General features: G+C 43.4%; 2 protein-coding genes and 2 long non-coding RNA genes across 6 annotated transcripts; 2 read left to right on the top strand and 2 right to left on the bottom strand.

Annotated features, from left to right (window-relative positions):
* The first annotated feature begins 19,792 nt into the window (after nucleotides 1–19,792).
* Nucleotides 19,793–36,463, top strand: POF1B (POF1B actin binding protein). Of its 2 annotated transcripts, XM_033072125.1 has the most exons (15): nucleotides 19,793–20,198; nucleotides 25,157–25,195; nucleotides 25,561–25,662; nucleotides 27,629–27,802; nucleotides 28,681–28,811; nucleotides 29,750–29,777; nucleotides 30,588–30,662; nucleotides 32,804–32,896; nucleotides 33,288–33,401; nucleotides 33,538–33,690; nucleotides 33,806–33,916; nucleotides 34,533–34,661; nucleotides 34,938–35,011; nucleotides 35,101–35,215; nucleotides 36,246–36,463. In XM_033072125.1, exons 1-15 carry the CDS (start codon nucleotides 19,863–19,865, stop codon nucleotides 36,249–36,251), a joined length of 1,680 nt encoding a protein of 559 aa, XP_032928016.1. In that variant the 5' UTR covers nucleotides 19,793–19,862; the 3' UTR covers nucleotides 36,252–36,463. The 2 variants fall into 2 exon arrangements, with proteins under 2 accessions (XP_032928016.1, XP_032928015.1); XM_033072124.1 differs by lacking the exon at nucleotides 36,246–36,463 and having other exon boundaries at nucleotides 35,101–35,604.
* A 7-nt stretch (nucleotides 36,464–36,470) lies between these two features.
* LOC117002749 lies at nucleotides 36,471–37,199 on the top strand. The gene is made up of 2 exons (XR_004419358.1): nucleotides 36,471–36,816; nucleotides 36,954–37,199. It is a non-coding gene; the product is annotated as an uncharacterized LOC117002749 (long non-coding RNA).
* Nucleotides 37,200–40,027: 2,828 nt separating this feature from the next.
* ZNF711 (zinc finger protein 711) lies at nucleotides 40,028–60,069 on the bottom strand. 2 transcript variants are annotated; one of them, XM_033072122.2, is made up of 9 exons: nucleotides 60,008–60,069; nucleotides 55,363–55,467; nucleotides 54,080–54,610; nucleotides 46,808–46,966; nucleotides 45,898–46,044; nucleotides 45,194–45,331; nucleotides 44,036–44,083; nucleotides 43,361–43,504; nucleotides 40,028–42,897 (listed from the first exon to the last, which is right to left on the bottom strand). In XM_033072122.2, the coding sequence occupies exons 2-9, from the start codon at nucleotides 55,439–55,441 to the stop codon at nucleotides 41,720–41,722; spliced, it is 2,424 nt and encodes an 807-aa protein (XP_032928013.1). In that variant the 5' UTR covers nucleotides 55,442–55,467; nucleotides 60,008–60,069; the 3' UTR covers nucleotides 40,028–41,719. The 2 variants fall into 2 exon arrangements, with proteins under 2 accessions (XP_032928013.1, XP_032928014.1); XM_033072123.2 differs by having other exon boundaries at nucleotides 43,469–43,504.
* Nucleotides 60,070–62,165: 2,096 nt separating this feature from the next.
* Nucleotides 62,166–65,371, bottom strand: LOC117002967. The gene is made up of 4 exons (XR_004419444.1): nucleotides 64,934–65,371; nucleotides 63,929–64,023; nucleotides 63,013–63,151; nucleotides 62,166–62,590 (listed from the first exon to the last, which is right to left on the bottom strand). It is a non-coding gene; the product is annotated as an uncharacterized LOC117002967 (long non-coding RNA).
* Between the last annotated feature and the right edge of the window lie 5,448 nt (nucleotides 65,372–70,819).

Here is a 70,819-nt window from a genome sequence, read left to right as displayed (position 1 = left end):
ACAAAAGTATTTACAGCATGGAAAGAATAAATTATGCAACTTTTACCAAATTATTAGTGCGTATTTGTAGGCATATTAATAGAAAAGTGTCTACTGCTTCCTGGGGTTTTTGCATTAACTTTAGTAAAAATCCACAGTCATTCATGCCAAGAGTCAATGTTCACTGCTTTAGAATGAAAATTGCATTATTTTGTCTTAAAAACCAGCAGATAAATGCCCATGATACTGATTGCTGATAGGTGAACAAGGGATATTAAACACCAGGAGTGTATTTTCATGGAATCTTCATGTGCAGCTATTTAATTTAGGATTGTAGTTACTGTGTCTGTTTGTATCAAGCCATGTAATTGCATTTTACAGATACACGTTCAGACACAATTTTTATTTGCATCCAGAAAGAAAATGTCATTAGGGAAAATAATTTCAGATCACCTACTTTTGCATGTCTTGCTGGCACATAAGTGGCATTTGGCTGGTATGGAAAATCTGCTAATTAGCAGAGCAGCATCAAAGTTGGAATTAAAAATCCACCCCCTAGAATGAGTAGCAAGGCTTATAAATGATGGAAACTGAACTGCTGGGGGTTGTCTGGTGTGTAGTCAGTGAATTTCATTTCTGTGATAGTTCTATGGAATCTAAAAATTGGTTGGTTTCTTAGAGGAAAAGCTATCAAGAACTGAGATTTAGCTGTGTCTCTCCCCAGTTCTTGATAAATGGGATTATGTGTGGCTTTCAGTGCACTTCATTTTAGAAGATTTAGTGAGGACCACGATGTGGAATCGTGAACGAGCGGCTCATGAACAAATGCTCACTGCCCTGGGGAGGCTTCTTGATCTCACAGCTTGTTAAGGAGAAAATGATCTTGGATTTGAGTGTAGCACCCTGGTATGGTCCTGAAGAACACCAGGACCATAAAACCTGCATGAAATAAGGAACTTGAGCCATTCAGCTTGTGGCAGTTTCTCCTCCTCCCTTCCTGTGCTGTGCAGTGAATTGCTCCAGGTGGAATTATTCCCAAGTCTTCACTGCAAGAAGGCAAATTCCTAACCTGGCCAGGAGTGACCCCTGCACCAAAAATCTCTGCACAGTTCAAAACAGCAAAGCCAGAGTGGTTGCACATATCCCCAGCATCAGCTGTGTGGGAGCTCTGGAGCCCCAGGCTGGCACAGGTTTGTTCCTCACGTCTGTCAGATCAGACTGGGCTTTGTGATGTCAGTAGAACATGTCATTGAAGTGTTGATTTTTAGGGAGTAAACATTAGAAAGTGAACAGGCTTGCTGCTTGCAAAGTATGATTGAATGGCAGCTGTTCTGTTTTCCTAAATTTCAGCAAGAAAAGGAGCTTGAGTGTTCAGGAGCTAAATCTGTCAGCTTTCTGATACAAAGGGAATTTTGTGGGGCTGGAGCATGACAGAAGTGGGGGTAGAAACACAGTGACAGAACAAAAATCAGAAATAAATACAGCTTTACTTTGCACTTTAATTTACATTCTTGCCTTATTTTAGAGCCCAAGGCAGACCCACTTTAGGCCACTGCTGGTGAAAAATATTCATGAAGGGCTGTGGGTGTTTGTAATCTCCCTTCCTCTGGACATGCAGGGACAGCCAGAGTCAGGGCAGGACAGGGAAAGGTGAGGCTGAGCTGGGCATCCTCAGTCAGACCCTCCCCTGCACTTGCCATGGGTTTATTATACCTGGTAATAAATTATAATAATGACATAACCCCTCACCACTCTCAGTGGTGCATGGTTAAAAATTAATAATGCTTTGGGTATCACATCTGTGTTTCTGCTACTGGAAGCTCTCTGTGTGCAGATTCTATTTAAATTCCCTTTTTCTTTTGATGTCTCTGTCAGCATTTGAAGTGGACTGATATTTATCAGAGTGCTCACTGCCCTGCTTTCCCCAGTGCATACCCCATGGCCCTCTTGCTTAATGCTGAACTGCAAAGATGCTGGCAAGAACCAGACACACAAACTAATTTTTTTTTGTTATTGTTTTGATTTTCTCTGCAAAAGGTAAGGGGAATTACCCCCAAAAACCCTCTCAGTGTGGAAGCAACCACTGAGTTGGCAGAGCTGGGCTGACAAACTGAGTTTAATATTGGTGAGCATTCAGTGATACATCCTGAGTGATACTCACTCATTTGAGTGAGTCAAAGAAGTTTAATTCATAGTTTTCAGTGTATTTCTCCTGCTGGTAGGTTACTCACTTGAAAAGTGGCCATATTTTACTGTCAGTACCATTGGAAAAGAAATAGTGCTCGTTTCAGTAAAAATGAGAGAGAAGTGTTACCATAAGACAAATTTTTGATGAGTGTTCTTCTGTTGGTACAGATGGCATCTGTGTATTTTTATCACTATAAATCACTCACAGTTGGAGTCATACTTAGTCCAATATCTTGCTTTATGTTTATTGACATAATCACAGTTTTAGAGACGATATTAATCACTCAGTTCTTTGGAAACATTTGGATTGGTAGATGAAAAAACATATTTATTTTGAGAAAGCAAATGGTACAATTAATTTTCACATATTTGTACATTTACAAATAATAAACAAACTATATTGCAAAGCAGTGAATTAGTACATTGAAACATTGATTTGTAAGCCTTGTTTTTCTCCTCCAGCACTGCAGGTGTGTGATAAATCAGGACTTCTACAGCAGCAGGAAATACACCAGGGAGAGTTACCTACATTTAAATGCAAACTGTATTTTTGCAGTTTTCTCCAAAAGTCCCAACGTGTTGGTAAGTTCCTAAGAAATCTTGAATTTATTTTTTATAATGTTATATTTTTTTTCCTGCTGACCACAGCAGCATGAGCTGCTAATTGTAGATGGGAGGGGAGGGTGGGAGGATTACACAGAGCATCAGAGCAGCTTTTTCCTTCCCTCCCTTTGGGGTTGCTGATGTTTTTTGTTTGGCTGGGAGCAGAAGCAGAGCACAGGTCCCACCTGCCAGGGTGGGAGCATCTTCTGACAGCCCAGGAGCACAGAGGGGAGAGCAGAGCCATGAGCAGCACTGCTCCCATGCTGAGTTCCTCTGATTTCACCACGACCTGCCCAGGAAAGGGACTGGGAATCCTTGCTGGTGATGCTGGGGATGTTCCCAGCACTGCAGGAATGGGCTGTGGGCTCTGCTCCCCTGCTCCTTGCAGGAGGGTGAAGCTGGTCCAAGCTTTGCAAACAGTGGGCTGCAGCCTGGGGGAAAACAAGAACAATGATTTCTTCATTTTCTCAATGAAAACCATTTTGTTTGTGCCCTGCTTTCCAGAGCTGTGAGGGAAGCTGGCACAGAGATGTGAGGTGATGCCAGCTGGTTGTATAACCCCAGTGACCTGATCAAGATACACAACTTCTTGCAGGTTTTTTCACAATTAATGCACTTTTCCTCTTCTGAACCTCAACAATTACCCAGTAGAATTAACTTTGAAAGAATGGTATTCAAATTATGAAAAACTTACATTCAGCTAAGATGTAGCCAGACAATTTTGCATCAGTAACATTCATTGAAAACTATAAGAAAATGTGTGTTTCTATAGGCAGACACACCCAACCTAACCAGTTTCAAATTTGTACACACTTGCATTAGCAAATTGAAGCTTGCTTTGCTCAACTGAAGCATGAGTCATAAAGATATCAAAGAAAATAACATCCAAAATTCCACCTGAAGAGTAACACATAATTAAAAAATTGGTTGACTCAAAGGAGCAGCCGTGTTCATAAGCAGAATTATCTTCAATGACCTTGTCTCTATCTAAATGTGCCTTCACACAAAGGGGCAGTGAGTGCTGCCCTGGGAGCCTCCAAGCACCTCAGCACAATTATTCCAAAAGTCAGGATAGCTTTGGGGTGCAGGAACATGGCAGGTGGGATTTGTGTTTGCTTCTGGTTTCTGTAGCATTTTAATCAGCTCTGCTTTAGTGTTAATGACTCAGGAGGACAAGGAATTTTTGTTCCTGGTGTAAAATCTGATCAGAAGCAGTTCCCCATCTTCACTGGATCAATGAAATTCAGTTGCCACTGTAAAGGAGAAGGGAAAAATTCTTCACTTTTATTTTTTTGAGTAATTCCATTGAGTCCAGGGCAGTTCCTCTGTGTTTACTGCCCTGTGACTCTCAGAAAACAGCTGGGAGAGGATCATGCTCTGGAGGCTGTAAGGGGAGAAAGCAATATTGCAGCAAATAATTTGCCTAATCTATTGTATAAATCCATATTCACACATCCATACATTTCTATTTAGGTATTTACACATCATAGCAAAAGGGACTTCAAAAGTCCCCCAGCTGAAGCTGCTGGATCAGCTTTGCCTGGAGCCTCTGACGTGAGAAGGGATTGTTTACTACAAGGACTTGGAATTCTGCAGCACACTGAGGCAGGAGGTAGAGATGGTTTACCCTGGATAACCTAAAATTCATGGCAGAACCAGAGAGAAAAAAGCCTGATCCCATATAAACACATTTTTCTATCTTCACTGCCTTACCACGATGGGTCTGGCACACTCAGATTGTGGGGTTTTGTGTAGGAATGGCTTATAATAATTTATATATTGAGGTGTTAATAGTGTTTAGAATAATCCCAGATGTATTAAATATCCAGTATTAACCATGTTTGTCAACAGAAATTCCTGCCATTAAGTGATAATTGGGTGTATTTGTAATTAACATTCTCTATGAGATGCATTATACTTCCTATATTGAATCAAATGTCATTAATATTACATAAGACAGCCTTCCTTCAAAGGAGCACCATGCAGCTGTAGAAAACCTTAATTTTAAACAAAAAAGAGATCTACAGTAGAGTTACTTTCCTGACTAAAACCCTGTGTAGCTCTGCAGGGAGCTGAGAAGGAAGAGCTGGAGCTGTAAGAGCTCAGAATTGAGGTTTTAAAGTGCAATTCTTTGGGAATTTCCCCGTGGGAGATTAAAAGTCAGACATGTCTGTAATGCCCTCCCAATCCCAGTGACCTCAGGAAGGTCTGCACTGCTTTACTTCTTCCTTCTTCCACTGGGTCAGAGGTACCAGCAGGTGGTAAGTTCTTATATAATCTTTAATAAAGTCATGATGCAATAGAAAACACAGAACACAATGGGAACTCCATACCAAAATGCTGTGTAATTATTTCTTGCACTTGGTTGTAAGTATAGAGCAACACTAAACCAACAAAATCATATTTAATTCACGTGTAAAAAGCTATTGCTGGAGTTACAAATTGGGAATTATCAGATATGAGAGAGCAGAAATTTTCCCCACATGTGCAGGAATGCCCTTGGTGAGCTGATAAGGCAGATTGGGAAATTTTCCTATCGAATTTTGTAAGATTGCTGCTGCAAGTTTCCTGCCATCTGCACCTCATTTGGGTGAGACCAGCTGTGCTGGTGCTCCTTTGGCCACATCCATTTCATAACTGCAAAATTCTTCCTTTTGGCTTGGATTTCACTCAAAATAAAATTTGTAAAGAAAGAAAAAATATAAAATTTCAATCTGCACCACCAGCCCCTGTCCCTCTGCACTTTGGATGCAGTGATTTCCATGTCACCTTCTCCCTCTGTTTAATGGGAATGAATATCCAAAAATCCCATCAGGACCCTTTTACCTGAGTTGTGGGGGTGTACAGAGAGCAACAGGTTAGACAATGGCATGGAAGAAAAAGAGTAGATACACTGAAGCAAGGTTTTATAAATCTGCCTCAGACATCACATATGAAAGAGGTATTTAATAGATGGGATTAAAAGTATTTCCAAGTATTGAGATTATTTAAAAATTCTTCTTGATAACTTGCTGACTCATCAGAATGAAAAAACAGAAATTTACTGGTATGTATTTACAATTTTTATTGAAAAAAAAATTTGTTTAGGTGCTTGATGTCAGAAAAATATAAAATATTGGATATGGAAAGGTATTAAGGCTTGTATGTGAAGTACATCAAAATAATTCAAGCAATTAAACCTTGCAGCTCCCCTCTTCTGTTTAACTGTTATTTCTAGAAAGATTTTTTTCCCTACAGGTACTAAGACTGTCCTAATTATTTATCTTGACACGGTATTTAGATCCAGACCTGTAATAATCTGTTGTTTGCTAGGATTATAACCAGATTTTACAGTTTCTATTTGTGTACACAGGCTCAGCTGTGTGCAGCCCTGTTGGCAGGTGAGGACCACGGCTGTTCCTACATCTTCTTTGTGGTTTTTGACAAGTATCAAATGCAAATGCCTGACTTTAACTCATCTTATCCTAAATTTCAGCCTGGTGCTTGACATCCCTGTTGCTTTGGGGAGAATTTGGTAGCTTTGGATATCCTTTAACTGGCTTGGAATGTTATATATTGGAATATTCTATATTGGCCATCTCAAAAATGCAACCTGTGTGTTTTTAGCTTCTCTGGCATTAGGTGCTGAAGAAAGGGAATTTATCAGATGGAATAGTTAATCCAGGGACTGGCTCATGTGTTTGATAATGCAGCTTGCTCTGCAGTGGCTGTGGACAGGTTGCAGCTTGCCTGTAATTATAGATCATATAAACACATTACAGCAGGAGTTTCTATAGGCACAGTTCCAGGAACAATCTGGGCTTGTTCTAAATAACAAATATAGCACCAGTGCAAAGTGTGGGAATGGGCACATCACATCCAGTAAAAATGCTCCTGCTGGTAGGGCTCCCATTTGGCTGCTCTGCACATGAGAACACAAGAAAAAAAAAAATCAGTTAATTGGGGAGTGTTAGGAAGCTGTTGGAAGTAATTGTTTTGCCAAATTAGTAGTGTTGATGATAAGACCAAGTTCACAAGAAAATTCCTTACTGTCAGTGTTTGGCATGAAATATGTGATGTAAAGGGAGGTTAATTGGCTGTTCTTTAAAATAATTGAAAAAGCATCATTTTTGTGGAGGCACCTCCTTGCTAGCAGGCAGTGTTCCTGGGTGAGTCAGGGGAGGGATGGAATGTTTGCAGGAGCATTTTTGGGTGCTTACATGGACCAAGAGTTACCTGTGGCTCCTCGTGACTGCATTCCTTCCCTCCATCCTAGAGGGAATTTTCTGCCAGGGTGGTTCCAGGAATCCAGGCACTGGCTGGCGTTGTATCCCTGCATCCAAAAGTGATGATTCCTTCTGGTTCTCCTTCTCCACTCCTGTTTTTATCCATGTTTAAAAAAAATATAGCTGGAACATAACGGGCACCTTCCTTTTCCAAGAACTCTGTGATAGCCCAGGAAGGATTTCCTAACCAGCACCAAGGATTTCTCTGGTGGTTTTGGTGCTTGTTGGAAGTGGCTCACTCAAAACCAAACAGGCAAAACCTCACAACAAAAGAAATTTGCTTCAAATAACCAGCTGTAAAAATTGCCTAAGCTGTAAGAACTGGGAATGCACAAGGATTAAGGTACAAAACCTGCAGGAGGAACTGAGGTCCATTGACTCATCCTTTCTTTTTCACCCTAAATATTTCAAAACATCCACCTTTTTATTTTGGTGTTTTAGTGGGGTTTTGTTTGTTTTTTCTTGGTTTTGGGGTTTTTTTGGTGGAGTTTTTATTTTTGATTTTTTGACATTTCTGTCATGTTTTCCTTGTTTCCATATTTTCTCCAAAGGCCTGGAGGATAAGGTTTAAAACACGCATTTATTGAATGACAATGTATGTGTTGCTGTGCTACAGAAGAAAGGAATGGATATATCCAGTCCACTTTCTTGTGTGGGAAAGGACAGTGGTGTAAATATCAGAGAATAAAAGTCAAGAATCTTATCTGGGGTCTGCAGCTGCAATATTATTCCTGCCCTCTGATGAATCATTTGCTGTCCCTTTACTTGGCCTGGCCCCTGTAATTTGGTGCAAAATGAGAATTTTTCCTGAATGTGTGCTGACTAAAAAGAAAAACAAAAACCTATTTTTCATCTTTATAGGGATAAATAGGTCCAATACAATGGCAGGGGATAGCTGTTGTTTCATTTGGTGAGTAGGAACCGTGGGATTCTTTGCAAAGATTCTCATTAAAGAATGAATTTTATCAGGATACATTCCAAGAAAATATTTTGGACAGTACTGGCACTCTGGAACAACTTGTCTGCAAGAACTTTTAGAGATATTGAGCATGGGATCTCAGCTCGTTCTCATAATAACTTTGGTGATGATTCTTATCATTCTTATGACTATTATTATTTTTTTATATAGCTGATTAAATGTCATAACACTTGGCAATTTATGTCCTATTTAATTACAATAGAAGGACAACTGTGAGCTGCAGTGATGACTGGCCTTTATTTCACTGCCTTTGAAGTTTAACTCCACCCTACAAAGCACCTTATTCCTGAATTATACCCATAATTCTCTCTCTAAAATGCTTGCACAAGACTCAGGTTTGTTGCCATCCACTCAAAACAACACCAAGGTAACAAACCAAAATTTTCTGGGTCTGAGCCACTGTGGAGTTGCCTTGTCACTTATCTTTCCCAATGCCCTGGGCTGAGATGACTCTGAAATGCATCTCTGCTCTAGTCCAGGAAGAAAATTTCACAGCTTGGTCCATTCTGTTGTCCTAGTGTTACCAAACATTTGAATTATTAAACTAAATTGCATACAAATATTTTACTAGAGAAAAAAATATTTTACTTACGAGAAAAAAAAGTATTTTATTTTGTAAATGTTCTGTACTTTCCTCTATAAACTCCTTTCTGGTAATTTCTGTCAGCTCACTTTGCTTTTGCATTGTGTTCTGTTCAGTCATTGACTCAATGAGTAGTGACAAAGCTACTCCCAATTCAAGATTTCTTTTCAAATGTTGTTCATATTTTAAGAATCCCAGAACCAGGCAACTTCTAGAAATTATAATACAAAATCCATCTCTGTGAGAGAAGTAAGGTACAGAACATAAATTGTAATTAATAATTGGGAAAATTTAGGAAAAAGGTTGAATGTTCTCAACTTTATATTTTGTTTGTCTACAAATACTACACAGAGCAAAATCTGCCATCATTACAATGATGCTGTGGGTTTGAATTACAGTGTAAGATTATTGTATATAGATTCAAGGCAGTGCCCTGCAACAAAATCCTTCTGAAATAATTATAACAGCAATTATGACACCCTGAGGGTCAGCAGTTTGCAGAGCAGCTGTGGCTGCCCCTGAATCCCTGGGAATGTCCAAGGCCAGGCTGGACAGGGCTTGGAGCACCCTGGGACAGTGGGAGGTGTCCCTGCCATGGCAGGGGTGGCACTGGATGGGCTTCAGGGCTCCTTCCAACCCAAACCATCCTGGGATTCTGGGAAGGTTTTGAATCCTAAATCTGAAATTTAGCATTTTCTTTCCCATTTTTGCAGACTAGAGGTGAGGAACTCTCTGCCTTGGTGCTGTGGGAGGCTCCTTGTTTAACATTCCCAGTTAGGGAACACCAGGGAACCTGGCCCTGCCATCAGCTCCCAAAAACCCTGCCTGGCCTAAGGGCACTTTGTAACTCCTTGGCCAAACCCAAACCCCTAAGTAAAGAGATTTGGGGATTCTTTGGAGTAGCTTTGCGAGCCTGACTAATTCTAACTGTGTGTGTTTGCTTTGCCCAGACAGAGAGAGCCTGCCAAGAGAGCTGATTTCTCCTTCTGTCAGGTGTTTCCAGAGAGTCTCTCTGGTTTCAGTTTTTTCAGTGGAAATGTCTTTGAGATTATCAAAGATGATATCTTACAGTCTTTAACCTGTGAGAGGAAATAGCATTTTTCCCTCTGTTCACCACAAGCAGCTCTGGCCTTAAGAGCTAGCAAGGGAAATTTAAAGATAATCTTAAGGAAACCAATGACAACAGTCAAACCATGGAGTGGATTGCCTACAGAGGTTCTGCTTTGCCAGAAAGGGACTGACAAACTTGAAGATGCTTTTAGGTGGAGCTGACCCCTCAAAATCCTTCCACCTTGCCTTGGGAATGGGTCAGGAACAGAAATGAAGTGTGCCTCCTTCCTTTCCAGCCTCAGAGATTCCTTTCCTTGTCAGGGCAGGAGTTAGGACCCTGACTTGCTTTTGCTCTCCTGGTTTATTTTTATTACAGTTCAGTTTGTGTGGCTCAGGGAAGCAGATTTAGCAATTGTGCATGGCAGAGATTGTCATGGGGCTTTGTAGTTCTTTCAGTTTTTCCCAAGACTGACAAAAGATCTTTACAATAAGAATGAAATTATAACAGTCATTCTTACAGGCTTGAGCTGTCACATCCATAAAAATGCACCAACAAATGTAAGTTCACACAAAAATGCTAAAGGACAGAGGAGACATCAGGATGTTGGAGGAAATTTTAAAAAACCCCAATTTTTGTCTCTAATACTGCATTTTCCTTTGAAATAACTATCATAGGCAAATTCAGAGTTTGTAATTTCAACTCAGAAATTCAAAATTCAAAAAGCCAGGACAGCTTTTGCAAGTGGAAAGGTGTTTAATTCCCTGGGATGGGGAATGTTGGTTAAGCTCATTTGACAGAGCTCTCTCGTGTTCAAATCCTAGAATGAAATTCTTTGCACGTGTTCATGCATTCGGTGAAATCAGAGGTCTTTGTGCTGTGTTTACTGAACAGCTTTTATGAGATATAAATACCAGCACATTCTGGTGGGTTTCTAACAAACAGAATGGTCTGCTCAGTCCCAATATGGTGCTGTGTTAGAGCAGATTGGATGGTACCCTTCGATGATGGGAAATGCATTTCAATTCCATCCAATGGCAAGTATGGCTTATAAATTTAGAGAGGCTGTGGGTGTAGAGAAGCTGATTGTATAGCACTATTCATTACGTGCCTTGTATCAAGTTTTGGCTCCTATTCTGTTCAATGATTGCACATTAGCATTCTTCTTGATCTTTGGTGCGTGATGCTTCCTGCAGAACTGGTTTGAACCTGTCCTCCTGCTTGAAGAATATTCTTTCTTCTGCTCCTGTCATTAGAAAAAACTTATTATTGATAGTTGATGATTTTCCAGAACTCTTCCCAGTTCCTAAAGCTACAGGCTGGATACTCACAGCCCAGCCATGTCTCTGGAGCACTGATGGGTGGATGGGTGAGGGGCTGCTGGATCATTTAGGAAAAGTTCCTGGTGCCTCCTTCTACTTTGGCCACAGGCAGAAGGTTCTCCTGACTGATCACTTGGGTTGGCAGCTGACTTGCAATTAAAATAATGAGACAATTATTGACTTCTGGGAGTGATAGGCTAGATTGCACTGACCACAGAATTAGTAGTTTGTGAATTAGTAGCTTGTGAGGAACAGAGTTCTCTCTCTTCACTCTCACTGTCTGTAAAGCACATGCCTCTGTCTGTTACACTGAGTTTATTTTAGCCCTGTGCTCTGTGGTGTAAAATGCTTTCATCTTGCTTTGTGGATAACCTTCCTTAGAGACAGAGAATTTGGGCTGCAGGGAATGGGGGAACATATTTCCTGATACAGTTATATGATGGTTTATTGTTATTATTATCAGACAATATTTTTAGCAGTAGCTTTAAGAGCTGATAAGTGAATTTGTGCCAGGTACGGCAAGGACCATCCCCAAGGACAGACCTAGTGTCTGAAACACTCCATCTCTAATTTATCCTTCTGGTTTTAATTTAGAAAAAAACAATCCAAAATTTGTATCTTAACATAATGCATCTTGTTTTTCAGATGGTGTGAAAGCAAGGAAGAGCAATACCTCCCTTGCAAAGGAAGTGAAAACATTTCCAGTTATTATCTACAGCCATGCCTCAAGTAAGGACCCTTCTCACTTCCATGTATTCCCAAGTATCTCATGTTGCTTTTAAGATTATATGCAAACAGAGCAGTCTTTAAACAGCCTCCTTTAGCTGCAAGTTTTTAAGCTTCTCCCAATTTGTCTTAAAGCCTGAATATGTTTATGGCTGAAGATCCCATTTGTTCCCTGGTCCAACAGCAGCACAGAGGAGGGAGTGGGTGCTGATGAATATTTGTATTTGACAGATGTTTCTCTGGTTTGTGAGGGTCAGGGACTGAGGTGATTCTGTGCCAGGGCCGTGCACAGCTCTGGGGACACCTCCTCACCCCTTCCAGCACCGCCCCAGACACCAGCATGGAGACAACAAGGGTCTAACATCTCGAGAGAAGCAGCTCAACTCCTATTAATAACAAAATAATTTATCTCAACATAAATTGAGATGGAAAATGTGACTTTCTGAGCACCAAAGTGTGCAGAATGGAGCTCTAGAAGGTGCTGTTGCCTGAGCAGTTTGTAGGAAGGGTTTTTGTTTTTCCATTTTTTCAGGACAAAAGGAACTGAGTGTTAAAGCAGATTCTTTGGAACTGAACTAATGCAGCAATAGCACATCAGGCAGAGAGAGGCTTGTTTAATATCTCTGTGGTGGGAGCTGCCTTTTTAGCCTGTGTATACCTGACAAATTATGCATGTGAAAACTTTTCTTGACAAATATAATAATGCACACAAAAAAAAAACAACCCAAAAAACCAGTGAAAGAATAGTAAATACAGTAACAATAGTGAAAGAACAAACAATTATGTGTGAACCAGACAGCAGAAAGCAGAGCAGGAAAGCTGAAGTATTACCAGTGTGTGAATGAGGTAATGTAGAAAAAACAATCTGGTGGCATCTTAGTGAGATGGAAAAAATGTTTAAGGAAAACATAAATTATCTGATATAAACATAAAAGCACCAGCTAATGTGGATTTCAATAACACATGGAATGTGGGTATTGTGCACATGTGCACTCACATACTGGGGTAAATCATCAGCAGTCCCACAACAGGGAACCCCTTAGAGCAGCCAATACCCAGGGATGGCTGCAAACCACTCATTTGCCAAGCTTCTGTAAATGAGGAAACAGAAGGCAATTAGTGAAAGCCAAACTCTTTAATCTCTCTGCTCCCTGGACTTTGTTCTTGCTCTGGAGCCTGGGTGAGTGTAAAGACCTACCTGGGAGGAAGGTGCAAAGTATAACCTTGTTCATTATAAAGGAGGAAGCTCCATATCCAAAGGGTGTTTTAAAACATCATTTACAACCCAGCTGCGTGTGGCTGGCTGATCCAGGAGGGAATTTACAGCAGCTGGGAAAAGAGGAATCTGATGGAGTTAAAACTAGGAATCCCCAAAATGATGAGCTGTGTGTTACCCCACTGATTCCTGAAGTGTTAATCAGGGTGAGATAGAGAAAGAAATAAATTTGCTTTTGTGCTTCCTAAAACTGGGTGCATTTTGCTGGCTCAGGGCAGTGATTGGTTTTGCCAGCAGTGTTGTACAGGGTTAGCTTTACTGGGGTAATTCTTATATTCCAGTTTGGGAGCAAAACAGCTGCTGTGCTGGCAGAGTAAAACAAGTCAGAGACTAGACAGTGGGGCTGTGTCAGATAAAAATCCCTTCCTCAAAAAATCCAGCAGCTGTGTGTTTAAATTGCAACTATTCTAATTGTGAAATTAAAAAAAAATCAAAATACACATTTGACTGGAATGTTTTGATTTTGACTCTTTTCCAACTTGAAACATAAAGAGTAGTTATAAAATTAAGTGCAACAGCACACGCTGTCCCTATCAGCATAAGGATCTCACTTTTGGAAGAATAAGTTAGAACTTGTCAGGTGGCTTGTGGGCTTAAACAAAAAAATCCAAACCACCAAAAATCATACAACACAATCAGGAAACCAGATATTCATCACTTTACATAAGGCTCCTATCTGAATTCTTTCTTGTGCTAAAAGGTTTTACAAGATAACGAAAACTTTTATGCTCAAATGGGTGATAAAAGCCATAAAGCCTCCCAGTAAATGGAATTCTCATAAACAAAACACCAAGTCCCATTTGAAGGAACTGTTTCATGTTTACACTGCCAAGTTGCTGATGGTGCATAAAGTTGTTCTCTTAATAATGAGTTGGGTAGAGGAACGCCCAGCATCCAAAAATGTGTTCCCTCCTCAGAGATCTGCATTTTAATCAGCTGATGAAACAGATGTGGGAGGATTGTCAGGAGCTCTGGTTCTGAAATCCTAGAGAAGCAGTTATAGATCTTATACACTTTTGTAGGGAAAAAAAAATGTATCAAGTTGGTTTATTGCTTTCTACCTGCCTGGCAATAGACAAGTCAGAAATGGAAGCTTTTTCAGCAGTGGAAAGAGCTCAAAATGAAAAATTTTTTCAACAATAAATTCTGCATAGTGTTTTACCTCAGCAAAACCAAAAGCTTGCTAAATGCAACCATGCCCTGGAAACTTTTCCATGTTGCATTCAGACAAACAGCATAAACTCTGTACTCACAGAAAATTGAAATTTCAGGTGTAAATTGTAGGAATAGATCAAAACATAGGTCACTCCAAGAGAGAAACTACGAAAAAATATCCCAAATTTCATGTTATAATATTTGCTTTATATAGGCAAATAATATGATGTAGAAGAGAAGGTCTGTAGGACCCAGCATGGGACAATGATTCCAGTCAGGATTTTCTCATTGGCTGCTACAACTGCAGCAATAGTAGTGGGTAGTTAAAATCTAGTAGTTATTAATGGTTAGAAGTAGAGGCAGGTTAAAATATCCCTATTCCAGTTTCTGTGCCCAAATTCCCCAGATATTCAGATATTTTGTTCTAGTCTCTGTACGCCTCTGATGCACATTGACCAAAAAACTTTTCAGTACACTTGTTATTTAAAATTCCACCCATCCTTCATCTCAGCCATAGAAATTTCATAGCAGTTGAATAATGGAAATGGTGATGCATCAGAAATTAAGTATATCCTAAGTTACTCTTTCATCTTGAGAGGTTTTTGAGTAGAAAACCAGTCTCTAAAATCTACAGCAGATTTTATTTATGGCTCTTAAGAACTTATTCCCTCACTTTTAATAGTTTTATATTCTAAACACTTTCCTGTGCTACTTGCTTAATGATTTCAGATTTTCTTTAAGACAGGCCAGTTGTGTCTAAAACACATTTTGTCATGTACAAGTAACAGCAAAGATAAACCCCCAAATCCCTGTCTTGTTCTCCCCAAAAACACCAAGGTACCAACATTTATTTTAGTGTGCCACAAGCCCAGCTCCTTTATCTGCTTTAATAAGGAGCACTGCTCCTCAGGCAGTCTGTCCAGGAGAGGGAAATGCAAATTGTTGCTTTGGGATTGAACTGGTTTCCTGCTCTTTGGTCATAATGAATGTGCTATCTTTCCACATGTCTGCAGGCCCTTTCCTTCATCAGTTCCCTTCCAGCATCCCTGAGCTGTAAATTACAACTGGCAGCATAACACAGATATCACTGCTGGGCTCACAGGACTTTGCAGTGTCAGGAAGAAAGTTTAGCATTGTCTTTTTATTTTGTGCTAAGCCTTAAAATGTTATATTTATCATGCAATGTTGTGTTCTCTGAAGGGTTTTTGTTTTGGTATTTGGTAAATGGTAACTGGCAGTGTTTCATTCAGCTGAGGCATTTACTCCTTAGCATGCTGAATAAGGCCTTTAATGGGTAGGAGGAAAGTTGTTCAATGAGGGATTTTTTGCTTGATCACCAATCTCCTGCATAGTGTTAATTATCTGAAACAAAGCAAAGTGACTGTTAAATAACCTCAACAATTCAAACAGGAAAATGGTTGGAACAAAGAAGTGACTTCTGCTTCAGGGTAAGTGCAGCACTGTATTATTTCATTTCATACCATGAAATACAATCTTTTAAAAGTTGAAAATACTGAGAGCCATCACAAAACCAGTGTCCTTACAAAGCAAAGTCATTTATTCTGTTTTGGTACTTCATGTACTGCTTTTATTCTATAATACAAAGATGATTTTTCCTCTCTGGTGGCACAGCAAAAGTAGAAGTGTATTTGCATGCTCCTTGATAATTTTAGATTATAAATCATCCTAGCTACACTAATCAATAAGTGCAATTTTAAAATTCAGAATTTTTTTTTCATATTCTGAGGATTTCAATTTCTTTTTTAAATGTATCAACTACAACTGATATCACAATTTATTATAAGGAACATATTAATGGGATAAGAGAGCTTTCCTTCACTCTTTATGGTCTGATCATGAGCTAGTGCCAGCAAGGTAAATGAGAGTCTTTAAACCATCCCCTCAACTCTGTTCAATCCTTTCTGTTCACTCAATTTTCTTACCACTGAATGTAAAAAGAGAATTGTAATTCTGAAATCACAAAAGAAGCATTTCAGATCCAACCCTGCTAGTTATGCATCGTAAGGCACCTTGTTAAAATACATTTCTAAATGAAATATGAAATGATACAGCAGATAAAGTCAATTGGACACACAGAAATGCTCGTAGGGAGCAGTGGAGCTGCAGCTCTAGTGTGGGACTGGAGTGCTGCCCTAAAACAATTCAAGGTATTTCACCTCACCAGCTTTTTGATTTTCTTTTAGGGGGAAGTAGAGCATGTTGTCATTGCAGAGCCACGAACCACAAGGACAAAGGATCAGGCAGCACCAAACCCACCCTGCCATCCTTTCCCTCAGCATCCTCTGCCCTGAAATTGCTGTGCAGAGGTGGCAGATGGGGCTCCAGGTGCTGCACAGCCAACACTCCAAAGGTGTTCCAGACCTCTGCTCAGCGCTCATCTGTTGTTTCCACCCTCCCCTCACCTGCTGCTGCTCCTCTAAATCCCCTCTGCCCCAGCTGGACCCCAGAGAGCAGAACCTGCTGGTACCAGGCACAGCCACAAAGCCTGACCTGCAAAACTGGGCTGTGACCATCCTGAGTAATTTTTGCTATAAACACACACTTCTGAACAGAGCTCAGTTTTCAAAAGCCAGGGATGTACTTCTGATTTGAACAGCCAGTCCCAGACATCTGCTCTTGTCTGAAAATGCCTCGCATCATCTCTGTGGCAATTCCTGGTGCTCAGCTTTAGCTGGTGCAGGAGCAGAGCCCTGCAGCCAGGCTGTCCCAGCCTTTGAAGGAGGGGAAGGACATCCTGCTTTGATTCCCTCTGCCAGGAGCTGTCCCACCATCAGCACAGCCCGACCCAGGCAGCCCAGGGTTAGCAGGAACAAAGTGGGGGCACTGGGTTGTCTGGATCAGGTCATTTGGGGTGAAGTGGGGGCACTGGGCTATCTCTGGCACCTTCCCCCAAACCTCGGGTGCAGGATGGCTCTGCCTTCAAAGGGAGGATCACACAAACAAAGCCTCTGCTCACCAGCTGGTTCTGACTTCACTTCCAGCTCTAAAGCCTCCCTTCAGCTGAAAGCAGATTTTTATCTGCCTCATCAAATTGCTTATGGGGTGCTGCTGCCTGCCAGGCTTCGTAACCTTCTGTGCCTCGGTCCTTCAGAGAGCTTCCCAGCCCCATAAATAATGTAAGTATAAATGTTGTAAACACTCTTCCTGGTCGTGGTCTTCCCAAGGGAGTATTTTTCTATTTTATATCAAAGCAGTTTTGTTCCTTGTAGCCCCAGCTGTCACAGCCAGAATTCTAGAGCAGGTAACACCCTGCACACCACAGTGCAGCACCATCCCAGGGTTTGGATGTACCTGGAATTTTGGTCACATTAGAATTCAGAAGCTTTGTTTGAGGCTCTTTTCATTAGCTGGTACAGATCACCATGCATGTATTACTGTTGTTATTTATGACTCCAATAATCCTCACCACATCTACAAAGCCTTCCGGAAGCTGCTCTGTATTTCCATTACAATGGGATGACTTGGGGCCTGCTTTCTGCTGACCCTGCTAGAAACTTCTTTATTAAACAGGGCAACATGCTGCATGCAGGTAACATTCCTGAGCTGGAACACCAACAGTGTTCCCACATTTTATATTACAGCACCTTTTCCCCCCAAGGAGTATTACTGCAGTTTCTGTCGTTTCCTACTGCAGCACAAAACACTTTCTTATGGTCTGTGTAAAACAGAGGCTGTTGTAATCATATTTTACTGCTTTCCAAGAAATGATCTTTTTTAAATTGTTGGTTAGAAGCCACTTACAGCTCTTCCAAGCTGGTGAAGCAAGAATGAGGTTTTATGACAAGATTTTCTTTGCATTTAGTTGCTTTGTAACCAGTGGGATAGAATTTACCTGAAATGCTTTTTATAAACACTCCTATGTAAAGCAGGGTGTCTGTTTGGGTTTAATGCCTGAAGGAAAAGGAAAACTTTTTGTATGTGATGAGTGTCTCCAGATGTCACAGTGCCTTAAAACACTGGATTGTCGTAGGCACTCACCCTAAAATCCACACCTTTCCAAATGCCTGTTGAGCAGATTAGGTGAATACTTTTTAATTTCAGAGACAGAGTTTTCAGTGAGTGGCCAGTGTAGAACAGTGCAGAAGGTATTGCTCCATCACCTCAGAGCTGTTTTGCCCTAACATGGTACTGCAGAAATCAGTTTTTATTCTGTGTGACTGGCTGTGCTACGTGGCCTTGCAGCACAGTAAGCATGTAGGGGAAATAAACTGACTAAATTAAGAATTTCAGGTTTATCATTAAGAAGAATATTCATTACAAACTGACTAAATTAAGAATTTCAGGTTTATTATTAAGAAGAATATTCATTACAAACTGACTAAATTAAGAATTTCAGGTTTATTATTAAGAAGAATATTTATTACATAAGATTCTACAATTATGTTGTTGCTACATGACCTTGCAGAACAAAGTTATGTTCTCAGTTAGGGCTTGCCTGACGCTGCCAGAGGAATCCAACTCAAAATATGCTGGATTGAGAAACCAAATTCAAATTCTTCTCTGCAGAGTGAGATTTTGAATAAGTAACAAACTCCTTCCTTTCTAGATAAGAGCTGTGTGGTATTCCATACATAATGATGAGGGCTGGGAATGACTGGACAAGGGGGAATGGCTTCCCACTGACAGAGGGTGAGATTAGATGGGATACTGGGAAAAATTCTTCCCTTTGAGGCTGGTGAGGCCCTGGCACAGGTTGCCCAGAGCTGCTATGGCATTTCCACCCCTGGAAGTGTCCAAGCTCAGGTTGGACAGGGCTTGGAGCAACCTGGGATAGTGAAAAAAAGGGTCCTGACCTTGTCACAGCATGGAACTGGATGGGTTTTAAGGTCCCTTTCAACCCAAACCGTGCTGGGAAGCTCAGAGCAGTTGGTCACTGCTGGCAGCCCGTGCTCTGTGGTGCAGGTGCAGGGGATGCAGGGCTGCAGGTGCAGGGCTGCAGGTGCAGGATGCAGGGCACAGGGATGCAGGGTGCAGGTACAGAACGAGCTCTTTTCCCGGGCAGAGCCTCCTGCGAGCCAGCAAAAGCGACCGCGGCTCCTGCAGGTGGGAAAGGCTCTGTGGCCAAGCCCGTAACCTCCCGTGAAAAGAACATTTAAATTCATTTGAGCAACAGCTCACTGTGGTTTACACTCCCCCTACACACCTTGTAAAGAGAAAACAGCAAAGGGCTATTGAACAGCGTGGGGCTTTGCTTTTCTCGCAGTGTTTGGTGATGTTTTGTGTGGTGCTGTACCGGGAGCGCGGTGGGTGCGGAGCCTGTTCTGGGCAGGTGTCGGTGCCGGTATCGGTATCGATCTCAGTGCCGGTATCAATCTCAGTGCCGGTATCGATCTCAGTGCCGGTGTCGATCTCGGTGCTGGTGCCGGTGCCGTTGTTGATCTCAGTGCCGGTGTCAGTATCGCTGTCGGTGTCAGTATCTCTGTCGGTGCCGGTGTCTCTGTCGGTGTCGGTATCGCTGTCGGTGTCGGTATCGCTGTCAGTTTCGGTGTCAGTATCACTGTCGGTGTCAGTATCACTGTCGGTGCCGGTGTCGGTGTCAGTATCGCTGTCGGTGCCGGTATCACTGTCGGTGCCGGTGTCGCTGTCGGTGCCGGTGTCGCTGTCGGAGCCGCGGCCGGGCCCGGCCCGGGGCGGGGTGGGGCCGGGGCTCCCCGCCCAAGGCGCGGCCCGCACAGGTAAAGCCGGCGCGGCCCGGCTCGGCCCCGCAGTCCCGCCGCGATGTTCGGGGTGCAGCAGCAGCTGCAGCAGCCCGTGCTGCCCCCGCACCTCCCGCAGCAGCAGCAGCAGCAGCACCACTACTACCGGCGGCAGCAGCACTACAGCACCCTGCCCGCCCGCCGGGCCTGCCCCGAGCCGCCGGCCTGCCCCGAGCCCCCGCCCTGCCCGGAGCCGCCGCGGCCGCTGCCCTGCCTGGACCCCGCTCCGCAGCCGCAGCAGGACGTGCCCTACGACCGGGTCCGCACCTACGGGCCGGGCTGCCGCCGGGTCAGCACCTCCTGCTCCTCCCGGGCCGCCTCGCCGCTGGACTGCGGGCTCGCCTGCGACCCGCCACAGGTAGGGGGACACGGGGCGGAGCGGGGCTCGCCCGGGATGAGGGGATGCTCCGGGCCGGACCCGCTCCCGTCCGGGCTGTCGGAGCCGCAGCTCCACCGGCGGAGGTCTCAGGGTCGGGCCGGGCTCCCGCGGGGGTGGGAGCGCATTTCCCCGCATGGAAAAGCCGCTGTGGCCGCTCCCCGCCGTCCGCAGCCTCACCGGGCTGTCCCACGGTCACTGTCACCCTTTCCCACCCTTTTCCCCTCTTTCCCACCCTTTTCTTTCCCCCGTTTCCCCGCAGAGCGCCGCCTTTGCCGGTTCTGTCCCGTCCCAGGCCGGGATGTCCCCGCTCAGCTCTGCTGCCCTGGGGCTGCTGGTGTAATACAGCACCAAGCCTGTAAATACAGCACCAAAACTGTAAATACAGCACCAAGCCTGAGTGCTGATTAGTTATCTTAGTTATCTTAGAATCTCTGCTTAGTCGATTCAAACCGAGCTTAGACGTTCAGTCCGGGACTGAGGTGTTGGAGTCGGGCTGGGAAAGCACAATGCAGTTCAGCAGGTTTGTTGTGTGTGTATCCAAGGCATGGCTTACAAGTTTTGTTGGAATTTAATGTCGCTTTAACACAAGCAAATGGTATATTAAAACTAGAAACCAATAGCTTAAGAACAGATTTGACTGCAGAACCAGCAAGGAGATGGGAATTTATTCTCAAACCATTTTTTCCTCGTACAGCAGAAAATCTTTAACATCGATAGGATTGCTCTGTTGCACTCAAATGGCAATGTACATTTATTTCAAGATGAACTCTTACTGAGTTTTCTTTCCTGTGTTACATTTACCTGTCAAAAAGAGCCTGGATTAGGACTAATACAAGATCTGAATTCCTTTCAAAGCAGTGTTTGCATAGTTTGAGGGGTGTCTTCCTCTCCAGGATGGTTTATGTAAATCCTGGGAAGTGAGCGAGCAGCTATGCTAATACAAGGACAAAAGGAAACAGCCTCAAGTTGTGCTAGCAGAGGTTTAGGTTGGATATTAGGAAAAATTTCTTCATGGAATGGGTGGTTAAACACTGGAACACACTGCCCAGGGAAGTGGTGGACTACCATTCCTGGAAGTGCTAAAAAACGTGTGGATGTGGCACTTGAGGACATGGTCGAGTGGTGGCCTTGGCAGTGCTGGGGAATGGTTGGACTCGATGATCTCGGTGAGTTTTCCAGCCTGAATGAGTCTGTGATACCATGGGCTTTGTAGGAGTTGGTAATGGCAGAGCCATTCCTTCTGTATCCTTAATCCTCTTTCGAAAGATGTAGGGCAGGAGTGTAAACACAGGGCTCTCACCTCGCAGATAAGTGATCTGCTCAGCCAGGCTGGATGATAGTCTGGATTGCAGTTCATTAATTAAATATTCATTGGCATAAACACTGCAGTCCCAGGCTTCCTCTGCCTAGATAAGTACGTGAACAAGGATTACAGACTCAAATGCTGTCACTGCTCTATGGAAATTATTTAATTTTCAACATCTGTTTTAGTCACTGAATCCTGCTGATGAAAACTAATTTCTTGCTGAAGTGTTTTGCTGGACGAGACTTTAAAGACAAGAGGGTGTAGCTCAGTCAGGCTCTGTGTGGGTTGCAGTTTCAGTGGTGGAGAAGGAAGGCGCCTAATACAGATTATTAGGAAGTTATTAAAGCATAAAACAGTAACAAACAGGGAAGTCAGCTGGGAGGAGGCACAAGTGCTGAATGGGAGTTGCCAGAGAGAAGCCCTGGGAGGGGTGTAGGACATTCCCTAAGAGTGGATCAGTTGCCCTTTGAGCCCATTGTCTAGGGCCACCTGAAGTGAATAATGGGCTGATACCAAGCTCACATCTGTGTTTGTTGTAACAGGAGAATCTGGGGTTAGTGGCAGCCCAGAGCTGCAGTCTCAGCTCTGTACTGCTGGTAAAGCAAAGCAATATTTAATTTGCTGCTGCAGAGCTCATGTGGATTAGCAATAACAGACGTGTACATCCCTGTTGGTACAGAGCTGGTCCCCAGTCATGTGGCTGGGGTGTGCTCTTGTGTTTATGAACACTTTTAATGAGCTGCAGAGAGGGAGAATTTGAAATTGGTGTGTGCACAGAGCACATGTGCTGGTACTTTTTGTGATTCAGGATTTTTTACTTTCTTGGTGTAATTTTGTTTTGTCCTTGGAGTAATTCACAGCAATTTTTGCTCTGCTTGATCTGGATGAGAAGTGTTTGGAATAAATTCCCTTCCAGCGTGGCTTATGTGTATGAATCCCTTCTCCATGGTCATGAAAAGATAATTTAGGAAGTGGCACATATAAAATGTTTGTAGAGGGCAAAACCCTGGCAGGCTTTGTAGGGGTTCTCTGTCCATGTGAGAAATTTTGGGAGTCAGGTGTTTGTGTGGCTGGGCTCAGTTCTGTGACGTGCAAAGGGCTCCCATGAAAATGGTGTAATATTAACCAGCTTTAGGGTTGGTCTGTGTTGTAACACAGCCTGCCATTTCCCCATTTCACCTGCCAACTGGAACTCATAAATTATGAGCAGATGACTGGATTGCTTGTAATTAGCAAGACAATGTGTTGTGGATAAAGGCCTTTGACATAGATGAAATTCTCACTTTCATCTCTGGGTTGGCTGAAGCCAAGAGTAACCTGTTGATATTAAAAAAAAAAAGACTGAACTGATTGCTTCTACATAAAATTGGCACACAGCAAGGATAAATCTATCAAATGCTTATTCTAAAATTAAAACATTTAAAAATCTGAAAGACTAGCAAAAATGTTCGTGGAAGCTTTAGTGTTACCTTTTAAAATTCTCCTTATAAGCCCCATGGCAGGGGGTAGGGAGATGAAGAACTTCAAATTCCTTTCCAACCCAAAGCATTCTGTGATTCTGTAAAACAGACCCAGACTGACTGGTCAGGCTGTCATAAATTCCAGACCCAGTCATGCCACTGGAACCCCAAACAGCACTGGGCTTTCCCTTTGCAATCCCACCTTCCCCTTCCTTCTCCCAGTCAGAAAATGCTGCATCCCCAAACACTGCAGCTTTGACTGCTGGGAGAGAGCAGCCTGAGCTACACCCCTTGGGAGTGCTGGAAAATGGGAACACCTGAGATCCCTTTCCATGGCAGTGTCCCCTCTGCTGGGGACAGCTCCAGAGCCTTGGAGGTGGCACCTCCTTGTGCAGAGCCCCGAGCTGTGTGTGGGCAATCCAGGCTGGCACAGACACAGCATTTCTGCCTTCCCAGCCTGTGCCAGTCCAGCCTGCTCGGCTGGAATGGGAGAAAGGGCAGGCAAATCCGTGTTTGTAAAGCAGTTCTTTGAAAATGAAAGAGTTTGGGTATCTCAAAAATAAGCATAATTTTATCCAGGCAAAGCATTCTTCGCTTCTGTATAATATTTCATCCGCAATGAGACTGTCCTTGTGAATATTATAAAGATCTGTTTCAACTTAAAATGCTCCAGACTCCTCCATTGTGGGTTTATTCCTCTGAGACACTCTGGATGTGTTATCCTCCCTAGGCTTTGAGTTAGTGCTGGCACATTTGTCCAACCTTTCAGCGGATCCCAGGGCTGTTGTTCAGTGTCACACACTGGCTGTGCTGTCCCTGTGCTGTCCCACGGCTCTCTGGTGTCACAGCTCCGTGTGCTCCAGCACAGACACCCAGCCCAGGTTGTGCCTGCTCTGAGACCAGGCTGAAGGAAGGACCAGTGGCCATTCCTTTGCTGAGTATTTCGCTTTTTAGTTCCAGTTCTGCAGGTGGTGCAGGATTGGGCTGCATGTTCCACCTCTCTGTGCTGTCTCTTCTGTGTGTCCCCAGAGCCCTGCTGGCACATGGGGTGGCAGCAGCACTGAGCAGCTCCCCAGGTTTCTGCAACTGTTTTAATTTTGAAATTTTGTAATTACTCTGACTGCTACAAAAACAGTTTCTTTCTTACTTCTGTTTCTCTTTCCTGGTGCTGTTGTGATTCACTCTTGGGAGGTTTGGAAAACTGCTCCAGGCTCCCTAAACTTATGCAACAGTTGTCAGAAAACCTGACCTACTTCAGAGTCACCTGGCTGAGAATGTGTCTGAGACTGAGCTGCAACAACATAAACTTCCCCCGGCTTTGGGGAAGAAATGATTCATTATGAAAATTGGAGGTTTGTGCTGTGAGGGAGAATAAACAGTGTGCTGCAAACTGACAGACTGCCCTTAGACTGGGTTCAGAGGGAGCTCTGCTTGTTTGGGTAAGGAGCTGGATGTGAAGAGCTGAAGCAATGTGTGATTTGTTAGAACTGGTCAAGGACAGTGTCTGCAATTGCTTCTAGACAGTGCTGGGGCAAAACCTGAAGAAATCTATTTGAAAACAAAGATGCTGCCAGGGACAGATTTTTGTAATTTAGAGAGGCACACCTCATTTTTCATTCAGGAATGTGCAGATGCTCCATGTAAGCATCATTCCCAAAGGTGGCAGCTGTGGAGCTGTGCACTGGATGTGACCCAGTGGGTTGTTGGGCAGCTCCTCTACCTGTTCACTTCTGAGTTTAAGCAAAATCCAAATTTTCATACCTTGGTGGAGCAAAGAGTGTGATGCATCTCCATCTACACCAGCTGAGTTTGATGTGTAATGTGAAGAAATGAAAATAAAAGAGAGGGACTGGAACAGGGACATGGGATCCAGGAAGGCTCATCCAGCTTTGATTTGTAGCCTGTTCTGCTGCACTTACAGAAAATATGGACTCATTCACTCAGACCTGCAAAGAGGGGATTGAGGAAAAGCCAGCTGTTAAAATGCAGTGCTGAAATGTGTCCTGCTGTGCTGCACATGGACCAATTCCTGGGTTTAAAACATCTCCAGGTGATTGTGGCCAGTGGATCCAGAGTATTTACAGCCAATGTCCATAAGCAGATTCCTCTGCCAGAAGAGGTGTTGGAGGTTGAAGTGCAGTGATCTCTGAGCTTTTTTTCCTTCCTTGCAGGGCACCATTCGCAGGATCATTATCGAGAACCCGGATCAGGTAAGGAAACTGTGCTGGACTTCCCTCTGCTCCTCCACAGGGATAATCAACGCTGAGGGCACACAGCTCACACCTCTGAGGCTGAGAGGTGGAATTAGGAGAATGCAGAATGGCCACTCAGGCTCCCACCTCTCAGCAGTTAAATCTTTATTAATATTGATTAATTGCTGTTTGCACTGTGTTTGTTTCCCACAGTCTCTATGCAGGCACAGCCACTTTGTTCCCAAATGGACACACACTCACATGTTCACATCCTAAAGGACATCTCACCTATCTTTAAATTACCTATTTTTAGTCAAAATTACTCTAATCTTGAGTTTGCTGTTTGACAAGATTTAAGGATGTTTTTATTTGTTTTTTTACAGGAGCCATTATCCCCTTTTCTTAGAGGGGCCAGTTTCTCTCCTGGAAATAATGTCATCTATGAAAAGACAATAAGAAAATATGAGCTATTAAATCCTCTCCAAGTAAGTTGTGTGTTTATATTATCTATTGCAAGAAAAGAATCGAGTTGGTAGCAGGAAATTGATGTTTCTGGGTTGGGCTGGTTCTGGGTTTTTTTCTTATTTTTGTTAGGAGTAGCTGCCAACCTGAGAACTGCCTTGTTGTGATCTAGGACACGTTCAAAGAAAATGGAGCAATATTTAAGGAGAGCAGGAGGTGGAATATTTGCCATGTTTTTCCTAAGAATTTTATTAACTAACAATGAAAGCTGCTGTTGTATCTCTAATACTGTCAGTCTATATCTGAATAATGGCTGTGAATTAGTTTCTTGCAGTAGCTTTACAGCAGAACAACCAACATACACTTTTAGGAAAAAAAAATTTAAACCAATTTTTTTTTTACTAACTCTTGAAAAAATATATTTGGCAGACCTGTCTGCAGATTCATCTCACAATTGGTGTTTTGTCAATAGCAAAAATATTGCTCTATTTTTTTGCCCTGAAACATTTCCAGCATATTTCAGAAATTTAGCATATCTCAGAGTGATTTGCCTGAAGTTTTTTTTACTTTGTTTTTTAAAACTGAACTTTTCATGCCTCTCTGGATTTTAGACAGCTGAATTCTCTGTGATAACTAATCTCTGAAGTGGAAAGGGAAAAAAATGTAATTATAAATAACAGCTTCTTTCTTTCTGCAGATGATATGCAAAGAAAAGAATAAAAAATGGTAGAGTTTAGCCCTGGAAATTATAGTTTTACTTCTGTTTTTTGTTACCTGGGCTATGTTCAGATTTAGGTCAAATCAGGAGTGTAGTTTTAAAGGAAGTTTTCACATGTAATGAGGCATCCACCTTGGGAAAGGGTTTTCCCCTGTGCTTCTCAGTGGCAGCTGCTAAAATTGGAAGGAAAATTGATGAATTACAACCCTGGAGTACAAAAGTGTGAGGCAAACTCCCGTTCAGTTAGATATAAAAACTATTTATTTGGATTATTAAAACATCCAAAACCACCACCAGCACTGCCAGTCAGAGACACTGCCACAGTCACACTGGTCAGTGAGGCTCATTTCCCTTTCTGTGCAGTGTGTCCAGCACTCACAGGTCCTTTTTATGTCCCAGGAGAGGCATTTCCCACCCCATGCAGTGTCCAGCACTAACAGGTCCTTTGGTGTGCCAAAAAGCATTTCCAAATCTGTGCAAAGCGTCCAGCTCTAACAGGTGCTTTTTGTGTCCCAGGAAAGGCATTTCCCACCCCTGCAGTGTCCAGCACTAACAGGTCCTTCCTTCCCTGCTCCAGGAGAGGCATTTCCAGGTGTGCCCGCTGCTCCTGCTCACCCAGCAGTGCCAGCAGACACATTTCATTAATAATTGAGGTTAATTCCCCACCCCATGCAGTGTCCAGCACTAACAGGTCCATCTCTATCCCAGGACAGACATTCCCCACCCCATGCAGTGTCCAGCACTGACAGATCCTTCCTTCTCTATCCCAGGAAAGGCATTTCCCACCTATGCAGTGTCCAGCACTGACAGATCCTTCCTTTTCTATTCCAGGAGAGGCATTTCCCACCCATGCAGTGTCCAGCACTGACAGATCCTTCCTTTTCTATTCCAGGAGAGGCATTTCCCACCCCTGCAGTGTCCAGCACTGACAGATCCTTCCTTTTCTTTCCCAGGACAGACCTTCCCACCCCATGCACTGTCCAGCACTCACAGCTCCTTCTCCATCCCAGGACAGACATTTCCCACCCATGCAGTATCCAGCACTGACAGATCCTTCCTTTTCTATCCCAGGACAGACCTTTCCACCCCTGCAGTGCCCAGCACTCCCAGCTCCTTCTCTCCCCGCCCCAGGAGCAGCAGTTCCCGCTGTGCCCAGAGGAGCAGTGCCCAGCACTCCCATTCCCCCAGCAGTGCCAGCAGACCCATTTCATCAATAGCTGAGGTTCATTCCGTGCAGTGTGCAGCACTGACAGCTCCCTCCCCCTGTCCAGGAGCGGCAGTTCCCGGTGTGCCCGGCAGAGCCGTGCCCGCAGTGCCCGCCCGCCCCGCCTGCCCAGCAGTGCCAGCAGACCCAGACGGGCTCTCCGTGCGAGCTGTGCCCGGGCCCGGCCGGTGACGAGTGCCGGGGACACCCCGTGAGGAGGGGCACGGCCCCCGCCCAGCTGGTGAGGGCTCCACGCTTTGTTCTGGGCGCGGTTTGTTCTTAGGCGGAGACTAAATTCCAGGAACTGTTCTTATTTTAGCGGTTTTATGGCTCTGCAGTCTCCAGGGATTTGTGTTGGACTCTGAGCACCACAGCCTTGTCACTAAGCACTGTCTGTGTGTCTGTCTGGGAGTGTCTAAGGCTTTGCTCCTGGGGGGAATGCTGTTTGAGGAGTTGTATTTCTCCTTGTCACAGATCTGTGCTCAGGTGTGCACTGAGATCAGCCCGTGGTGTTTGACTGTGCTCAGTCTCACCGGGCTGTTTGGTTTTGTTTTTCTTGACCCATCAGTTCAGTCGGGTTTCACCTGTCATCTAAGGGATTCCTCTGCTTTGGGAGGAAACACACATTGCTCTATAACCTCAGCAAACATCAGCTCAGGGCTCCTCTCCTCCCACATTTCAATTTGATGCAAAAGTTGTTGACACAGATTCAGTGGAAGCACAGAAGGAGCTTCCTGCTGTACCTGTAGCCTGTTGGTGCAGCTGGGGAGGGAGTGCAGCAGGTCCCTCCTGTGCACCCAGTCGGTGTTTGGGTGACAAACACCCTGGGGAGCTGGGTGTCAGACTGTGCAGAACCTTCTGGAGCCAGCTTAGGACACTCAGCTTGGGCTGATGTTCCCATGGAGCAGAGGATGCTGCTGTGGAAGCAGGACTTGCCCTGTTTCTTGTTGTTCTAAAGGAAGTAGAGTTTATTGAAAACCAACAGACATGGAAGACTCACTACCAAGAAAAGTGTAAATAAATTGCAAATTGCTAGGAGCAGCCAGACCCAAATCCATCCTACCTGTAGCATTTCCATCCTGAAAAGGGGTCCTGTTGTGATGTGCTGTCTCCTGCCAGGTGAGCTGCCCCCAGGACACCCCTGAGCAGCTGGACTGTCGCTTTTTTGGGGAGCTGCTGGCTGAGCTGCACCGCAAGAGCACTGACCTGTACAGCTGCTTGCTGCAGCACGTGGAGAAGATTGGGACAAGGTACTGCCACTGGATCTGTCATTCCTGTGTCCCAGACATCCAGCACTGCACAGTGCTGTTTGTGAATTGCTTGTGCTCTTTGTTTCTTCCTGACAGCTAGAATTGACTGGAGGTTTTACACATTGATCTGACTTCCAAGTAACTGAGGACATAGAAATGCTGGAAGCCAAGGAAATTTATTGAATTTGATGCTTAAGAACTTTGTAGCCCACGTGTTTGTACATTGAGCAAACAAGAACTTACAGCACACTCTGACATGTATTTCATGACACAATTATAGAATTGTGTCCTGAAGAAACAACCCAAACGTCCAAATTTCCTCTGTCCTGTTGTCATGTTGTGTCATGGATTAAAGGACAGCCACCACCAGGCACAAAGCTCACTCCCTACATCCAAATGAACATTTAGCACATTTTCTGCAGAGCCCTGCAGACCATCTGTGGGAAGAAACGAGAGTCACAGCAGGCAGTGCTCTGCACAACCTCCCCCCTTCCCTCCCAATCATCCTCATTCTTCCCCTCACTCCCAATCTTGTCTGGTGCTTTCCAAGGTCACTGAATAAGGAAAATGGTCCTGTAGCACGGGAAAAAGGGAATTTAACCATCACAGAAACACTGAGTTAACACTTGGGGCAGGGCAGTGCATTGCAGCAGAGTTGTGGGCAAACCATTACCCAGGCAATTAAGGGAGTAATTGGGTTAACTGCCCATAATTGGTGTAACTGCCCAAAGGACTTGGGATAGCCAGTCCTGCTCCTGCAGGACTCCAGCCTCCCCAGGAATTCCTGCACAGAGGGAAGGTCATGACTCTTCAGCTGATAAAGACCCTTCCTTGCTCTGCATTGTCCAGATAATCCTTTAGTGATGAATATGGGCCTGAACCCTGACAGTTCTCAAGCAGCTTTGAGTTAACAGATCCTTGGATTTTGTGTTTTCCAGGAACCATGACATCGAATTCACGTGCCAGGTAAGGCCAGGCTGTCCCCTGACACTGGTGGGTGGAGGGTTCAAGCAAATTAAACCAAATGAAGGAGGCTGGTCTTTGTTGGTTCATGCTTCCTGCTTGGTAAAAACATTCAGAGCCTGAAAACTACTGCCAGGCAGGTATTTGCAAATGTGGTAATACTGAAAGGAAACTTCAAACACTTGCATTATTCCAGTATGAGAGTCAAAATTTGGAAGTCTGTCCTGCTGTTCCATTAATGGTTTCACTGGAAGATGATTTGCACAGGTACTGTATTTTTACAATGTGTTTTTTGCAAAGGCTCTTTCACTCCCTGGCCCTGAAGCTGCTGCTGAGCAGCAGGTGCTGCTCCTGAAATCATTCAGTGTGAATGGGGCAGAAATACCTGTCCAGGGTTCACCTGCAGGAAGCAAAGCCACTGAAACCTGGCAGCATCTCCTGGTGGTCATCTGGGGTTTATTGACAGCCCATTCAGAAACAAGAGGTTTTGCCCCCATCATGAATTGCTGGGAGTTGTAGCATCAGCTGTTAATTCCTGAGAGAGGATTGGTTTGAATAGTGCTTTTAAATGTTAAATTTAAGGATTTGAATATATGCTTCATGTATCACTTTATCTCACTTTGTACATGCCCCACATATAAAAGACTTTGCAAGTTTTCTGGATAGACTTTGATCTATTTTTGTTCTTATTTGCCTTGTACTAAGGATGTTTTTCATAGCAGAGCTGTGTAATTAATGAAGAAACCACATTACTATCTACCAGGCAAAATTCTTAATCAAGATGTCTCCCCTTTCCTCCCCTTCTTTGCTTAGACTGAAGATATTGAAGAATTAATTCCCAAAGGACTGTCTGAGGCAACAAAGCAGCAGATTCGTTATCTCCTCCAGGTAGGGGAGCTTGGCAGCCTGCAGGAGCTGGCTCACACACAGGGTTTGGTACTCAGCACCCTTCACTCTGCATTCCCTCATCCCTTTGTTTCCAGAGTGAAGGGGTGGAATGGTGGCTTTAAGGGAAGTGCCACAATCCACTTGTGTATTTTAAACTGAGTTTCACTGGGGCTTTCCTGTAGTTTCACTGGAAACTGTCTTGGCTTTGCACCACTGACAGGAGAACAGAGACCTTTCATCTTTCTGTGTTGTGCATTAAGGCTTTACTTTAAAAGCCAAACACAAATAGGAGGTGCTAAAAACCCAGGAGCAGAGCCTGAATCCCACCTGCTCCCAGCCCAACCCCATGCTGGGCATGGAGCAGGGAGGGAGCTGAACCAGCCCAGGACAAACCCCTGTACACCTGAGCCACAACAGGGATGGTTCCATTTGTTGGCAGATGCCAAAAGCACAGCTCAGCACTCAGAGCTGCCTTTGTCAGGCAGGTGTGTCAGAGCAGAATCCAGGGCAGCCTCAGCAGGAGTGTCCTGATCTGGGCTCCCTCAGGTAGGGGGAGGGTGATCCTACCTGGGAGCTGCACCTTGGAATCACTTCCTGGTGAAAAAATTCCAATGAAAGGAAGCTGGGAAGGAGCAGCCTGCTCTGAGTTCACATCTGCCCTGCTCTGACCTCCCCCATTCCTTCCAATTAGAATTATTCTGTGCTTCTCTTACAAGGAATTTGGACATCAACCCCCAAATATTCCATGGCCTCATGCTGGCACTGTCCTGGGAGGCTGGTTCAGCTCCAGGTGAAAAAACTGGAACAGGCATTTCCTGTTGTCTCTGTGTCCAGCTGGTTTTACATCCTCACAGTGTGATTCGAAACTGCAGCCAGAATGGCTTTTGGGGAAGCAGGTGTCAGGATCAGAGTGCTCTCAGAGCCCTTGGCCACCAGGACAGAGGGAGGGAAGGGTTTGCACAGCCCAGGATCCCGAGCTGGGAATGCCCAGAGGCTCCTCTAAGGACACAGAGAATCCCACTGAACATGTGGCACCTCTGGGATCCAGCAACCTCTAGCACTCAGCAATTGCTGAGGGGGGTTTTACTTACATTTTTATACTCTAAATTTCACCATTTGACTCAATTCCTTCTTTTAAACTTCTCTATAGTGTATTATACAATAAAACCAACAAAACCACAAGGCAAAATTGAAATTGTACTTTAATTTCAAAACAAACAAAAAGGTGAGTTACACTGGAGTGAAGTCTCAGTCACACCATGGTACCAGTGGGGATTAAACACAAACAGTGGGGAAAAATCCCCATGTGGATAGAGAGCATGAGAGCTCATTCTTCAAGTTAAGGGAACACACAGGAGGGTTTCACTTTTGTCTGGACAGGAAAAAAACCACAGCTTTTGCACAGAAAATTCAGCCCTTCCACAGGAGTCACAACTTGAGCAGTTATTTTGTGTGTCCAAGTCTATTTTTCTTCTTTTAAATATTTTAAATGTATCATGAGATGCAACAATTTATGTTTTCACCTGAATCAATACTCAGCTATTAGAGGCTTTAAAATTAACATTCCAAAGGAATGCTGGGCTGTGGTCACTTCTGGTTTTCTCTTTCATCCAGGTGACTCCTTTCATCTTTGGGATCTTTTTCCTTTTAAAGGGAGGAGTTGGCCATATGAGCTTTTTTAATTTAAAATTTTAAAAATGTTAATTAAATTCCCTCACCCTTGAGCCCAAAGCTTTGCCAGATCTCAAACATGACTCATTCCTCTGTACCTTTTCAGCCAGGGCAGTAATTTTTAAAAATCAGTGTAAGCACAAAGCTTTGAATGCTCAAATAATTGTGCAATATGAACACATTTATTTTTCCCTTTATTAGTGTAGAAAGGCAGTTCCTTATCCTGTTGTTCCTTCCACTTTTAACAACATTGTCCTGTGTTACAAGGCAGAAATTGAACACTGGCATTTGCAGAACAAAGTGCAATGGAAATGTTTCCTGTAGAAACTGTGGGCACTTCAAAGGATGTGCAATGGTTTTAGAAGTTACTGTCAGCTGTAAAGTAGTTTCTGTTCTACCTCTTGTCAGGCATTATGTAAACAAAGCTGCCTAATTAATCCTAATTATCCTTTTAATTTCTCCCCTCCCAGATGAGAGCGACATCGGACAAATCCCTGAGACTTGTGCTTTCCACCTTCAAGAACCTGCGTGAGGAGCTCTGCCATTTGCAGGATGACCTGGGGGTGAGTCCTGCTCCTCCCTGCCCAGAGCTCATCCAGCTCTTCCCAGGGCTGCATTCCAGGCTGTGCCTGCTCTGGCAGTGCCTTGGGGGCCGGATGGACATGGATGGCTTTGGCGGCTCCAGGAGTTCTCCAGCTGGATGGACATGGGCTTTGTGCTGGGTGGTGAGCGCTGGGATCCTGGACACTGCCCTTCCAGTCTGTCCCAGAAACAATTCAAATAGAAGCCACAGTTTGTGCTGTGTACCTAAACCCCAAACTTTCAATAAAGCTGAGCATTCTCTCAGTTCTAAAACATCCTTTATTAATGACTGAGTGTGCTGCCCTTTATGGGAAGAATTTACTGAAAAATTGCAGCTTTTGACTGTAAACTTTTTTGACTTTTGTCCTGCAGAAGCTGGAAACCGACAATGTCTTGCTGAAGAAGGATTTGGCTTTTAAGGATTCTCAAGTAAAAGAATATGAAACAATGCTGGCTTCTCTGAGGGAGAACAACCGTCAGCAGCAGGTGAATCAAGAAACATTTTCAGTGTCATTCCAGGCAGCCAAAATGGGGCAGTTTTTTGGGTACTCTGAGTGTGTGTGATGCTGTTCCTCCCCTGAGGAATTCCTTGTGCTCATTCCATTCCCCCTGTGCTTTCCAGCAAGGGCTGAGGGACAGCACAGCCAGGTGCCGCTCCCTGGAGGAACAGCTGCTGTCCCTGCGGCTCAGCGAGGGTGACAAGGACTGCCAGCTGAAGGAGCTGGAGTACAGCAAGAGGGCCCTGGAGCAGGAGATCCAGAGCCTCAAGCTGCAGGTGAGGGCTCACCTGGCTGGGTGCAGAAGCTGAGTGCCAGACTCAGAGGGATCAGTGTAGGAAAACTAATGATGAAAGCTCTGTTTGTAAAATAAGAATGGGTTCTTTGCTGCAGAGCTGCTCCAGCCCAAGCCTGCAGACCACGACGGACGAGCTCTCCAGCCGCTACGTGGAGATGATCAACAACCTGAGGGAGGACAAGGACAGGGAGATCCGCAGCCTCAGGGTAAGGGACTCTGCTGGCACTGCCTGGGAGCAGGGACAGCTGCTCCTGCACTTAGAGCAGTACAGATCTAGCACTGGCACTTTTTGGGTGTCCTCTGGTTGTGCAGTTACTTTACTCATAGACACGGGTGATGGTTTGAAACCTTTATAGCAGAACATAAAACCGTGATTTAAAAAAACCTTCCTGTTCTTTACATGAAGAAATTAGGGATCAATCTGATTAGCAGCTGTCTAAAAGGGCATCTTGTGTGTCTTGGTAACATAAGAACCTAGTCAAAAGACACTTAACAGGAAACCAAATAAATCCCAGTCACAGCTGTTATGTAGGAAATGTCTCTCATGGAAATCAGGGGTAAAAGATCCAACCCTGGAAGCCAATTCAACTGTTCAGTGTTAGTTTAGCTTTAGACTTATAAAATCATTAAATTAATACTGGGTAGCATTCTGTCCAATTAGCACTTTCTGAATTTACTGTGTGGCTCAACTTCCTGACCTGAAAATCCCTGGGTCTCACTGTTGCTGGTGTTAATGAAATCCCTCCCTCAGAGCCCTGGGTCGGTGCTGAGGGGCCCTGCCCAGAGCCCCCCACACCTGAGAGCTCCTCCCTTGTTCTGCAGTCCCAGCTGTGCCAGTTCCAGCAGGACATCACCAGGAGAGAAGGGAGTAACAGTGACTTGCAAATGAGGCTGCACGAACTGACATCGCTGCTGGAAGACAAAGAGGCTTTTATTAAACAACAGCAAGAGGTAAAATAATACAAGTTATTTCTCTTCTAAGGGCTTTTGTGTTTAAGCCTCCATGTACTGTGTAGGTGGAACCTTACCAGGAAGTCCCTTGTCCTCTCCTGGCTCAGGAAAGGGGGGTAGCATTTGTTCTGACTGAATGCTGTTCCTCTGCCAGCCTTCTGGAAAGGCGGAGTTTCAGACTGAGACAAATTTCTGTAAATATTTTGTTGTGGCTTTAGTGAACTGATACTTCAAAAAACATTACTTCACATCAATGTTTGCTTTTGGTTTTCTCAGGAGCTCTTCAGACTGAAGCATGACAAGTTATCTGGCAGTCAGTCCCCTGGGGTGACAGCCATCATCACTAAAAAGTAATGTGTTATTCACCTTTTTTAAAAACACATCATTTGGGCTTGCCTTTGTTTAGGCTCTGGTAAGTAATCTGTTCAACTCTCTGCAGGTACAGGAATCAGTATCCTATTCTGGGTCTCCTGTCCGATGACTACAAGGTCACATCACCTGTCAATAAATCACAAACGATTGTAATTGAGAGGACTGGGGAGATCTGGAAACACGTAAGTTTACCTGGAGCTGGATTGTTCCCTCTGCAATCCCTAAGTGTTCCATTTAACTTCAAAGCAAGTGTTACCCAAACTGAGAGCTCAGAGATACCCTAGTGGTAATTTAACTGCAAAAAGCAAAGTGACTGACTGCAACCAGGGACTTGTCCTGGCTCTTGGGTGCAGGCAGTAATTAGTGGGTGCGGTACAAATAAAACCTTTTTGTTTTCTCTGGCACGTAATTACCCTGAACAAAAGCAGCAGCGTTGCTCTAACCCCGGCCCCGGGGTGTTGCTGTGCTGGGCAGGTAGGCAGGGACTGTGTCCTGCTGTGCTCTCAGGTGAGGAGGGATTTGGGAGGGCTGTGCTCCTCTGCATTAGGAGCATTAATGACTCCAAGCTATTACTAAAACATACCAAGCACCACATCCCTGAAACTCACCTTGAGCCAGGGCAGTGACAAACCCAGGAATGCAGAAGAGTGGTGACATTTTAAGGAGTGATTCAGAGTAAAAACACAGAACAGGGCTGCAGAAGCTATTTCTGTTACAGGCAGGGCTCGTGGTGCCAAGTCTGGCTAGGTAAAGGCAGGAGGAATGGCCAAGCAGGGGTGGTGGTGGCTGCAGGCACAAGGTCACAGCAGCACCTGGACACAGGCACAGGGGGACACACCCAGGGGACAGTTCTGTGACAGCCTGAGCAGGTGCAGGTACCACACCTGGCATGCTCCTCAAGGGGCCCTGGCCTGCAGCAGAATTAGGAAAGCAAAAGGCTCAGGTTATTGGCAAAGAGCAGATTTGGATTTTTATTACTGATCCCTAAACCTCACCCAGGCGCATTGCAGCCTAGTGAAATGTCAAGCAATGAAACATCAATAGAGCAATGAAAAAGTGTTTGGTACAGAGGAAAGGCTCACTGGTCCCCTTGGACTCTGTACAAGAGAAAACAAGTAGGTAATTAAATGAGATACTTTATGGGAGGTGGTTTTGTTTCGCAACAGAAACAGGTTTGTGTATTTCTTCTAACAAGCTGCTTGCTTCTTTTAGGAATGAGAAAAACCTCAGAGCTGTTCCAAGGAGTTCACAACCACTGAAACTGCTTTACTTTCTGCTCTTCTGCATCCAAAAAAGGTTCAGTCTGATAGTGAGGAAGGCTGGGAAAACATTAAGGACTCACTTTTCCCTCGGAAGAGTGGGATGCTCTCCCTCTGTGGACTTCAGCTGTTCTTGACCAGCTCCTGCTCTTCAGCCAGTCCTGAGGCAATCTAGGAGACAAAAGGAAGAAACCTTTTCCTCTTGGTACTTGTAGCCATGTTCTGTCTCCTCATGCTGAGAGTGGGAATGACCCTGATGTCAGTCCCACCCCTCCCACAGCTGCTTTCAGTGCAGAGTCACGGGCTGCATGGGAACGTCAAAAATACCTCACTGGGAACTGCTCCTTACCTTCCACCTGCCTCTGGCTGGGAAGCTCGGACACAAAGGACAAACCTTACATCAAACCCAGCTTCTGACCTGGCAAATGCCAGCAGGACCCAGATCAGTGAAGGGCTGGGCCAAGGCTCATTTTAGAGAATGTTTCTGACCTCAGAGGTGATGTATTTTCAGCCCCAAACCAGCTGTAAGTATTTATTTGCTGTGCTTCAAATTTTCAAGAACTTGGTATATTTTTATATATAAGAACTTTGTGTGAAATAACTCATGGACTAAATTTCCTTATCAGACTAACCTGCCATTTACAATTTCTGCTCCTTGCAGGACTACAGAAATTCTTTCAAACTGATTTGGTGTTCATGATTCAGTAGTTGTCTGAGCAACACAGCACAGGGAAAGTCTGCAACGGTGCAATCCAAAGGCGCTCTTCTATCGCGGGGTTCTTGCTTTGCTTTCCTGCTGCAGCCATGTATTTCTGTTCCCAGATAATAGAGACCCTAGGCAATGTTTAATGGGGAAACAATGCTGGAGGCTACCTGTAACCATGAAATAAACCCAAGTCTAACTCTGCATCATTGTCTGTCTGTCCTGGAAACATCTCGTGTACAGCTGGAGGGGGTGGTGGTGTCTTGTTCCTCTCCATGAACCCTTACAAGTGAAGGAAAAGGGCTGGCTCCCTTTTCTGGCTGCTGCTGCCAGCCCTCCCTCAGGTAATGCTGGATGTCCAGCTGGCCTCGTGCTCTTCAGGCCTGGGCAAAGAGCCTTGAGTAAAACCTGTTCCTGCTGCTGCTCTTTGAGTGTGTCCAGCCTGCCATGGTCTGCAGTTTCACCAGCCTGGCTTTACAGAAAGGTTTTAATGAGTTAAATGTCTCATTTGAATGAGGAATGCCTTGTCCCTCTGCATTCAGTAATTATTCTAAAACACATTCTAAAGCAAGCCCTTTTCTGCAGAGCAGTGAATAAAAGGTACATCTACACTCAGAGCAAAGGTGCTCCTGCCATGGGACAGTGTCAGTGCAATAAATAGTTTTGTTACACTGTCAGCAAAAGACTTTTCACCTTTGGTGGTCTTAAACACAAAAAGGACTAACAGAGGAAGAGCCCCATGTTTGTTTAATGCCCTCAGAGTTACCTGTGCAGGTGTTTGGGTGCAGGTGCTCCTTGTGCTCCCACCAGGGCCAGGGGTTTCCCACAGCTTGGACAAAGCTACAAAGAGCAGAAATGGGAGCTGTTAATGGCCACATCTGCTGCTGGCTCATCCCAGCCATGATGTGCTGAGCAGTCCCTCAGTGACACCAACCTCTGTTTCCTCCACTCCATGGCACAGCACAGGGCACACAGGGAACTCCCTTCAGGAGGGACAGGGTTCAGGCCAGGAGCTGCTGGGCTTGATGAGACAATTCCATGGCAAAAGCCACCAGCAAATGTTCTTTTCAAATCCAGCTGATCCATCCCAGGGCAAACACCATCCTGGAGCAGCCTGCTAAGAAAAAGCCCAGGTTTCTGCTCAGGCCAGCCAGCTCTCTGTCCTGGGGGGTAGCAAGGACAGCTCCTCAAAGGATCTGAAGATCACCAGACCCTGTAAATGCTAAAAGTAGAGGCTTTAACTCCACTTTGTACTCACAGAAAACACAAAGCAATGAATGGTTGTCAAAAAGCTGAATTAGACTAGTAGATAAAGCATATGGCCATTTATTTATAGGCTGGTTTTGTTTTCAAACAATATGTATTTAAAAAGCAAATGTAGCATTTTTCACTATGAAGTACCTGTTAACTGTGGGCTCAGCTGTCCCCTCTTTGCTATGGAACTGGAACTGATTTATCTAATGTGGTTTCTGCTGTAGTTTTCAGAAACTCATTTTCTCATTTACCTAGCTCTGTAAATCCTAGTAAGAAGAATTTTACTTTAGCTCATTTCCCACCTCAATTTCAAGTAGGTCCACCATGACTTCAACATTTTCTCCAGGAACAAATCAGAAAAAAGCCAGACACTATTTACTTTATATAATTACAACAATATACATTCTGCCCTGTCTTTATCTGCCAGAATGCAGAGTCTTGTTTTGCACTGATAAAGAGAAAACTGTCTTCTTTGTTTTGACTGACCTTTCTGCAGTATTGAAGTTTCTCTGCCTCAGCTGTGAAATAAAAGCCAAGGAGAGCCCTGGCTGGGAAGTCTCTGACAACTGCAGCAGCCACCAGCCCACACCCAGCACCTCACCTTTATCTCCAGAGTTCTGCTGCAGCTCTTCTGTGTGTCCTCTCTCATTTATTACCTTTAATTGTGGGCAGTTGAAACCTGAGGAAAGAAAAACACAGCTGATGATGAGGATGTGAATCACTTTGAACTGCACCTGTCAGCTCAATAAAAAGCTGCACCAAACAGATCTGACATTTCAGAGCAAGCCCTGCACACCTCTGTGAGGCTCTGCTTGCTCAAGCACCTGTCACAGCTCTGAAATATTTACTGGGAAAGGGCACTGAGAAGCATTTGGGAACTGTCCCTCAAACTGCTGAGGATTCAGGTAGCATTCTATCCTTGCATTTCAGAATATTTAAAACACCACCTTCTAGTAAAAATCTTATGTCAAGAACAGCAACTGCTTTGATACAGAACAGTTAGTTACCTGATGATTTGGTCCATCTGTGGGGTGGAAAAATGAGCCAGCACAGCCATGGGCAGAGTCAGGGATCATCCTCAGGCTATGAAGAAATTCCTTCAGTCCAGGTATTCAGCATAACACTCAGGAACAAAGCACTGACAGTGTCAGAAATCCACAGCTTTAAATCACTAAGATTTTTCTTCTCTTCTGACTGCTGGGCATGCAAGGAAAAGCAGCAACAAAACCCAAATGAATTCATTCCTGCCTGCTTAATTTCTGCAAAAGCCACGAGTTCAGCAGCTCAAAGCCCGTTGGAAATCCTCCATGAAGGGTTCATTTAAGAGCACATGTCCTTCTTCAGCTTTTTAATCTGTTACTGATGTTGAAAATTCAGGTATTCTAAAAAGAGAGGGAATTTAGGATAGCAGTATTTCATTCTGCAAGCTGTTCTATTACACAGGTAAAAAGACAAAAACCTACCTGGGTTTTCTCAAAGTATGTAAGAAGTTTTTCGTTCTCTTAAAGGAAAAAAAATCAAAGCCATGTCAGTATCACATTTGATGATTATTTTAGAAATAAGCAAAACAAACACAAATACCTTACCTTAAGTCCAAGGGTTACATCAGACCTGATGATCTCTCCTCAAAAGGCTGATAAACAGACCTGCAGTAATCTGTTTACTTGAAATGTGATTACATATTAATTAGTGAATAATGCCATTTAAAACATCAGGTGAATTTACAGAGAATGGGACTTTCCTAAACACCAGAAATTAAAAGGAAACTCCAAAAAATCTGGAGTGCAAGAGATGCATTTTATTGTATGCCCGTTACGATGAGTAACACATTTAGAAATAATAATCCCACAGAACAGTGACAATCTTATTTTACAGCGTGTACATCATTTTTTACAGCCACATAAAACACTTATTTGTCTAAGAGATTTCCCAAATTTTAACTTTCTGAAGTTTAGAAATATAAAAAAAATTTATTCTCAAGGAACTGATTCTCATCTGGTGCAAAAACAAAATATGAACATTATCTGGAACACAAAGCCACAATATAGCATGAAGTTACAATTTCTCATGTGAACAGCTGTGTGCAAACATGAAGCAACTAAAAAAAGTAAAAAATACACATTATATGCATAACATTTATGACCAGGTTTTTCATTAAATAGCCCTAGACCAGCTCGTTATATAAGCGCCATTGGATTTGCAGCATGCTAACACAAAGCATTTTTAAAGGGATGCATATTTTAAATGTATACACTGTAAACTCAAGATCCACCTTCAAACTCTAGTGGCAGCAGATTTTTCTGGTTAAATACTGCATATATACTTTCTTACAGATTGAAAATGCATGTTTATAGCATGGTATAGATCTTTTTTTAAAAGAATCGATTAAAAGGTGCAATTTTATGTCTATATGGAAAATTTCATATTAGGAGGTAGGACAGCAACTGTCATACCTGTTAACAATACTGTCCTAAAGAACCTCTAAGTACTTTGAATTTTAATTAAAAAAAACCCCTACAGTTTTCAACTGTTTTTAATATTCTTTTTAGAGAAGACTTTAAAGTAGCGAGGAAAAAAATTAGTGTTGAGTCACAACACTATGAGCTGCATCCATTTTTATCCTTAAAAAAAAAAAAAGTCAAATTCAAAGTTAATTTTGTTATATGTGCCATACTGAACAACATTCAACTGCAGTTTCAGGTAAAAAAAGGGAAATTATATACATATACATCTTTAACCCTAGCACCAGAACACCACCTCTGAGACCATAACATAATGCTCTATTTTAAACATCATATCCTGCAATAAAATAGGTTAGCAGCTTTGAAAACCAGTAAAAAAATGCTTCTTGGACCTAAACTAATAAAGGAAACCAAAAAGTTTCCCTATGAAATGTTAAAAAAAAAAAAAACAACCAACAAACCAAACCGAACAAGGGACACCTCCCCCAAATTCTGCCTGTTCTGGAATTCAATTTCTAGGCACAGTTGAAAACATTGTGATGAAGTGTCTGGCTAAAACTCCCCGCTCCAAACTGCACAAGAAGGGAAGAGGGGGCTCCTTTGCAAACCCTCTGTAGCTCACCCCACCAGGGATCTGTTTCCATACTGGAGACACACGTTGGGACTGACAGAACGGGTCACACAATCAGCTCTGCCCTGTCCTCTAGACCCAGCAATGGCCAATACTGCTCCCTTGGAGACATTCATCCATCTTTCTGCAAGTTTAAGACATTCATCCATCCTCTGCATTCTCTAGTGCTCTTTAGGTTCTGATCAGCAACAATCATAGGGCTATGAGATCCCCTGCCAACCCTAATACTTTTTTTTTTTAAGACTTTTAATACAAAGAATGTAAAGTTATGGTTTAATATCAAGCTTTGAAACCAGGAGAAACAGTTCGTGAGATTTATTTTTTTCCCCAATTAGCATATCACAGTTTCTACACCGCTTCCTTCTGGAGCTCACCTATCACATGATGGCCTCTTTGTGGTGCCTCATGATGTGCTGATTTTTCTCGGAGGGCCTGCGGAAGCCCTTTTTGCAGTACTCACACCTGTGGGGGTAGTCTTTGGTGTGGATGGAGATGACGTGGCGCTTAAAGCCCGACGCGTCCGTGGTGCTGTACTCACAGTACTGGCACTGGTACACCTTCCTGCCACTGTGGGTCTTCATGTGCTTCTTCAGTTCGTTCTGCTGCCTGAAGCCCCTTTTACACCTTTTGCATTTAAAAGGCAGGTCCTTGGTGTGAACGGAGAGGATGTGCCCACTGAGCACAAAAGGGTCGGAGGTTTTGAAGTCACAGTGCCTACACTGGTGGATCTTTTTCCCTTTGTGGGTCTCGCTATGCTTTTTGAGCTCCGAGGGCCGGTGGAAGCCTTTCTCACACACCTCACACTTGTGGGGAAAATCCTTGGTGTGCACTGAAATGATGTGTCGCTTCAGGTCACTGGAGTTGGTGCTCTTGTGGTCACAGTGGGGACACTGGTGAGTCTTATGGCCCTGGAAGAGCTCGGTGTGCTGCTGCAGCTCCTTCTCGTCGGCGAAGGCCTGGGGACAGTGCTCACATTTGAAGGGTAGGTCGGTGCCGTGTTTGGTTTTGATGTGAGTTTTCAGGTTGGACTGGTCAGCACACCTGAACACGCAGTGCTGACACTGGTATGGCTTTTCCCCCGTGTGGGTCCTCATGTGCTTTTTCAGCTCCGAGGGGTGGCGGAAACCCTTCCCGCACTCCACGCACACATGAGGGAAGTTCTTGCTATGGACTGCCAGCAGGTGCCTGTTGAGCAGCCCCTGCTCTGCAGTCTCATAGTCACAATATTTGCACTTGTGGAGCTTGGGCTCCTTGTCCCTCAGGATGAGTTTATTGGAACTCAACGGGCTCGCCTCTCTGTATCTTCTCGTGTACTCTGTAAACTCGTGCGTTTTATCAACTTTATTTATAAGTTTATGGCTTTCCAGATGATTGTGGAAACTTACTTTTTTGTTAGTCGTAAAGTCACAGTCTGTACACTGGTACTTCTTCTTGATCATATGATCTGGATGGTTCTTCATATGCCTTTTCAAGAATCCTCTGGATTTAAATTTTTTCCCACAAATATGACAAGGGTAAACTGTTAAGGGCTGTCCATCAGGACCTATTATAACAGCTGTTTTTGAACAAACAAAAACAAGTTATGAAAGAAACACATTTACTGATTAAGAAGTTTCAAATCAGCCAAGTGCTGTTCAGATTCATGCACTTACACTTGCAGCAGAGAGAGAGTGGCTCAGTAGTTTAAAAACAACCAATCCACAGCACCTATAGTTTATATAGTTCTGTTTTAGAAACTGCTCAAACAGATCAGGAATATCACATGTGCACTGAATATAGCCATGGGTACTTTTTAATAGCTTGCAACATTCCAATGAATTGCATCAGCCCTGAGTGTACTGACTCTGAATAGCAAAATATGACATTTCCTAGGCACAGAACTGGAGGGGGGAAGGACACAGGAAATACGCAAATCATCATTTATAGCTTTTAATTCTGCATCAGCTTCAAAAAGAGAAAAGGAATAGGACAGGAGCAAGTGGCACTCCATGACAATACCGTAACCATCCAGTGTTTACCTGTTTGCCATTGCCTGGCCTCTCCTCTCCTCCTTTTCTTGGTTTTTTGTTTGAGCACTCTATTAGTGCTAATGCTATCACAAATCTGCAGGTACTGTGTTGCATTACCGTTTTTGTTTTCTAATCGTGTATCCAAGTTATTTCCTAGAAACAAAAATTAGACACCATAAAAAACCTTAAACAACTTGTTTCTTTGGGACTGACGACTGGAATTGCACAGCAGCATTATCTACTCTTTAAAAACAGGCACTGCCCACTCCTCTACCACTAACACACATTAAAAAGAAGTGTGCTAATAGGAACCACTATCTATGTCTCCAGGCAAAAGTTTAAAAACTGATTAATGATTGTTTATGATTGTTTAAACACTGATTAATTTCTAAATGTATTACTTGATTTTTATTTAACTTGGTTTTACTTCTCAATAACTGCATTATCTCTTTTTCTATCTGCAAAACTACATTACAAACTTGGCAGTGCCTCCCAACTTCCCCACCCCCTCCAAAGGCCTACAGCTATCTAGAACTGTTTTCATTCAAAACAGCAGAGAAAGACTGTGGAGTCCTTCAATGTCTAACTTATGGCTCATTCTTTGCATCTCTGATTAGCAGCACTGACACAGAAATGTCTATCTTTTCAAAGAGTTTTAGTTTTAATGCTGTTAAGAGCTCTCACCTGCCGCTTGACCATCTTCGTATCTTCGGGGAAGCCTTCTTTCATCTCCTGCAGAAAATGGTATTTTAGTCATTACTAAATAATATTCTTTTTAAAGATGCTGCTTTTGAAAGCCTGATAATGAGAGAAAACTAACTTAGCTAATAAGCAACAGGTTAACATCATCCAAGTGGAGATGTGCACCTCAGTGTTGTGCAATCATGAGACAAAATCCCATCTCTGGGAGGAGTTAATATCACCCCAAATGTGTTTGCATGCTTACCCTGCTGGCTCTCCTGCTTTCCATTATTAATGTGCTTGTTTCTGTAAACTTTTTACCTCATCTAGCCCCTCAGATAGCAATGCAGAGGTTATCTGAAGTGCACACTTTGCTCCTGAGATGGAAGCACGTTATCTGGCTGGAGTAGAAGCAGGCAGATAAGAGGACTTGGTCCTTATCAGCCTCTCAGTACAAAGGAATTTTGGAGATGCACAAGGAATACCTCAGGAGCACATTCCTCATTTTGCACTGGAAGAATTTGCTGCTTTGTGCCAAAGCTCTGTGGTTCTGAAGCTCAACTGTTGGGCTCTCATTACACACCAAGGAAATTTCACTAACTTGCTTAATTAATTGAAACAGAAATTATGGATAACTTGGTACCCTCTTAACAAACATTTAACACACCAAAACCCAAGGAAATTACAAAAAAGAATAGACAGAATTCACAATAGATCCTAAGACACTTCCACTGTTTGAAAACAAATCATGTTTTTGTTTCTCACCTGAAGGACTAACAGGCTTAAAACATGAATATAAACTGAAATTATTAGGAACATATTTACACATTTATTCCTACTATTCCCTTTTTACAGTTCTTCCCCCTTCCTCCTACTATTGTAAAATACTTAAAGCTATTCTTGTTGTTTAAGACTTTCAACATGAAGCATCAAACCCCACATACTCTGCACATCTGAGCTGGGATCTGAAACAAAATCAAACTTCTAACAAGCTTTCCTTTCTACTCCATGAAACTCAACACACAGCAATCACTGGATGGCAGAGATCAGGAGCTGTTTCCAAACCCCAAGAACAAGGTGAGGTCCTCCCAGAGATGCTGGTAGCTGGATGAGGGAGGAAATCATGGCAGGGATTTTTAGGAAAGAAACACAGGTTCCTACCGTAAGCAGCAGCCCAAGCAACGGGGACAAACGTTTTATTCACGCCAGAGTCCTCAAGCTGGGTGTCTGGAAGGGATGTGGCTTCTTCTTCCCCTACAATAACTTCCATATAAACTTCATCTGCAATTTCAGCACAGCCTGGATGAAGGGAGGAGAATAAATCTTTAATTTTATTCTGCCTGTCTTAACTTTTCTTTCATTAAATTTATTCTCGCTCTAATTGATACCCATTATAAATTAATTTTCTTCCTTTGGCATTTAGGGGATCATTGTTTATTCAGATACTCCTTAAAGAGAGAAAACATGTATCAATAAATATTCATCCAAAACAAATGCCCACAAAATTTCCAATACACAAACTCATGAACTTGCAACTGATGACATTTGCCACTTGTCAAAAAGCTGCTGAATTCACAGTAGGAAAATAGAAAAAGAAGTTTGACTAACCTCATTAACTTCATCCATGGACATGTTAAATTTAATATAAATAATGAAATGACTGCACACAGTATGCACAAAGTGCATTATCCACACCACTTTAAAATAATTATAGCCTGCTTTTAATTTTAGGGAAGATGAGCTTAGTTTTCTACTACTTCAGGCTGAAGAATCCTTCAGAAAAAAAATTTAAATGTCCTTGAAAATGATGGCTATATGGGTGTACAAACAGCATGAGAAACACAAATGTTTCTTATTATGCTTACTAATATCTTCATCTTCCTGAGAAGAGTCCTTAACAGCCATGTAAACCATTTTTTCTCGCTGCATTCTCCCAACACCTCCTTGTTCAATGACTCCAGCCACAGAATGGCCATTGTGAAAGTCACTCTCAGTGACAATTTCTGTCCCACCTTGAACAAAAAGAAGTTACACACATTAAGTCAATGTCAACAAAGCCACTGGTAAAATTAATTTCAGATGCAAATTTTTGCCTTGCTGGGACCTCCCTGAGAGTAGCTCAGAGAACACCCCTGCTGGGAATTACTCCTCATCAGAGATTCTGGTTCTCCTGGCTGCTGCAGGAGCAGCCTGTCCCTTCTGTCCCTACAGACTGACAGCCCAGCCCCAGAGGAACAAAATGTATTTTGGGAACAGGGCCTGGGAATGATCCAGAGGTTTCAGCTCCAAGAACAAACAAGAGGGGATTTTGCTTTTCAGGAACAGACACAGTGAGTTGTGCATCCCCTCAGGGCACAGGGACTGCTGGTCTGCCGTGGGGAAAGGGAACTGCAGAGAATTCTGAGTCCCAGAAATCCTCCCCACTCTCTGCAAAGGCCACCAAAGGCTCCCACCAACAAAAGGGATCCACTCCAGAGGCTCTGCTGTGCTGACACACTTGTGTCTTGCAAAGTCAGAGAAAAGCAGCAGCTGAAAAAACAGCTGCAAACACACAGCCTCTTCTACACTTGGGCTTTGGCTGCCTGAAAATAGCCCTGCCAATCAAAAAAGAACTCGAGACTAATCCACATTCAGCATTTGCTGCATCTGGGCAGCCTCCACAAATGTCACGTTCTACAAAACACTCCAGCCACTTGATTACGTGGAATGAAGAACAAACAGAAAGACCCTGAAACACTTGACACTACTGAAAGAATAAACAGGATTTCAAGGTACCTATTTCAACATCATCTTCAGCTTCAGCTTTAAATATGTAGACTTTGATAACTTCTGAACCAAAGCCATCATCTTTAGCAACATCATCATTTGCCACCTCGGTACTGATCTTCAAGGGAGTGCTTCCTATATGGTCCAATTTCTCTCCCACATCATCCACTGCAGAGAGAAGAGAATAATAATGAGGTTCAAACACATTTTTACAAGTCAAAGCAATCAGTAGCATCATTTTCTCCACAATTCTCCCCATGCACAGGAAAGGTTTGTATTCTTAAGTGGTCTTTAAAAGCAGCCAATCTCAAGAAATTTGAAAGAGATTCCAGAAGTTCAGTGTTTTATTGCTACTCAGGAAACACGGCAGGAATTACAGAATGAAGGACACAAGAGGGAGCTTGTCACCAAAGGGAATGAGGTAACTGGTTATGGCTGAAACTATTACTCTTAGAAAGCAAAAATGTATCAATAATTAAAATTACATATCTATGCAAAAGTGTTAAAAACTAACCAGAATTGTCTGTTACAGTCTAAGAGTTCTCAGAAGTTTCACTCTGATGCATTTTGACTAAAATTTATGGAGTGTGATGACTTGGAGTATATTCCCAGCTAAAGAAGTGTGCATCAGAAATCTGACTGTATCTTCTGCCTACAATAAATGTTGATTTTTTCCACTTTATCATCACTTGAAAACATTAATGAAGATTGATGCATGATATACAGCTGATTAAAAGATGCAGTGACAATAAATCCAAATACAACTATGAGAGATTGGCTTCTCATCCTTTACACACTCACTCACTGATTATTTGGTTTATACATTCAGAATGTTCATTTAATTTCTAAGGAAAAAAAAATACATCCAAACTATTAAAAGCAACATATTTTCATAAAAAGGGCATTCCCAGAGATGACCATAGATGCACCTCAAATTGCCAACACAGAGGGCACTGAACTCAGCATCTCTCTGACAAATGTACTGACACACTTCTCGCTGAGGATAAATTTAGCTCCTGTGCAGATGGTCAACACAAACCTGTGCAGTGCTGAACGCCCACTGACGTCCTCTAAATAGAGGAGAATCCCACTAAATGTAGATAAAATCTGAATGAAATGCATGCCAGGGAAACAGCACCTTACTGCACACACAGCATTAAAATATGTGTGCACTAAATAAAGAAAAACTCCTTAAAATGAGCACGGAGGTGACAGCAGAGCTTCCTGACTCCAGGGGGGTGCTGAGGCTCTGATCCCTGGGAAGAGCTGGCTTACCTGGGATGGCTGCACTGCTCCCCAGTCCCCTCCCAGTTTCCTGCTCCCAGGGCACTGGTGCCTGCTCCCAAGAGCTGCTTTAGCACTGGGCTAAACTGGAGTCACTTTAAAGCTGGGGGCAGTCATGAGAGGTGGGAAGGAGAAGGTGCCTCTCCTGTAGCAGGGGAGTGGGAATCCACCCCAGCAATCCCAAACTGAACTCTTCCCATTCAGGGACAGGATTCCACAGACACCTACCCAGCCCACAGCACTGGGAAACCTCATTTCTATTCACAAAGCTTGCACTGCATCAGGTGAGTACAGGAGTTACTGAGGACAGAACTGGATAAAATGTAGGTAAGCACAGGTAAATATCTGGTTTTGTTTTAGAACCTCTGTGAAGTCTATACTTCGATGAAAATTAATATTCTGAGTTGGAAGGGACCCACAAAGATCATCAAGTCCCACTCTTTAAGTGACTGATCCATATGGGGACTGATCCCACAACCTTGCTGGTATCAGCACCAGGTTCTATAACCTGAAACATCTATGGAAAACATTTTAAAAATGCTGGTTTAGCTGTTTGGTGGGGATTGGAGTTAATTAATTCCATTGCTGAAAAAGTACCAAAAAAAAATTCCTCAAGAAGAGAGTTTTTGTTTTTTTAACTGCAAAAACTTTCTAAATCTCTACTGAAATCAATGCCAGGAACATCAACACCTTAATGAGTGAGAGTCTGCCCCGTGCTGCCTGATGTTTGTGTGACCTGGCAGGACACTGGGAACAGTCAGGGCACAAACACAGAGAGCCACAGCAGAGAATTCCTCTGACACTCAACCTTCCCAGCACCAGGCCATTAAACCCCTCTACATCCACTGTGGGAGTGTTACTGCACCTGCTAATTGACATTTTTAATGCTGCCAGAATGGGGCTGTCAGAATAAAGTGGAGATGCTAAAATTCCTCTATCTTGGAATAAGTATTTCCATACATTTACTAAGCATGAATCTATTAAAGAATTATTTTTTTTCTGCAAGGCTTTTAACATTTATAAAATTTTCTTATGCATGTTCTGGAAAATTATAAATATAAATTTAATTTCATACAATGACCATTCCCAATGCATGTGTGAGTGTTGGAAGGAATGGAGGTGTTCCCAGTACAAGGAGGGATTATATACCCAGCTCTGTGACTGCCAAAAAGAGAATTTCAAAGCTTACAAACCATGCAAATTTAGAATTGGGAGGTGGTAATAAAATTCTTTTCAAATCTGCAACTCAGCAAACACCAATTTTTTCTAAACTCATATATTTTATAAACATAACACGTTACCAGTTTAACAGAAGCAAGTATTTCTGTCCTGGGGAGTTACTCAACAACAGCAACTTCCTGCTGAACAGGGGAGTTACCACATGTGTGACAGGAAGTTTTCTTAATGGAAAAATTTCCAACTATTTAATTAATATTAATGTGACAGTGACTGTGCACCATTATGGGGCTGCTGAAATAATGTAAGAAAAAATCCCACTATTTCAGATAGTTACCAGGACATCAACTGCAATACAATAAACATTACATGAAGGGAAAAAATGAGGAATCCTTCAATTTTTGTAAGAATGTTTTCAGCAAAAGAGAACCTCAAACCATGAATATAGCATGTACACTCACACAGTGTGTTTTAATGTTACTGTAAAGCCCCCAAATCTTCAATATCCCTTAAAAACAGGAAGTCCTGTTTTAGAGGGGCGAAGTAAGAACGGTATTTTTAACATTTGTGGTTACTTCTACACCATTAACCATCCTGTGTATTCTCAAAAAAAAAAAAAAAAAAGGCAGTCTTTGGGTACCCAGGGCCTCTGGCTCACTTTTCTAAAGAAGTAAATGTGTAGTATAGCAAAATTTGGAAAATATCATCTGGGCTGAGAAAATGATATCAATATAGACTGTTATCTGTAAGATGTTGCTTTTTGTTTCAAATACAACAAAACACACTGAAATGGCAATTGCTTTTGCTTCAAGTCCTGCCTTATCTGAAGTAAATCTGAAGACTTCCATCTACCTTTTAAACAGATTTAGGTTAGAGGAAAACAACACAGCAGGACAAGTAATCTTTGTCAGGTTCCAAAATATTATTGTTTTTTTAGAACAGCTCATGAAAATATTCTGTTGTCTAAGTAAGATTCTTACTTCAATCACTGCTAACCCATCAGTGCTAAATTCTGTGCTGCTTTTCCCAGGGCCAGCTCAGGGGAACAGGGAATGCTTGCTTCTTTCTGTCAATGGAATATCAAAGTATCTTCCAGCTCTGACTCACCCACCAGAAGCACTACATGTTATTATCTGGTCCCTTAAAATAAACTGAAAACACACAACAGAGAACCTCCATAAATAGATGCTGAATCCTCCCGAGTGAACAAGCTTTAAAGGAAAACTCAGCACACTCCCAGTGTTAAACTTACCTGGCTTGGCTGTTTTCAGGTGTGTGATGTCCAGATTCACCGTGGATTGCCAGCTCCCAATCCATGTGATGCCTCACATGCACTATGCTGGTGATGCCACAGCCACCAGAGGAGCAACACGAGGGCAAGGTAAGTCCCAGCTCGGACAATTCTCCGGGTTTTTCTAATGTCTGATCTACTTAAGTCCCATAGGTTCAAATAGAGGAGTAGGAATCCTAAAATGTTTAGCAAATGAGGCAACAGTGTAAGACACTAAAAAGGAGGTGTTGGTGGCACAGTACCTTACCCCCGGGCCAGCTCCAGTGTGGGTCAGTGGTGGCTTTGAGGTCACCAGAATAGTGCATGGGGCCGGCACGCGGAGCGGGGGCTGGCAACCCGCTGTGGGTCTGAATATCGCAAACCTGAAAAACAAAAGAGGGGAGGCTTCAGCTCCACGGTGCCCCTGCAGCACAGCATGTGCTGCTCACCAGCTCCATCTCACTCTGACAGGGCTGGGGTCAGGGGCCCACCACTGCATTTGGGGTTCAATTCCTTTTTATCAAGGTGTTCTGATGGTTTAAAGCAAAGAATTGTGAACACCCTGTGGTATTCGTGTTGTGGACGTATCAAAAATAGATTTTATAAAGCAAGATTGAGAAAGCTGAGTGGTGATAATCTTCCAATGAAAATTTCCAACCACAAAACCATACACAGATAGTCACACAACTATCAAGATGAACTTACTATTGTCCAAATAGTATTTACACAGAAAATGCAATTAGCAGAAGTGTATAAAGTATCCACATGGGAATGTCACCTCAAAATAGTGAAAAATCACCTTTCAGTAAAGTCCCTTCCAACCCAACCCATTCTATGGTCCTGTCATTTCAGCTGTAACAACCAACGAGCATAAGGGAAATTAAAACTCCACAGTGAGTTCCATACCCTAAAATGTCATATTTTGGTAGTTCCCACATGTGTTGCACAGAACAGCTCACGGTATTCCCTAAGGGCATATCTGGCATTTTACGTAAAGTCTCCCCTTTTCAGATACTAAATTTCATTAAAAGACAACTAAATATTTTGAAATTCTTTAGAAGTATCACTTTGGTGTGATTTACATTATAAAAACAGCTCAACAGTTATATATATATATACACCTCAAATTAAATACTATAAAATTCACTTTCAGCACTATTGACAGCATTTGACAATTGAATATATATAAGTAAATAAAAAGTTTTGACCTGCTTGATAAATTGAGGCCTTCATCTATTCTACAGAAAACATTATCTCCACAAACAAAACTAATTCAAGGGTAATATTTAAACAATAAAAAAAATTAACAACTGCGTAAGAATGATTCATTACCACTGACAAAACCACAAGAGCAGACACTTTGTAGGGTCAGGCTGGCATCCCCAGCACAACACAGGCTCAAAACCCAGGGAACACAACAGAGCTCAGAGACCTTTATCAACCATCCAGATGAAGGGATCAGCTTGGCAGATGACACTGACTTGGGGAAGGGTTGATGCTGGAGGTGGGAAGCTCTGCAGGGGAGTCTGGACAGGCTGGATCCATGGGCTGAGGCAAATTGTGGGGGATCACAAGTGCCAGGTCCTGCCCTGGGGTCACAACAACCCCACAGAAAGCTGCAGGCTGGGACAGAGGGGCTGGGAAAGGCCCAGGGGGTGCTGGTGACAAGGGCTGCACATGAGCCCAGGTGTGCCCAGGTGGGCAAAAGGCCAAAGGCTTGGATCAGGAATGGTGTCCAGGGAGATCAGGGGGGACCTTGTGGCTCTGCACAACTCCCTGACAGGAGGGGACAGCCACTGGTCAGGCTCTGCTCCCAGGGAACAGGGACAGGAGGAGAGGAACAGCCTCAGGCTGGACAGTGGAAAAATTCCTTCATGGAAAGTGCTGTGCAGCCCTGGCACAGCTGCCCAGGGCAGTGGTGGAATGCCCATCCCTGCAGGGATTCAAAAGCCATGTGGCACTTGGGGACATGGTCAGTGGTGGTCCTGGCAGTGCTGGGACAATGATTAAACTCAATAATCTTACAGCTCTTTCCCAACCTAAATGATTCTATGACTGCTTTAATTTATCTAAATGATTACTTAAAACAAAATTCTAGATGAATAATGTAGCTTCCAACTGAGACTATTCAGGCACATCACGATTACACATATATAAAAATTTAATTTGCTGAAAACTAGGTCTCAAAACGGCTTTGAAACATTGTGAAAGCCAAGCTTGAGAACTCCTGACAAAACCATGAGTGTGTCAGACACGTGGGGCCATCAGGTAACTGAAAGCTTCAGATGCTCTGGTCTAAGTGCAGGATCATCAGCTTCAATCACACTCACCTCCCTCAGAAGGAATCCCAAAGATGATGTACTTACAGTGACAAGTTACAGAATGAACTCATCCTAAGTACTTTGTCAGAAAGGAGTTTGTTCAGTGAAACAACTGGCTGTAAAAATGGTGTTCCTTTCGTTACAGAAACACACAGGATTTTTTTTTTTGGTTGCTTTATAGACTCATTTTTAAGTTCCTTTCCAAAAAACACTCTTTTTGACTGTTAGTGACACAGTAATGATGGAAAGCTTTAAAAATCATTGCTGTTCATACTGCACTGAATGAAAATAAATATCAAAATATACTTTGCATAAGGGAAATAAATGCTATAAGAGAGGGAAATCATTATAATCACAAATAAGATGTGTCCTCTGTCATGAAATTTTTAATAAATGCAGCTTGTTGTGAACAGACTGACACTTTGACACACTTGGCATTGACTTTTTTTTTAACATATTGCTTCTGACTAAATAAAATCTGTTTTGACCTACTCACATTTCAGTAAGTGATCTGAAGAACTAAAAAACTTTAAATTATTTGGAATGTATTTTATCAAACTTGTGTAGCAGCAACAACTGGTACCTTGGGTATAATGTAAGCACTGAGGAAACACTAAGTACCCAAGGCTCTTTCAGTGGCCAACTTCAACAGGATCATATGGAGTTGGATGCTGTGTGGGAACTGGAATGTGTTAATGAGCCAATCCATTAATGAACATGACCCCTTATTTCCAAGTTCAGCCCAGAACAGCACAACAGACAATTAAATGCCCATTATAATTTTTAATACACTAAACAAACCACATTTGTGGCCACATCGAGAAAACTTTGAGTTAGAGATCTTTAAAAAAATATTTCTTAGTGGATTCTCCTGATTAATCCCAATTTGTTATTTTTACATGAATCTACATGGTATTGCAATATACCTGTGGTGTTCTTTAGAAAAAAGTTGTGCATTCAAAATAAATGGAATGTTTTACTTTCCAAGGAGTTTTTCTTAAATTTCCAGGAATATCTAGTTTCAGAAACACAACTCACTCAGCAGCACCAATGTCCTTCTCTTTCTTGCTGTACCAGCAATCTTGCACCAAAACCCCCAAATCCAAACACCAGGAATTAACTGGGCACCAGCCTATTCCCTGAGCATTCCAAGAGTGCAGTGACAGAACTTGTCCCCACCACAGCACTTCCAGCTCAGCTCCCTCCTGCTTCCATCTACCTCTGACTTACAGGATATCATCAGGTAGTCTTCAGATGTGCTCTTGCCATCGTCGTCGTCCTCGGTTTTGATGGTGACAGTGGAGCCAGGGACAGTGCCAGCTGCCTGGATGACAGCTTCTGAATCCGAGTTGGTCACCAGCACCTCCTCTGACACCATGGTGGGCGACTCCTCCCCGGCGCCGGCGTCCTGCACCACGTGCTCCAAGTGTCCCTCGGGGCCGGTGACCAGGTCAGCCACGAACACCTGCTCGGGCACTCGCACGGTCTCTGTGATCAGCTCGGGAGCCAGCACGTGCTCGCTGCTGTCCAAGGCCTCCTCGATGGCCACGTCGGCCTCCAGCACGGAGTCGGGGACGATGACGCCCTCGGTGACCACGTCCGTCTCGGTGATGATGTCGGGGCCCTGCACCACCTCGGCGGCCAGGCCGTGATCCAGGGTTATCCCGTCATCCGTGACCACGTCAGAAACCAGCACGGCTTCAGGGACTGACACTACTATGTGGTCTCCATCGATGTGGGCAGTGCCAGCCATTCCAGCCACTAGGGAGCAACCATGGACAGGGAGAAAAACGTTACAAAGATTGCCCCAGCAAAAGGTTTAGCTAAGAGTGCAGTTACAGATGGAAAAATCTGTTACTTCTCCATGTCATGTTTTGCATTTTGCCCAATAAACACTGTCCAAAGCAGCCCTTCTGTACAAATAAAGATAAACAAAACACACCACTCCAAGGTATTATGTGGAGCTTGTCCCAAACTTAGGATCTGTTAAAAACTAAAAGTCACTTTACAATTCACTCTCTCTTTTTTTTTTTTTTAATTCTCAGTTAGAATGTGAACCTTCACAGAATTCTTGCATGACATTGGAAGTGTGGTAAAAGCCATTAATTGCTGTTACAATAAAAGGATTCATCCTTTGGACTGCAAGAGCCTTGTTAAAAACAAACACTCAGTTTTATGCAATATTTACAGTAAAAATTCCAACAACTTGCCACGTCACAAGGAATGGCTGGAGGTAGAAACATGGTTTTCATTACCAGACTGGACTGGCCAGTCATTTTCCAGACTAGACATAACAAAAAATGCTCAGTGAACCACTTTAACACACAAACAGCAGTTTTAATCTTGAAAACACTCAAGAAAATAGTTCTTATGAGAACTAAAATAAAAAAATTAATGTTACTCAGTGTTGTAATTCAAATGCAAATAACTTGGTATAGACATGGTCCTTCCCAATACCTGAGAAGATCACCTCCTGGATTTTACTCATTATTTTTAATAGTTAAAATGTTTACCAAAATCTTGCATGATCATAGTGTGAGGCATTTTGGATTCCTGTGTTTGCAATCCAAGACTTCCACCACCTGGATCCATATTCAGCCAAATTCATTCACAAATAACTGCAATAAAACAAAAATGAGAATTTATGTTTAACAGTGTTCTTGTGTTGATCACCTTTGCTGGATTGATGTGTTACACTGACAAACACAGAGAAGTATTTACCAAAAAAATCCAGAAAACCATAAGCAACACTTCACACAATTCACTTTACTATTTTGATTTATATTTTTTGACCTTAGCATAACAATAAATATTAGCAATTGTGCAGAAAGTAGTTTCTGTTCTGCCCCTGTCTGTACAGACTCATTAACTAATTATCAAGACTGGTGATTCTGGATGTGTGGAGCTACAATGAAGAAAGTGGAGAATTGTACTGGGCATATGAGAAACTTCCAAAGCAATTTTAATGTGTAAATTTAATTGGGGAAGCTGAATCTCTTTGACAAGGTACAGCTACACAAAGTCACTCCCAGAGCAGGAGAAAGCACGCATCATTTGAGTGCTCCCATTAAACACAAGAGAGAAGCATGAAATCAGCATTCCAGCATTGCTACCAAACATTGCAGTGTGGGGATTCTGAATTATTTTGCAATTTGCTGCAACCCAAAGGACTTTACACAAGTTCTCAGTGCACACAGTGACTCCACAGAAGCACCCACAAAAAGAGCTTAAGGTTTTCACAGGTAAAAAATCTGAAGCCTAAAAAAATCCCTGTTGCACAAGACTTGAGCACAAAATCTTGTGCTTTCCTGCCCTCTCATATCCACAAATCAGAAAAAGTGACAGAATCAGGGAGCAAATACAAAGTTTTAGGAATTGTGGGAAGTGAATGCAGAGTCAGAGCTCAGAACTCCGTGACCTGAGTGGGGCAGAGAGGAGCAGGGAGTGCAAATCTTCCAAGGGTAACTCTCCAAAGTACATTGCTTTCCTCTTGTAGCACCAACCTTGGTTTGCTCTCCCAGATCTCACAGAAGAAATTACCACAGGAATTCCTTCAATCTTAGCACCTAAATCCAAACTCCAATTACTTTGTGGTAGAACACACTTGACAGTCCCACTGCAGCGAGCTCTACCTCAAGAGCCAACACAGCCAAGGTCAAGCCAAGCTGGAAGAACAAGTGCCCAAAATCTGAGACACCTCCAGGGCAGAAGCCACGGGCCCAGGAAGAGCCAGGACCTCCCACAACTTCTGAGCTCCTCCAGCAAAGGTGCCCAAGGATGGCAATTGCAAGGAAAAGCCACTGACCCACCCCAAGGAGGTTTGAATTCAAGAATATGAAAAAAGTCAAACATTATCCAGGAGGGAAGTCAGCAAGGATTTTACTAACTCAATTCCACTCCAAAATCAAATTCTTTCAGCACTGTAAGGATCACAGAGCACCTCCAGAACCTCAGTGCAATGCTCCATCACTCCCAAATTATCACCACAGCCATCCAAAATTCTCCCTGTAGCTAATGAATCCTTGCTAGTACAAAATATAATGCAGCTCCAGAGCATAAATAGCTCATTTAACTATTTCAGAATTAAGGCAATATCTAACATTTCCTGACCACACCCTTTACATTCAGAGAATCCTTTTTTCAGAGTAAATGGACATGAAAAATTATCTTAATTGATATCCATCTGAGATAAATGGAGAATATATGAGACTTTCTTTTCTTCTCAATAAGCAACTTATTTGCAGATTCAATAACTAGATACACAACTATATTATGTATTGTAGCACATAGAAAAAATTAATACAAAGTAGGACTGTAATTTGAATTTAAATTTCTGTAAGGAAAGCAAATTGTCAGTAAAAGAGTATTTTCCTGGTAGTTAACAGGACAAGAAAAAGAACCAAAGTTATGGGATGGCACCAGCAATCCCTCAAAGCTCCCCTAAAATCCAGAGAAGGATGATGACACACAGGCAACAACCCCACTGAAGTTGCACCAACCCTATGAAGAATGTTCCTGTAAACCCTCACTGCAGACAAAGGACAGACTTGAATCAACCACACAATCACAAATTTATGTTTTATATCAACTCTGGGATCTTCAAGGAATGCAGTGAGAGCAGGAAAAGCCCTTCCTGCTACTGCTGGAAGAATGAAGCTGGGTAAGGCTCCCCCAGACCGGGTGGTTGTGCTCACAGGTTGCAGCACTGCAGATGATGCAGTTCCACATGTCACATATGCAAGCCAATCTTGTTATTGGGAGCAGCACACAAATGCAGTGCAGTGATTAATTGTGGTTCTTCCCAGCTTCCTGCTGTAGCACGCTGTGTAACACACCCACACCATCACAGATCCAATCCTGGCTTTGGAAAGGGAGAAATCAGGCAGAAAGGCACAATTCCACACCCTGTCACAATCCCAAACTTATTCGTTCCTCTCTTCATCTAACTTGTAACATCTCAAGTTTTTCCTTTCAATTCCTCTTCTCCTTTAGGTATTTAAAGACAGTGAAAATGTTTTATTGGAATCAGCCAATAAAATATTCACTTTACAATATTCCATTAATTTTTTCATTGATTTTTTTTTTAATTACAGCATGCTATCTTGGCTGAAGAAAAAGCACATTATCATCACATCCAAAAAATGAAGTATTTCATGCAACCTACTCTAAGAGTCCCAGAGCAATGTCTCAAGGCTAAATTTTTAAAATATGTCTGTATCTGGAATGGTTTTGCTTTTCTGAAAAATAACAGTTCTCTTTCTAATGAGCCTGAGGTTCATTTCAATCTATTTCAGCTCTTTATGCCAAAGCTCTTCCTTAGATGGGGCTCAGCTGAGACAAGCAATGAATTTTAGAGTAGCAGGGATATCTGACCTCTCTGACTACAACTGTAAATTACTTCTGCACACGGCACTTTTTAAAATCAAGGGTAATGGTTGGCAGTTTGGGATGACCTAAGGACACGGAACAGCAACACTCAACTGAAAAACTGTTCTTAGCTTACTCTTCCTAAAGAAAGTGTCACAAAATAACCAGGAATATTTCCGTTTTAGAGAGAGTTTAAGAAAACACTCCAAACGCAAAGATCTTCAGAAAGCAGTTTAAGGAGGAAGGATAACAATCTTCAGCACTTCCACCCTTCCCAGGAAAAGCAGGGTGTCATTGGTGTTCCCAATGACAAGGGAACTCCCAATCCCTGTGCTGGCTTCCAGGCATTGTTGCCATATTTCAAATGTGTATAACATAAACAACATTTCTAGAGGACACCAATTCCAACACGCCAATTACAGCTTAAATACATGCTCTTTATTTATGTAGCTTTAGGAATACATTCTGTGCGGTCCTGCAAATGTTAAGCATCTCCCCAATTTACACACACCTTTATTCCCAGGAGGTTCAGGTGGTGTATTTTCACATGAAGCCTAATTGCATGGTCAGCCCTTAATCCCTCCTTTAAAATAGTGGATTTCTCCTAAGTAATTTACATCTTGTTTACATGCTCCAAAGGAAAACACATCATCATGCACTGCTGGTGTTTTGGATATTCACAAGCTGCATATGAGATTTGCATTAAACCAAAATTAACCAGGCTCAGACACAGAGGAATGGAACAATAAATAAACTTCTACATGGTTGAAAAATACGAACCAGATGCCGTGTAACCATCTAATGTCTTAACATTCAAGTTGAAAAACAAAAAATTATCCTCGTCTGATGACACCGTTTTCATTTTTTCCGCCCCTAATTCTAATGCAGCAACTGACAGAAACGCAATGAGAAACGGCTTGCGCAAAAAATCTTAATTAGAAAACCGTAATTAATAAAATAACGTGCAGGTTAACACAGACCCTTGGCAGAGAACAGACTAGGTATAAAAAAATCAGCATATCCATTTTAAAGTCCTTTATTGCGTCCACCTAGGAAGCACCACGACAACTTACACTCCAAATCCATGTAAAACAGACAAAACCAGTGAACGGGATTCTGTCTCGCTGCCTGAAAGGCGCTAAAGGCTCTCAATACATAAAAATAAATAAGGGGGGGGAGGAAAAAATTTACATCTATGTGTTGCACCAATAAAACTTCCCGTAGTAAAAACGAGGGGCAGAGTGGGCCGGCGGTGCCCGGGGCCGGCGGTGCCCGGGGCTGCCGGTGCCCGGGGCTGCCGGCTCCCGGCGCTTCCCGGCGGCTCCCGGCGCTCCCTCCCTCCTTCGCTCCCTCCCTCCCGCGCGTGCCCGGCGCGGGCGCGCCCGCGGTGCCGCCGGGGCGGGGGGAGGCGGCGGAGGGAGCGCGGGGACAAAGGAGCGGCTGTCCCGCGGCGGTGCGAGCCGAGAGGCGGGGACAGCGCCGGGATAACGCTGTCCCAGCGGGAATAACCCGGTCCCGGCCGGGATAACGCCGTCTCACGGCCCAGAGCCGCGGCCTCCCCGCCCCGCCGGCCCGGCCGACATCTTGTGTTCCGCCATTTTCTGCCCGCCCGCGCGGCCCCTCCGCCGCCGGGCCCGCCCGCACCACCCGCCCGCCGCGGCACCGGCGGGCCCGGCCGGGGCTCCCCCGCCCGCCCGCCCAGGGGCGGCCGCGGCCCGCAGCGACCGCGGCGGCGGTGCCGGAGCGCGGCTTGCGCGGCTCCACCGTGCCCGTGCCCGTGCCCCGGCTCACCTGTGCAGGCCCGGGGTGCGCCGGGCCCGCGGGACGCGCCGGGGCCGGGCCGGGCCTGGGCCCGCTCCGCCCGCAGCCTGGGCCGGGCGGCGGCCGCGAGCGCGCGCGGCCCCGCTCTGCTCCCCCCGCACGTCACGCGCGCCCCCGCGCGCCGAGCAGGCGCAGCCGCCGCCGCCCCCTCAGACCCCCCCGCGCCCCCGGCACCGTGAGGGGACCGCGGGGACACCCCGCTCTTGCCCGGACACCGGGAGGGAACACCGGGAGGGGACCGCGGGGACACCCCGCTCCTGCCCGGGACACCGGGAGGGGACCGCGGGGACACCCCGCTCCCGCCCGGGGCACCGTGAGGGGACCGCGGGGACACCCCGCTCTTGCCCGGACACCGGGAGGGAACACCGGGAGGGGACCGCGGGGAGACCCCGCTCCCGCTCGGGGACCCCGCTGCTGCCCGGGGCACCGTGAGGTGACCGCGGGGAGACTCCGCTGCTGCCCGGGGCACCGTGAGGGGACCCTGCTCCCTCCTGGGACACCCTGAGGGGACCCCGCTCCCGCCCCGCCGTGAGGGGCAATGAGGGGATTTCTCCCTCACATCCATCCCCCTGAGGGCATTGGAACAATCTAGTGAATAAAACACTCACAATTTAAATAGCTCGGGTAACAATTGCAGTTCTCTGGGTCTCTAATCAGCGTGAAAACCTGACTTACCTGGTTAAACACGACAAGTAAATACAAAGTTGAACCAGTTTTTTATTATATAAAAGTATAGGATATAGACATGAACCTTCTCATGACAAGCATAGCAGCTTGCCTTGGAAACTTTGCATTACTCTTTGTCACAAGATTCAGAGCCTGGTGTCGAAATTTGAGCAAAGGAGGACTTGGGTAACGCTTGGTGCCTGTTCCCATGTCTTTATTCCTTAAGGAATAGACAGGAAGACGATTCCAAAGCCAGAGCTGTGTTTCCAAGTGAAGTGTAAAGGCAGAAGTGGATCCCTGGGAATGTGACCCAATGCCCTCAGATGCTGAGGGAATGCAGGGGTGCCCTGTCTGGGGTCTGGCAGCTGGGCCAGCACAGGGTGGGCGAGCCAAGGTGGGCACCCTGAGATGGGGCATCCCCAGGGGACCCTGTGACCACAGCTGGAGTGCTCTGTCTGGTTCTGGCTCCTCAGGACAAGAGAGACATGCAGCTTCTGTAATTCTCAAAAGATTCATCCTCCTGGACTTCAGCTCCTTAGCAGAGAATTTGAAGATTTACATTTGACCCGCCTCCTTTTTTTCTTTTTTTTTCTTTTGAAGAGTAAAGCCACATAGCACACACCAAAGTAAATTCAGTAGAAAGGACATTCGAGTCATTTTGTCTAGCTCTAGCAAGAGACAGACATTCCTATGACAAAATAATTTCAAACTACCCAATGCAACTCAGGAATGAAGAGAAAATACCTGGAAAAGGTGATGACAAAACTGAACACTGGGGGAAAGGGTGAGAGAGACTCAGTTTAGCCAGCTCTGCTCTTGGCAGCACCATGGATATTGACTGCACTGCCTTAGCTGTTCCTCCTACTCCTTTTTGGAGCAGTGGTGGAACATCAAATTGAACACTCACATTCTGTGGTCACTCTGAGGTTGGTACAACAGAGATGGATTGAGGTCAGCAACCACCACAGTTTGTCAGATTGTGGCACCACCCGAGGCTGAGAAGTGTCAGAGAAAAGCAATTCACTGACACAATTCCCTGACACCTTTGGATCTGCATTTCTGAGGTCGGAATGGTTTAAGCTGATATTCTGGGCTCTAAACAGATGTGCTAACATCGTTTCTGTGTGTTTCTGAAGATAAGAGAGGGAACCAGACTCAGAGTTTGCAGCAGTAGAAGTAAACCTAGCGAAATTTGCCCACTTTGCATTTTGGTTACATTTGGTTACCAAATATCAAAAACACCTTTCTCTAATCCTTAAGATTCTGGTTTTTTCATATAGCTTCACATATTACCCAATACTAAGGGAAATGATTTAATATAAACCACAATATAACGTGCTTCAGACTTTTTGGAAATGGGAAATAAATCCCAGTCTTCAGTCTCTTTGTTACTTTAGTGGCAAGGTAGTCAGCCTCATTTATTTTCCTCATTTAAAGAAAGGTACAAAGCAAGCCAGGGCAGTTTTAAAGGCAAACCATTCCAGCTGCTAGGATCAACACAGAAGGAAGACAAAGCAAAAACAAGAGACAAGGGAATGGGTCTGTAGGTATTTGATAGATCTTGGGACAGAGAGAGGCCAAGTCCTTGGCTGTGTTTGTACCACACTGCCAGGCCAGACCCTTGTGCACTGCAGAATCAGGGATTCACACAAAGCTGTCACCAATCACACAGTAAATAAATTAAATGTTAATGTCATGTCAGATCAGGTTTTCTTTTACAATTATCCCCTATACCTTCTCTTGGCAATAACTCAGTGCTCTCTGATAGGGATGGCAATTTCCTCTGTGTCTCACCAGGGCCTCACTGCTCTCTCAGCACCTGGATTGTCCACTGATCATGCAGCACTCCAAGACATGTGATATAGGAAGCATGTGTTCTTAGTATCTCTGTAAAAGATGAGAATTAAATCAGCATGACACACACTCCCCAGTATGCTTGCTATTACAATAATCTGTATCTAATCAAACTACACTTCTGTATATTTTTTTCTTAGTATGTGCTCTTCTGAGTGTGCACTCACCAAGAGCTTTGGAAGATGATTTTCATGCAGATAACTGAAAGCATTACCACTGTGTGCACACAAACTGAAACAGCTTTGGAAATATTTGAAAACATTTCAGCAGGGTCTGTAACATTCCTGAAGAAAACACCTGCACAGTGAAAGGTGGCTGTAGCTCTGTTAGCTCACATCTTTACTTAGTGACAAACTATCAATTTAGTGATGATTTGTATTCAGTACCAGGATGGGTGATATAATTAATATGCAGAGTATGTAATTAATATGCAGAGGGATGTAATTGATACATACCCGGTACTGTCTCGCCTCTGGATAAACTGGATAAGGCAAATCCTTCCTGGAATAGTCAAACTCATCCTGCTGGGCTCGGGACTGAGGGAAATAATCTGATGATGGACCTGCTGTCCTCAGAGGCTGATCGTACACATGACTATCCAAAAGAGAAAAAGGTTATTAAAACCTTATCAGAAACTGCAAATTGCACAAAGGGTTAGTTTAAACCAAAATATAAAAATATTAAAGCTCACAACTGCATGATGGCATTGAGGCATTAACATCTAAAAGGTCTTTTAAGTTCATTTTACTGTCAAACCCTCACCCTGCAAACACAGAAGACTGAATTTATAGAAGCAACGTTCTCTTTAAGCTTTTATTTTCTTTTCACAACAAACAATGCCACAGTATCTAAATTTCTATATTCCTACAATTATTTTCAAAATGTTTTTAATTAACCACAGCTATACCTGCAACATTTTCAACATTTATATTGAAAAAACCAGACTTCCTTGAGGGACTGAAACATCAGCAAGCTCCAGCCTGTCTCTGCAGCAGAACCCTGCTAGGTGTGAGGAGACTCTTGTGCTCTCACAGAGCTGCACCCTGGCAAACAAGTTCTCTGCAGAAGTTGCAGCAAGAGCTGCAGCAGCTGGCTGCATGCTGAGGGGGATTCAAGTGAGGGAGCACAAGCAGGGAGCTGTGTTTCTAAACAGAAATGAAATGAATGCCTCTGGGATTAGAGGAAAACCAGAGAAGCCTCTGGATAAAGCAGTATTTTAGGATTTGTATGTGAATAATCCAGTCAAAAGCTTTGCCATTTACTGGACCTTTGTTGCTTGCTGTGCCACTGGCAAAGCTGCAAAGTCATTCTGAGTCTCCAAACCAGGGTATAAAGTGAGAATGAGCACAAAAGACAAAAATAGCAGCATACCTGTAATTATGGTTTTGACTTGGGATTGAAGCATCATTAAAATCTTGTCTTTTCAGTACAACTTTTGGAATTTGTCCAACCCAGGCATCCTGTGTCTAGGGGATTAGGTGGTTACACAGAACAAAATGACAACACATTAGAATAACCAGGTCTCCAGGTACAGTATGTTAGAAGGTATAAAGCAGTTTTTCACTTGTCTGGGCTACAACTCACAGTCTGGGCTGTGAGAAAGCCCTAAGTCTGCAGCCCTGGCCCAAAAAGTTTCCTTTTACAAAGAGATTTCTTCCCCACCAAACTGCAGGATTGGGTCTGATTCACACCTTGGGAACAAAAGCATCAGCAGGACCAAATTCTAAATTAGTTAAAAATTGAACAGCACCATCTCCTGGTAAAGGCTGGCTCAGACCTGCTGCATTGCCAAGCTATTTATACTCTACAGATGGATTTAGCAGAAAAGAATGGATTATTTTCTCCCTTTTCTCAAACAGCCTTCAATGCCTCCTTCTCACACACTGTGTGCTCTTTAATATCTAAAATAATCAATTGGAGTACCAAATGAGGAAATGAACACACACACACACACACACAAATATTCTCTTTTGGTGATTCTTTGTATTTTATATTGTTTTTTAATGGTATTTATCCATCTTTTCTCTTAATACCCACTCAAGTTCAAGCCATGACTTCTACTACCTCTTGCCTAATGGAGAAAACTGGAACAGCAGAGCATGATCTCTTTTTAAAGCTGGCTTCTAACTGGCCAAAAATGAGAATATTTGTTTGAACATCCTGTAAAAATAATCCCTAGATCTTTGTTTTCTCCTATGCAAATTAGTTTCACTTAATCTTTCATGACAAGTTTCGCCTTCTGTCAGCTGCTCTTGGAAATCAAATGCTAGGGAGACTTTAAACTCAAATTCCCTTTTTTTTTTTGCTATTCCCATGGCATTGTGCTGAATCACCACGGCCTGGGGGCTGTGCTGTGCCCCCTGTGCCATCTCTTACCCCGGCTGGCTGATGGTGCCCGTGCTCCAGGTCAGCAGCTGTGTCAGAACTGAATGCAGGGTTCCGCTGTGCTCCACTGGATGGAGGCTTTGGCTGCTTCCTGGGGGGAACAATGGGAATTTATGGAGCCTTTGGCTGCTTCCTAGGGGGGAATTCAGAGCATTAGCAACGGTGAGGGTCTTGAGAGATGTTTTTTGTGCTGCAGATTGGTTCAACAGCCATGTCAGAGCTTTAGATGTCCTGTGGCAATGGCTGTACAAGAGCTGGGTATTATTACAGCTTTTCTGTCAGAACAAGTACCAGTGGCACACTACTGGGGCTCAGTGGCAGAAGAAAAAACCTATATCTGTGTACTTGGGAGAGGTGTCACTGGGAAAAAGTGTAGAAAGCAAAAAGCAGCTCAAATTGCCAATATCTGAGACCCAAGAGTGGGAGGAATCGTGTTAAATACCAAGTCTCTTGTCAATGGCTATTTGTCTTACTCCTTTTTTTTTTTTTTTTTTTTTTAACCTGTGGAAAAAAAGCCAGTCCTTAAGAGCAAATAAATCAGAAATACACATTTGGTAGTGTTGAATTTAAGTAGTAAATGTACTTATCAATCTTTAAGGCTTGCCTGGTGAGCCCTAAAGAAAAGCAATGCTTGAGAGTGGAGTTCTGCATGCAGTGGTAAAATGCTGAGTAAATGCTGAGTGATTGAGTCAGATGCTTTGAGTTAGTTTTTAATTGTATAAATAGTATTTTGGCAGTATGGCAAGCTTGTGCTTTTAAACATCCAGAGGTTAAAAATTAACAGAATACCACATTCCTTTTGTTGCACTTCCATTTTGAGTACAAAACTCCTTATAAGTATACCCAGAGTCACTTACCAAGCTTTTTCCGTTTTTGAGTAGCAGACAACGGAAAATATTACAACCACTATGACAACCAGTGCCACTGCAGGAAGAGTAGCAACTAAAATGAAAGTCAGAGTGTTCCAAAGGTGGTTACATTTGGGGCCCATGTACCAGTACTCCTTCCAGCCTATTCTGTAGTACTCACATCTGCAAATAAAAATATTCACTTTTAGCAACAGCATTTGTAAGCAATACCAAAGAAGTATAATATTTTGCTATATAATTATTTAGTATTCAACACTGCAGGGGCCAAGAGATTCACTGTTTTTCCTGTTGGTTTAAAGGTATTTTTTATGTTACACCCATCTGTTTCCATATCTATGCAAAAGTACTTTGCCAGGCTCTGAGTAACCAAGTCCAAGTTGGTGTTTCAGGAGTCCAAGATAAAAAGCTCTGACGGGAACAGGGTGCAGCACCCAAGTCATGGCCTGGCTCAGGTCAGAGATCTCTGTCTGCTGTCAGCATGGCAAAGCTGCTGAGTGGAAGTGAAACCTCACATTTCTGGCTGTCATTATGATACTGATTTCTTAAAAGGAAAAAAAAAAAAAAACAACTATGTAATGGAGAATAATACATTCAGATATCTTTTCTTTTTGAACTCAAAAGAAAATTTGGTCAACCTGAGAAAAATGAATGAGCTTGCAATTACACAGCTAATTCAGTTCTAAAGTAAAATAGTTGAGAGAACAGGGAGCATGTAAAAATTAAGGTTTACAGAGATTACCTACATTAGGAATTACATAGCCCACACATGTTTTTAAAAAGAAAACACTATGCCCAGATCCCAGATTTGATGCTTTGTACCAGTTATAAACTTAGGCAGATTGGGAATGAAGATCAACATTTATTTTCATCACTTTGCAGCATCTAAATTTAGTTCATCATTTAGAATATCTCTGACATTTACATGGTGTATATTTAAACAAACAAACCAAGTCCACACATTACCTGCAAAAAGGTTTTTCATTTTTACACTGACAAAGAATATCTCTAGGACAGAAGTCAGTTGCATTACCCTGACAGTTCCCAAAGTCCACAATTCCAGTGCAGTTGGCTGTGAAATAAAACAAAACAAGTATTTATTGCAATTATACAGTAACATATGTCAGTGGGCTGTGTTGCTAATTACACCAGAAATTTAAGCTTCATATGTACTCTGTAAATGATACTAAATCTTACTTTCCAGTGACTTGTCCCTTGAAAATTTTGAAGCTATTTCAGAAATGAAAATTTGCCTGCTTAAATTACTTTACCCTAAACATGTTTATGGCTTGTGTTGTTATGATTTTTATCTCATCATTTTAAGTGTGGTTGCATCTGAATTCCACTATATATCGTCTCTGGATTGTTGGCAAAGACTAAAAGTCATGAGATTCATTAGAGATTCCAACCTTCCAATTATAGTCCAAATGAGAACCTTTTTGTGTGTTTTGCATTGGGATTATTCCTTGGTTTAGCCTACAAAAGGATCTGGTTTGCTTTAATGTTGGTCCTCCTCTCTCTCTTTTGCTGTAAACACTGGGCTGTAAATGATGTTCCAGAATCTGAGTGTTTACAATATTTCACAGGTGTTAGGCTGGCTAAAAATAACTCCCTCAGCACCCTGAATCAACCATCAAACAGCAGCACGTTTGGCACTCCCACCCTGCATCCTCTGCTACCTGTTCCTCTCCTGTCAGGGCTCAGACTCAACGCCAGGCACCGACCTGAGCACCCAAAGAGCCCCCAGAGCTGAGTGTAACTGCACAGCTGTTCCCAGTGAGAGGATCCATGCTTGGAATAAAACCAGAGTCAGAACTGGCTGAGATCTCTGAGCAGAGCCTTCCGAGCCCAGCAGGCAACTGCTGGAGCAGCTTTAATGTCATTGTCACAGGGATTTTCCACAGAACATCCTGACTGATGGATTATTAGCCAGAGGAACTGTGCTGGCAGCAGTCTGCATTGCAAAAAAAGATGGGAGCCTCCTTCCTTTCCACTGTCCAAGTCCATCTAATCCAACATTTGCTGCTTATCAGAGATAAATCTAAATGCTTACGGTGACCAAGGCTTGTACCAATCCATTTACACACACTGCATGCTCTCCTCTCAAAAGGGCATCAGCACAAACATTTCCCAAGAAAACCTAACTAAGGTCATGTGTCATGGCTGTGAAGCACAGAACAAAGCAAAATCCCAAGTAGCATTTGGCATGGTTCATCTAGGAGACAAGCAATGTTTTTAGCTACCTCTCTGATCAGTAACACAATTACAATTCTTTTAGCAATGATACAAAAAATACTGAACAACAGAAAATCACGGGTTGTGATTCTGCTGGGACAGAGGAGTGTGTGCCCTTTGTTAATAATGCTCTAATATTCCATGTGATAAAGGAACTCACTGCTGAGCCCTTCAGAGTACTGGGGTTTACATAAATGCCAAGTTAGCCTTCAAGTGGTAACTTCTGTTTTTGCAAATGAAAGTTTAGAGTAGCATAAAAAAAGTTCCTCAGATCAGAACCCAAAACTTTTATTAGAAAAATAATAACTGCAGCTGGTTTACACCACTATCAGCTTAAGGATACCCAATTACAAGTAACTGGTAGCTACCAGGTACAGAACAGTAATGATAAAATAAACAAATATATCAATAAAACATGTGGGAAATCTTCCCATAAAATAATTGCAGGCAATACTGGTCAACTCTAACAGAACAAGAGACAATTCCTTTACTAGATTCTCACTTAAAATAACTTTTCTGTCAGTGCATTCTGGTTGTCATGCTCTTCATTATTGATTATTTCCCCCATTAGTATTAATAAAAAAAAAAAGTCTAAGAACATTTGCTATAAAAAGTGTATGATTTTTTTTTAACCAATATAGCAAGTGTGTTTTTCCCAGTGAAAAAGAACCAAACCATTTAAGTAATTTAAAAATCCCCTTGTGAAATTCAGAGTGCCTCACAATGATCCCAGCCCAGCAGTATCAGGTGTAATTGATAGGTTGGAACCTCTTCCCTGTGACACCAAACACAGCACCTGTCTCACCAGGGCTTTCACATTTGCATTGTTTTGCTATTTAAATATTTAAATATTTAAATTCCCAACAGCAATCCCCCCCAGAGGGACCCAGCAGCACTGCCCATGGCCACGTCCCTGCTGTGCCAAGCACAGGAATCCCAGCAGATCTTACGTTGTGGAGTTTCGCTCAGCAAGGGGCTGGCCAGGAGCAGGACACACAGCAGGACTTTCAGGAAGGACATCCTGGAGCCAGCTGGGGAAAAAGATCTTTTCTCCCAGACACTGGCAGCAGCAGAAAGAACTTCCCTTTGTGCTGCTGTGGATTGTGGATTTTGAGCCTGTTTTACAGCATCCTTCTCTATAAAGAATTACTAATTAACTTCAAACTGATACGACTTCCTGATAACTTACCCAGCATATTTTCATGTATGAAACCACATAGCTCCATAAAAATATCTCATTAATCTTGCTAATTCTGAATTTTTGAAATCAGATGTGGGGTATTCATTTAATGACCAAAATTTCAACCCACTGAGGTATCTGCCAGGAACATTTCTCCTCCTTGTAGGCTTACTTTACCCTTTACAGATAACAAACTTGGACTGTATTTGCAGACAATTTAGTGGAACAGACATTGTTTTTAGAGACAAAACCATGGTCCTGAAGCCATCTAAGAGGGATGAGATGGGAAGGAGGGAATCCTGTAATTGGATGCATCTACCATTAAGTTTTGTCAATTAATTTTTCATTTTTCTGAGAATAGAAAATACTCACCTGGCAAGGATGAGTGATGAAACTCACACCTCAGCACACCCCCTGTCATCTTGCTTCTTTATTATTTAAAGAGTCCTTAAAAATTCTCAGCATTCACTGCACAAGAAGATCCTGACTGTGTGGTCACCCCAAACACTAGCTAGGTTACACCCAAAGTTTATGGAGTTTAACTGCACTGAAGCTGAAGTTAGCACAAGCATTGTTCTCAACACAGTGCTTTCAAAATTAATCCACAGCTGATAAAATCCCAACGTGGATTTCCTAATTTGACAGGAGCTGGCTGCTTATGTAAACATGCCAAGCACAGTTACATTAACAGCCAAAGGTAAACTTTAACCTTTGCTTTTCAAAGGATAAGTAATGATCTCTAAAAAATCAATGCCTACCAAATTCTTGAAAGAATACTGCTCTGGCTGAAGCCCAACAGCACTTAATATTACAGCAGGAGATAAGAGATTCTCAGTCCTGCCAGAAGATTGCTTTACAACAGACCACAACAAAGAAATTAATATTTACCTCAGTGAAAGAAATTGCATGATCCTCCTTCAGATGTAAGGCAGAAGTGTGAAGAAGCAGCTCTGCAGATGCTCCACTCTTCTGGCTGCCAGGGAATTCCCCTCTGGCTCCAGCTCCCAGCTGCTCAGTGGGAGCCTCACCTCAGCTGCTAAACAAACACCTTGACCTGGGGCTGCCACAGTTGGTTCAAGGATGCAGAACTGCAGTGGGGATTTTCCTTGGGTGAGATGTTTTAATGAGGCAGGTTATAAACCCCAAACTCTTGACTTGGCCCATCATTGGCACTTATTGGATGCAGTGGGTTTGGACTTGGCCTCAGGAAGGGCTGCAGAGTTGCTCTGAGTTGGTTTCTTTTTTCAGTGCCCACTTGAGTAACAGCAGAGAAACCCAGTGCCAGCAGACCTGAACAGCTGAGAGCTTTGTATTCCACAGCACACCCATTTCCTCCTCTTATTGTCTGAGTTTCTGGAACTCAGCAGAATCAAGTGCCAAATTATACATTCTGTAACAACATCCAGGCTCATTTAATTTCTTCTAGAGAGACGGGTAAGTAAACCAAAGTTACTGGCCAGAATTAATGGTGGCAGATGGAACTGCTCATGGTCTTTAATCTTAACTCATTTCAGCTCTGGCTGAAGATGGTTGTGGAGACCAGTCTGTCCTCCTGCAGCATTGCAGGGTCCTGAGAGTGACACAAAGTGAGCACAA

This window comes from Catharus ustulatus, chromosome 14, assembly GCF_009819885.2.
Source record: "Catharus ustulatus isolate bCatUst1 chromosome 14, bCatUst1.pri.v2, whole genome shotgun sequence".
Lineage (NCBI taxonomy): Eukaryota > Metazoa > Chordata > Aves > Passeriformes > Turdidae > Catharus > Catharus ustulatus.
Note: the sequence above shows the minus strand (reverse complement) of the source record. Positions and strands in the feature narration are given on the sequence as shown.

Bases quoted from the DNA above. Each gene is read 5' to 3' on its own strand.
- POF1B (XM_033072124.1), top strand. From the start codon at position 19,863: ATGTTCGGGGTGCAGCAGCAGCTGCAGCAGCCCGTGCTGCCCCCGCAC. The intron at 32,897-33,287 runs GTGAGTCCTGCT...TTTGTCCTGCAG, and splicing joins ATTTGCAGGATGACCTGGGG to AAGCTGGAAACCGACAATGT. The intron at 33,402-33,537 runs GTGAATCAAGAA...TGTGCTTTCCAG, and splicing joins AGAACAACCGTCAGCAGCAG to CAAGGGCTGAGGGACAGCAC.
- ZNF711 (XM_033072122.2), bottom strand. From the start codon at position 55,441: ATGGATCCAGGTGGTGGAAGTCTTGGATTGCAAACACAGGAATCCAAA. The intron at 54,611-55,362 runs GTAAACATTTTA...GTTGCTCCCTAG, and splicing joins TATGATCATGCAAGATTTTG to TGGCTGGAATGGCTGGCACT. The intron at 43,505-44,035 runs GTGAGAGCTCTT...TTTTGTTTCTAG, and splicing joins CGAAGATGGTCAAGCGGCAG to GAAATAACTTGGATACACGA.